At 36.6% G+C, this 60,948-nt stretch overlaps 1 protein-coding gene across 9 annotated transcripts; it reads right to left on the bottom strand.

Moving 5' to 3' along the window:
• Positions 1 to 31,901: 31,901 nt before the first annotated feature.
• On the bottom strand, positions 31,902 to 57,192 carry LOC147511587 (pentatricopeptide repeat-containing protein CRR2, chloroplastic-like). Of its 9 annotated transcripts, none has more exons than XR_015219449.1 (8): positions 37,164 to 37,383; positions 34,307 to 34,365; positions 34,085 to 34,161; positions 33,251 to 33,300; positions 32,849 to 32,994; positions 32,515 to 32,771; positions 32,376 to 32,428; positions 31,902 to 32,219 (listed from the first exon to the last, which is right to left on the bottom strand). XR_015219449.1 is itself a non-coding variant. In XM_086603248.1 (6 exons), the coding sequence occupies exons 2-6, from the start codon at positions 34,324 to 34,326 to the stop codon at positions 32,570 to 32,572; spliced, it is 495 nt and encodes a 164-aa protein (XP_086459374.1). In that variant the 5' UTR covers positions 34,327 to 34,365; positions 57,167 to 57,187; the 3' UTR covers positions 32,312 to 32,569. The 9 variants fall into 9 exon arrangements, 5 of the variants coding, with proteins under 5 accessions (XP_086459374.1, XP_086459371.1, XP_086459373.1 ...); XR_015219448.1 differs by having other exon boundaries at positions 31,902 to 32,222; XR_015219447.1 differs by having other exon boundaries at positions 32,376 to 32,771.
• Positions 57,193 to 60,948: the final 3,756 nt, after the last annotated feature.

Genomic DNA, 60,948 nt, shown 5'->3' on the forward strand with positions numbered 1-60,948 from the left:
TACCGGATGACTACCATCCGGATCAAGTTAAATATATTTTAACTCCGGGGGAAGAGGTTTAAGCACTGGGGTGGAAGAAATGTCAATAGATGTTTCATCGGGGTCCCCATTTTGCATAATGAATACTTGCTTAGGTAGCAAGTCTTCATACTCATTATATGGAGCAATCGGCGGGTTTACAATTGGTGTGGACTCAAGGATGGTGTTGACTTCCTCTAAGTAGGAGTCATTTACAAAATCTGAAGTTCCAAAACAAAGGAATTTATACATATTGTTTTCGGGAAAAGTGTTGTTAAAATAATCTTGAGCTAAGCCCTCGATCATGCTAACCTCCCTATCTATAGATGATTCTGGTAACTGTTTCATCATTTTAAAAACATTTACCTCAACAGAAAGATGGCCAAAAGATAAGGACATCTTACCATCGCGGCAATTTATAAGCGCGTTGGCAATTGCCAAGAAGGGATGCCCTAAGATGATCGGTACAGAGTCGTTAGCGACTTCTGTATCGAGGATAACAAAATCAGCAGGATAGTAGAAATCCTGAACCTTAACAAGCACGTTTTCCACTACACCCTTAGGATACTTAATTGACCGGCCCCGCTTAACCGCAACGTTATTTTTGTAGGTTGCATTTCCTCGTGAGACCTATTTGTTTATACAAATAATACGGGAGTAAGTTAACACTCGCCCCCAGGTCTAATAAAGCGGTCGTCGTGTGGGAATCTCCTAAGGTGCATTTTATAGTAGGACGACCAGGGTCCTTGTACTTAACAATTCCATTATTTTCGGATAAAGTTGGGAACTGTTCAGTTAGAAAGGCATCTTTAGGTATGTTGTCTGGTCTTACGCCTAGTAGTGCACAACTCCTTAAGAAACTTAGCGTGGTTAGGTAGCTTTTAATAGCTTCGAGAAAATGAAGGTTTATCGTTAGATTTTTGAAAACGTTCCTAATCTCCTCAAAGTTTGTATCCCTGGTTAGCATGGCTAATTTCTGAGGGAACGGTGGTTTCGCTCTATATTTAGCATATGGCTCGACTTGATGTGTAACCTTAGATTTCTGTTTCTTAGGTTGTGGTTTAACTGGTACCACTACAGTGGTAGGCTCTTCAGTTTCTATTTCGGTATCTAGTTCGATATCCGGTGTAGGGAGTACTGATAGGGTAACTATAGGCATAGTTACTTTGTTATCCACCACTCTTCCAGAACGGAGAGTGGTGATGGCATTTAGGTCACCTACAATTGTAGTTTCCATACTAGTATTACCGTTTACCTCAAAAGCTGTGTTTGCTATTTTAGGGTTTGGTATCGCTTGTCCTGGAAACACGCTTTTTGGTTGGGCTTTCTCTTGGGCTAACTGTTGTATGCCCTGATTTATGGATTGTAAGATCTGTTGGTTTGATTGAGTCATTGTTTGGAAAAGTTGTTGGGTAACTTGTATAAAGGCGTCGATACGATCCGGTTGTGTAGGTGTAGTAGTCACAGGTGGTGCGACTGGAACTATCTCACATTGATTATTTATGGGTGGGTTGTGATAGTTACTATTGTTAACCGGAACAATACCTCTATTGGTATTATAACTATTATAATTACCCTGACCTTGTGTTTGACCTTGTCGGGTTTTGCGCTTGGGTTGTTATAATTATTATAATTCCCCTGACCTTGTCCTTGTCTAGGTGGAGCTTGGTTATAGTTGTTTGCTTGCCTAACATTTTGGTTATTAAACCCTGGAGGTGTAACTTGTTGATTGTTTCGCCAACTAAAGTTAGGATGTTGTCTCCATAGGGCATTAGGAATAGGATAGCTATTAATGGAGCAAACATTATCTTGCTCGATTGTTGTTGTTCATAGGCTTAGAGGACAATAGAGTCGTGGTGCTTTCGGGACTCAAACAGAAATTACATGGGTTGGAGTTTACATTCATGACGGGGATAGGCTTTTGTTGAACAGAAATAGCCTCAACCTTTTTAGTTAAAGATTCGATTAAATTTTTAAGTTCTGGATCGGGTTTCATCTCAAACATACCGGCGGCCTTAATTGTTGAAGAAGAACTAGCAGAGCGGGGGATATCATCACTACCCCCAATTCTTATTGCGTTTAGTTTGATCTTCTAAAAATTTGTAAGCCTCCGAGGCTCCTTTAATTAGGAAACTACCCCCATTCATTATGTCAAGGACTTCTTTATGGTGATGTAGAAGTCCTTTGAAAAAGGCACGAACTAACGTGTCTTTTGCTAGGTTATGGTGTGGACACTCTATAAGCAGATCGGTGAAACGATTCCAAGCCTCAAAAAATGATTCATGAGGATTTTGTCGAAAAAAATGAATCTTGGAAAGCATCTCATCCGTCTTTAGGGGTGGATAAAAATGTTCCATAAACAGCTGAACAAGTTTAGCCCACGAGTCCACAGAGTTAGGCGCTTGGGCAGTTAACCAAGACGCTGCCTTATCGGCTAAGGTGAAGGGAAATACCCTCAGTTTAATTTGTTCCGCACCAACCGTAGGATGATGGAATATTGTAAGGACTTGTTCAATCCTACGCATGTGCTGATAAGGTTTTTCATGGTCTAAACCATGAAAAACGGGTAACAAATTAAATATGTTTAGGGGGATTCAAAAATCCCCCACTGGGTGTGCTAGAACGATGTAAGATTTAGGGCTATCGCTCAAGGCTTTGTAAAAGTCGAAGAGAGGAGTCTCTCTTTCTTCAGCCATTATGTCAGGTGTGGCGGGTGGGATAGTAGCTAGAGGTGTAGTGATTGGTATACTCGATAGACTTGTTTGTTGATGTTGATGGTTAATTACGTTCGGTGTTTTTCTCCGACCAGACCTTAATCTCATGCAAGTCTAAGTCTAAACACGACAACACTCCAAACAATCTTGATATATTAGTATAAACCTCTAACTGGAGATGAGAGGTATGGAAGAAAGGAATACCTGATTAAGGCCCTTGCTTCGCTTATAAATAGCGCCTTGTTTACGCTGTGTTCGGTGTATATAACAAGTTAGAATACTGAAAACTTAAAAATTGAAGTTCAAAACAAACCTCGTGGAAATCCGCAAAATTCAGCTTAGGCGGTGTCGCCACTTCGGCGCGAAAAGTCTCAATGTAAACTTCAAGTTATAGTGTTTGAGCACGGATCGCGCTCGGTTTGGGCGCGGGTCGCGCTCAGCTTCCAGTAACTTTAGTGCAAGTGCGCTCCTTTTAGGCGCAGGTGCACTCCGTGCAATTTTTTTCCGAGGAAGTTTAATGCTGAAAAAGACAACCACAGTTAGAATCGAACAAGGGTGGGTGGGTTTAATGGGACTTAAAAATAACTAATTATAGTAAGAAAACAATGCTAAAGGTACCTAAGACGACAGCGGCGCCATTTGATAAATGTAAAAAGATAAAGTTTACCTACAAAATGAACGATGAAACTCAAAACGTAAGTAAACTAAATATTTATTTTACTAATTGCTATCAAGTTTTCTACTCTCAATTCTATCGAAATAGAGTGGAGTAACAAATTCGTTCCACTCCTAGTTCTTTAGCATGCAATGTTTTCGTGTTAACTAATCAATCATAAGTCTAGTGAGAGATTTACGAGGGGAATTCTATACTACGGGGTAGATTCAATTGACAAGTTACGAATAACGGAATGCTACTTTAATAATTGAAATGTGAATCTAGATAAAGAATTAGAGAGGAAGTGAATCCACCTCGAATCCAACTTAATCACCTAGCATAGATCGTTGTAATCCAATTCTTACGCTTCTTACGGTAAGAATTGCTCGCTCTAATCCCTAATTAGCATGGCATTTCTGCCAATTATATCTAGCAGCATGTGAGGTCGCCCACCCATTCTCATGGCTTAAACACGACCTTCTAGAATGGAATAGACTCTACAACGACTCTACACTATACAACTAAGTTTTCATCAAGGCTTCATCAACCCTCTAATGGAGGTTTTAGCCTTGATTCATCAAACCATTATTTCTCATTGAATTATAACTAAACATCATACCAAAATTTAACTTGGCTAATTTAACTAACAATACTTCAATCTAATTTAACAACTCAGAAATGATACTCAACAAGAATTAAAATTAGATCTATAAATTGAAATGACAAATCGAAATTGACAAACTAGTTATTTTATTTATCAAACTAATGAAGAACAATGATTCTAAAGATTAATCTAAAACAAGAATTGAAATGAACTAAACTTAATTTTATTTAATGAAAACTAGATCTAGAATTATCTATAGTTTTAGGTCTAACTAGCTACCATTAACAAAGAGCTAAGCTTTTGTTTTTATATGTTTCAAATCCAAAAATCGTGCATGGGCTTGGAGCCATGTTTTGGGCAAGAGAATCAGGCCCAAAACCCAATTTTTCAAATTCAAAAAGGCCTCTTCACCGTTGGCTTCGACAGACTTTTCGTCCACTTTTGCTCATCTCTGATTGGGCCAAGGCTTGGACCATTGGAAAGCTCTTTCCGAGCTGGTCGTTTTGACATAAGGTAGACCCAATTCGAGGTCCGAGTCCAAAGGATACGGCTTCGAAGTTCTCACGACTTTGTGTGATGTTTCTGCCCGCGTTGACTTTGACTTTTCAGCTTTGACCGGGCTTTAGAAAGGCTTTGTCTTCTTGAATCTTGGCCTTTAATCACAGAACTCCTTAGCAACCAACCCTTGCTCCTTTATCTCATCAAAGTGGCACATTTCTGCACATAATTGACTTTGAAGCCCTAAACGATAAAAACACGTGAATCGTCGATTATTAACTCTTAATTATTACTCACATAATTGGTCTAAAAGTATGACTGTTACAGGGTTAAAACTACAGTTTTGGGCTCTTATCACCATACCTTTTTAAGTATTATGCGGATCAGATTATTCGTCGTTATGTATTCCCCAGTGGGATTATAATGAGGTTTTATCCTTCTGCCATGACAAAGAGGGTGGTGGCCATTTTAGTGGTATGAAAACGGCAGCTAAAGTTCTTCAATGTGGTTTTTATTGGCCTACCCTTTTTAAAGATGCCCAAGTACACTGCAGGATATGTGTTCGTTGCCAACAACTTGGGCGTATCACTAAACGTAATATGATGCCTTTAAATCCCATTATGGTCGTGGAAATGTTTTATTTATGGGGTATTGATTTCATGGGTTCTTTTCTTGTTTCCCACGGTTTTATTTATATTCTTGTTGTCGTGGACTACGTTTCAATTCCAAATGGATAGAGGCCATGGCTTGCCATAGTAATGACCATATGACAGTTGTGTTTTTTGTTAAAGAATACATTTTCTCTCGTTTTGGCATCCCTAAAGCCATCATCAGTGATGGTGGAACACATTTTTGTAATAGAGTTGTTGCTTCTTTAGTTAAGAAATATAGAGTTACCCATAAGGTGGCAACTCCTTATCAACAGCAAACTAGTGGCCAAGTATAAGTCTCCAATAGAGACATTAAAAAAAATATTAGAAACGACAGTCAATCCTGATCAAAAAGATTGGTCTAAGTATCTAGCAGATGCCTTATGGGCTTATTAGACAGCATTTAAAACTCCTATAAGAATGTCTCCCTTTAGACTTGTGTTTGGAAAACCTTGTCACTTGCCCATTGAATTGGAGCACCGTGCTATGTGGGCTATAAAATGCTTGAACTTTAATATTGATGAGGCAGGTGCCAAACGCAACTTGCAATTAAATAAGCTTGAAGAAATCCGTATCGATTCTTATGATCTCGCAAAGGATTATAAAGCTAACATGAAACGTGTTCATGATAAACAGAATTTGCGTAAAGAGTTTGTAGTTGGTCAAAATATTTTACTTTACAACTCACGTTTGCATATTTTCTCAGGGAAATTAAAAACCAGTTGGTCTGGTCCTTTTCTAGTTACTGAAGTCACCCCTCACGGAGCAATCACATTGGTAAATCCCAAGGACAACAATACCTTTCAAGTCAATGGCCAACGTTTAAAACATTTTCACGAATTAATATCCCCAGATGTGAAGAATGTCCTTTTATAGGACCCTGTCTATGAGGACTGACCTTTGATGTTTGGTGTACTTCCTTTCATGTCCAAATATATTGGTTGTGCACCATTAAGGTAACCGGACCCTCCCTTTGGAGTGTATGGCTGTAAGTACCAGATCCTTAGTCCACGTATAATGTAATTCACGCTTTTCACTCTTGCATGTTTTCTCGGTTTTGAGTCGTGTTTCTCTATGGAGTGATTTACGTTCTTATTACTTTATTGTTTATTTTATAAAAAGTATAAAATTTTAAAACCTTATAAAAATTAGTCTAGTAAGTCTCGGGAATCTGACTTTAACAGACCCACGTTTTAAAACAAATTTTCTAAACCTTGTTTTCAAAAATTTGTTTGGGGGTGGGGTGTTTAGTCTTTCCATTTTTGATTTCTCAACTTCCTATTCTTATTGTTTATGTCGTTAGTCATACTTTGATTCGGGTTGACACTATCTATGAATTTAGATTTCTTTAGATCACATAATTTATGCCATTCACGTGTTTCAAGGTGTTTTTCATCTCTTTATGTGTCAACCACGGTTAGATTTCAGTTTTTTATAGACCATTGGATTGCAATTTCTCTGCTAATCATTTTCATAGCTCATTAGCCAAAATCGGACCATTAACAAATCAGGAATTTTAGTTTTAAGTTATACGAGATGTAGGACAGGATGGGTATTACAGATTTGTTTTGGGCTTGGGCCCGAAATTAAAAACCCTACCAGGTCACGTGCCATGCACGTGACTCCCTATTTTTAAAAAACCCACGCGTTTTTTCTTCTTCTTCTCTTCCTCACCTCTACACTCAAGAACACCACCTGACCCTTGAAAAACATAGAGCGTGCACGCCCTCATGTTCAGACCAATTTGAGCGTGCCCGCGCCCTTACCTCCACACACCGGCAGTTCCAATTTCAACTGAGTTAGTTTTTACTTTTCCACACCTTAACCATCACCACAAATTTTGTTTCCAAACCTCCATGGCCCCTAAATCCCCAAAAATTCTTCCCGAACAAGTTTTCTCCAGTGCACAGTTTGCACCCTTCTTCGATACCAAGATGCGTATTAGGAAGTGGGAAGGGTTGTGGTATTCTACTGAGGATTTTTATTAGATTGATTTGGTGCTAGAATTTTACAAGAAGAGGGAGATTAATGGTCAGAGGATTTTTTTGGATGTGAATGGTAGTCGTAAGGAGTTGACTACAACAGTGTTGACTGAGGTTACTGACATTGAGGAACGAGACATCGTGATCACCATGCAGGAATCTCAGCTCAGGGGAATAGATCCGCTGATGACGAAGACAGTGTTGGAAGGGAGTTATAATTCTGGGTTGCATTGTGTTCGAGAGATGTCTCTGAGAAGAAACCAACTAGCAGTGGCTCAGTGGGTTGGCAGGAATGTTATTGCCACCACGAAAGCCAGTGACATCAATTTGAGTTGTCTGCACATTCCCTAGACCCTTCATAACAGAAGGTATGGGTTTTGCATCCTCAAATTTTTATTGAATGAGATTATAGCAGTTGGTCAACTTACCGCAGCTTTCCCTGCATTGATTACAAAAATTATGTTGTTTTGGGGATGTGTGCTGGAGTCTATTAGGGTTAAGTTGAAGTTTCATGAGAATGCACGCATTTATCGGGAGTGTATTCAGAAGGAAGTGGAATTTCCTTGAAGTTTTGGCTGTTGAGATGGAATCGGAGGAAAAGGAGGAAGATGCAGCCTGTTTTGATGCAGGAGCTATGGAAAGGGCTACTATATACGGAGATAGCCCGTTGCTCATTACTTCATCGTGGCCTGTGAACTCTCCATAACCAGTATAAGACGATTCGTACAGGCCAACGTTCTCTTAGTGAGCTCTATGAGGCTATCCAGACTAGGCAAGGTACCATTCTCCGTAAACAAGACAAGCTTCAGTCTAATATTCAGTTGCTCAGTGATAGTCACCAGGACCTCCAGGCTAACATGGAGACTCTCGCTCATACGAATGCTGAGCATTGGGAAGCCATGGATGTTTTAATGGAACAGCAGCTCACATTTCAAGAAGAAGTTTTACGACGCCTGCCATCTCATGATGGTTCATCTCTGCTGACTCAGAAAGGCGTGAGCATCGTCGACGTAGGACAGATGGCTATGACCCTTCCTCATCTCGTGGCTAGTTCTTTTTTATTATTTTTAAGAATATTTCCCTATTTTAGTAGAATTTTTATTCCGAGTTGTTTAGTTAAGTAGTTAATATTGGATTATGTAAGTTGGTTGTTATTTGAATTTTAAGTTGGTTTAATTTTTGTCCAAGCATGATATCTATTTTTCATGAATCCCACCCTTCCGACTTGTTTGGGGGTGGCATTATATGTTTGGCATTATATTTTACCATATCCACATATTTTTGAATTAATATTGCAATGTTTAACGAATATAGTTTATATATATATATGAGCATGTTGCTAATGTAGTGTAGCTAGAATTAGCTATTGTTGTTTGGTGCAACCTCAAAGGTTAAAGGCATTGAGATTGCTATTTGATAGGCTGTTTAAAACCATATAGAATTGCTGTTGTGAGCCTGCTCTCGGCTGTTTCTATTTTGGTTTTAGCAACCCTTTTCTTATTCCATCTCTTTCCTTATCAATTTGGGAACCTTTGTTTAAGAAACTAGTGCTCTATAAATACATGTCACGCCATATACTTCACACTGCACCTCTCATATTCATACCACAGGACTTGCTCCAAGCGTGCACGCCCTTATTTTGCATTAACACAGAGCGCACCTGTGCCCAAATTCCAGTATCGCAAATTTTCCTTTTGTCAGAAGAGAGCGCGCCCGCCCTCTAACATAAGCCATTCGAAGCGCCGCCGGACCTCAACAACATACCTCCAGTTTTTTTTTACGGGTTTTCTGCGATCACTTCCAGGAGTTCAGTAGTGTATTTGTTTGCTATGAAATCTCCTCAAATCATACCGGAGCAGTCTTTTGAAGAATTGCTCAAGAGTGACAGCTATAGGTTCTGGTTTTGCGACTTGATTGTGTAGTCAGGATGGCAGCCTATAATGGTAAGTGCTGATGAAACTTATTCTCCTGCACTTACTGCTTATTTCTATGATAATTGTAAGTTCTTTTATCGAACAAATAGGGAACAAGTGTTCTCTGTCACCATTGATGATGTCACAATATGGGGAACAATATTTTTACAATATGCAAGTTTTTGTTAGCCTATGCTATTGGACTGTCTATGCCTGCTGCCCAAAACTCGTGGGGTTATATGGTTGATAATATGTACATCTACAACTATGAGTATTTCCATGAGACCTATGGGGCGGGGATTTTTCATGTAGAGGACCAAGGGCAATATAACGTAGCCCTTGGTAGCCTATCCCTTAAGGCACTATTATGTTCTTCATCATGCTGAATATTTGAGGGGAATGACATTTTTCTTCTGTGAATAACACCACTTGTGACGTCTTCCTTACTCTAGCTGAGGGACGTATGCTATATGACCTTCCCCAGATCGTAGTGTCTAGTTTAGCACGATCCCATAGCATGAAGCATAAGTATCTTCTTATGCCTGTCTTGGTACGGTTTGCCGCATAATGCTATGTTTCTTTCCTGATTTCTATACCCGTTTCACGGATTGGGTTGGGGTTGACATTATGCAACCCACCAATTGCATTGTACGCTCTTTTCGTGTTATGATTTGGTCGGGGTGGAGGTTATAGCCTAATTGGGTTGCCCCTTACACTCCATCCGACCAAGTGGCACTTAACATGTTAGAAAATGTAGATGATAAATGGCGAAAGGCCTGGCAGTTTGTCATGGCTTGGCAGGACGCAAAGGAACCTCACTTTTTTATAGAAGGGGAGGACAACACATAGTGCTGGATACAAGGTAAGTTTTACTTTCAGTTAGTGTCTGCTTATGTCCTAAGCAATTTAATTCTTGTTATTCCCATAACGGGTAGAACTCATATATATAGGAGTTGCGTCTATTTTTCTTTACCTATATTAGTATATTCTAAATTTGTTTTGCATGTGTTCTAAAATTTTCACACGTTTCCATGGTATTTTATATCATTCTTATTTCTATACTTTGAGGACAAAGTATGTTTTTGTTTAGGGGTGGCATAGAAACACGCGTAATTTAAGGCACCTATTAAGATATATATATATATAATATGCACTTGTTTTCTAGAAAAAAATTAAAAATATATAAATAAAAGTATTTATACTATGCACTTAGGAATATTGCTATTGTTTCTTTTTCTGTGATGATAGTAGTCTAGAAGTTTCACGTTAGCTCTTAAATTAGAATAGTTTTTAGAAACTTAGGTTAATATGTAGGTAATAGTTATTGCATCTTTCCATAAATATATTGCATGAGCATCTATATTTGTATGGGCAGTAAGTTTTTGAAATTTAGGTAATAATACTTATTCTACAAATCCTGTGAGAATATAGCCTAAAAGCCTTATATGAGTGAAATATTTGAGTAATGACACAAGGAAGAAGTAAATTCCAAATAGAGAAATCACACGTCCACTTGCTTGATCACTATACCATATCCTAAGCGAGAATTTAGGCCCTTTTTAGATCGATATAGTCAGAAATTCAAATCTATATGAAATTATTTTCCGTTATTCGCCCCTCTGAGCTTTTCTTTAGCCTCGTCATAAACCACAAATCCTTTACCTTTTTATAAAAACAAAATAAAAATAAAATCAGCCTACCCATTTTTTAATGAGTCTGAGAAGTAGGATGAAATTAAATAAAGAAAAGAGAAAGACCTGTGGAAAACCAAGAATTTGTTAGTTGCTTCAAATAAGAAAAGAAAAGAAAGTTTCCATCAAAATAAAGAAAAGAAATAAATAAATAAAATAAAAAAGTTAGAACTCCAAAACAAAATCAAATGAGTCAAAAGCCAAAAGAAAAAGAAAAAAATGGCTAAGGATGCAAACAAAGTGTAGAAGCAAAGTAAGGATAAGGTTTTCTCTAATTACATAATATGAAGACCCTATTTTCTCAGACTTGTCCTTTTGAATATCTATTTCCTTCCTTCTTAAATCATCACCTAATCCCCGCAACACCTAATAAAGACATCTAGCTCAATTAGGAATAGGTTGGTGTGATAAAAAGTGGCAGATGTGTTTGATCGACCTCGGCTCCCTTGTACGTCATTGAGATTGTGAGGAAAAGTGTGCCTACTACACACTGGAGTGAGTGAAACTTGAGTGGAAAAATTAGAGTATTTTTGTCTTGACATATTTGTGAGGACCTACTTAAGGATGTTATTCCAAAGTTTCAAAAACGGATCTGTTATTGCATTTCATAGCATAGTTCATTATATATGTTTATCTGTAGATGATTGATTATTATACACGTATTAGCTTAAGTTTCAAATTGATTATTCTGTAGTCATTGCTAGTGAGATGTATAGATATCTGAGAATAAATAAGAAAACAATAATTTTATTTCTTAGTCGTTGTAGTATAAATAAAGTTTGTGAGTATCCTCTCTGTAAAACTCTCACGAGGCTATAACTCGTCCACTAAGGAATTCCTAGTAGTTTAAGGCTTTATTGTATATGGTCAATGCAATCGCACTCGACAAAACAAGATTAGTTAGAACTCCATTTTTTGGTCACTTAATTTAATTTCTCATCTTTTCTTGAGGACAAGCAAAATGTTGTTTAGGGGTGGTTTGATAAAAGTTCAAAACTGTAGTTTTAACCCCTTAATAACATTACATATAGGCCAATTATGTTTATAATAAATAAGAGTTAACACTGTTTACGTACTTTTGTGTATTTCAGGTCTTGGAATCAATTATGTGAAGAAATATGACACTTTTGCAAAAGAAAGGAGCAAAGGTTAGTTGCTAAGAAGTTCTATGGTTAAAGCCCAAGTTTCAAGGAGAAAAAGCCTTTTTAAAGTCCAGTCAAAGCTGAAAAGTCAAAGTCAATACGGGTAGAAATAGAGCATAAAAGTCAACAGAACTTCCACAGGCCATATCATTGGACTCAGACCTTGGAATGGGGCCTATTATATGTCAAAACGACCGACTCGGAAAGCGATTTCTAATGGTCTAGGCCTTGATCCAATCAGAGGAGTAAAAGTTGACAAAAAGGCTATTACAATAATTTTCAGCAGAAAGAAACCCTTTTTGGACTTAAGTAATTAGGTTTTGGGTTTGATTTAGTGGCCCAAAACATAGCTCCAAAGCCTATGCACGAAATTGTAAACCTAGCCCTCTCCTATATAAAGAGGACTAAGGTAAACCTCTAACTCTCACTTACCTCTTGTCTTTTAGCTTTTCTCTTTAGTTAAAATCTAGTTTATGTGTTATTAGCATAGCCACTATTAATTCAATTCAAGTTATTTCTAATAAAGTAGCTCTTTCATTATGTCTTCTTCTTATTATTATTTAATCCATGATAGTCTAATGATCCATAGCTAAATGATAATTAGTAAAAACGATAGTTTTACCTACGAATAAGCGATAAAACTAAAGCTATTTTAGATGCTAATATTATCAAAGTTTTCTACTCTCGATGCTATTGCAATAGAGTTGGAATAGAAGATTCGTTCCACTCCTAGTTCTTTAGAATTCTAAGTTAACTACGATTATCAGTCTATCAAAGTTAATGAGAGTAACGATGAAATTATACTACGATGAGAAACTACTAATCAATATGTGAATAACGGATTGACGGAATTCAAATACTAACTTGACAATAGAAAATGAATTAGGGGAATTCGATTCCACCTTAACTCAACTTAATCAACTAACAGAGAAATGTCGTAATCCAAATTTCAATGCTTTTGCATAACAAACTGGTAATTCTAATCCCTAATTATTCATGACAATCTCTACCAAATAATAACTAGCATGTGAAGCAATCAAACTCATTCTCATGGTGAACTAATTACTTTCTAGATTTGAATGGATTATCACGACGATTTCTAAGCTAGCAAAATCAAGTTTTCATCAAGGCTTCCTCAAACCCCTCTAATGAAGGTTTTATCCTTGAGTCATTAAACTATCATTTCTATATGAATTTAAACAAGACATGATATAAAGATTATAAATTTACTAATTTGAACTACTCAAGGATTCACAACTAAATTAACAATTAAGAAATGATTAACAACTAATAACTGAATTTAGATCTAAGTAATTTAATAAACCAAAACTAAATTTATGAATAACTAACTACTTTTATTAATCTAATAAAGAATTATCAATGATTCAATAACTAAATTAAAAACATGGTAATAAAACTAATTAATGGAGTCTAAGCTAAATAATTTTCTAATCTAGGTCTAACTAATTAATCTCCTCTTTCCTCCCTTCAAGAAGAGAAAGAGATCCCCAATTTCGTGCATGGGCCTGGAGCCATGTTTTGGGCCGGAAAATTGAGCCCAAAATCCAATTTCTTCAGTCCACATTGCCCTTTTCTACTGAATTTGACTTCAACAGACTTTTCATCCACTTTTGCTCCTTTTATTGGACCAGGGTTTGGACCATTGGAAAGCTCTTTCCAAGACGGTCGTTTTGACATAAGGTAGGCCCAATTCCGAGGTCTGAGTCCAAAGATACGGACGTCGGAAGTTCTGCTAACTTTTGTGTGTTGTTTCTGCCCGCGTTGACTTTGACTTTTCAGTTTTGACCGGGCTTTAAAAAGGTTTTTTCTCCTTGAATCTTGGTCTCTAATCACAGAACTTCTTAGAAACCAACCCTTTCTCCTTTATCTCGCAAAACTGATACATTTCTGCACATAATTGACTCTAATGCCTTAAATACATAAAAGCACGTAATCAGCATTAACTCTTATTTATTACTCACATAATTGGTCTAAAAGTATTATTGTTAAGGGGTTAAAACTACAGTTTTGGGCTCTTATCAAACCACCCCCAAACAGCATTTTGCTTGTCCTCAAGCAAATATGAGACATTAGAATAAGTGACCAAAAATAGAGTTCTAACTACTCTCATTTCGCCGAGTGCAATTGCATTGACCATATGCAATAAGGCCTTAAACTACTAGGAATTCCCTAATGGACGAGTTATAGCCTCATGAGAGTTTTCCAGTGAAGGTACTCACAAACTTCATCTATACTACAACGACTAAGAAATAAAACTATTGTTTCCTTATTTATGTCTCAATTATCTATATATCTCACTAGCAATGAATGCAGCATAATCAAGTTGAAACCTAAGCTAATATATGCATAATAATCAATCATTTACAAATAAACATATATACAATGAGTAATACTATGAAATGCACTAATAGGTCCGTTTCTAAAACTTTGGAATAGCGTCCTTAAGTAGGTCCTCACATAAATGTCAAGACAAAAATACTCTGATTTTTCCGCTCAAGTTTTGCTACTCCAGTGTGCAGTGGGCACATTTTTTACCTTACAATCTCAATGACACACAAGGAAGTCGAAGTCGATCAAACACATCTGCCACTTACTATCACACTAACCTATTCCTAATTGAGCTAGAGGTCTTATTTAGGTGTTGCGGGGATTAGGAGATGATTTAAGAAGGAAGGAAATGGATATTCAAAAGGACAAGTTAGAGTTAATAGGGTCTTCATATTACGTAACTAGAGAAACCCTTGTTCTTTTGCTTCTACACTTTGTTTCCATCCTTAGCCTTTTTATTTTGGCTTTTTGACTCCTTTTATTCTATTTTTGGAGTTTTTATTTTGTTTCTATTTTTATTTTTCTTTTCTTTTTCTTTAGATGGAAACTTCTTTTCTTTTTCTTTTCTGAAGCAACTAACTAATTTTTGTTTACACAGGTTTTTCCTTTCTCTTTTCTTCACTCATCTTATTCTCAAACTCATTCTATAATGGGTAGGTTGATTTTTTATTTTGTTTTGTTTTTGTAAAAGGGTAAAGGATTTGCGGTTTATGAAAGGCTAAAGAAAGGCTCAGAGGGGTGACTAGTGGAAAATAATTCATAGGTTTGAATTTTTGGCTATATCGATCTAAAGAGGGCCTAAATTCTCGCTTAGGATATGGTATGGTGATCAAGCAAGTGGACGTGTGATTTCTCTATCCGGATTTTACTTCTCCCTTGTGTCATTTCTTAAATGTTTCACTCATATAAGGCTTTAGGCTATATTCTCACAGGATTTGTAGAATAAGTACTCTAGCCTAGATTTCAGAAACTTACTGCCAAACAATCATAGATACTCATGCAATATATTTATAGAAAGATGCAAAGATTATTATCTACATATTAACCTAAGTTTCTAAAAACTATTCTAATGCAAAAGCTACGTGAGACTTCTAGATTATTAAGAGCATAGAGAAAGAAAACAATACCAATATTCATAAGTGTATAGCATAAACATTTTATTTATATTTTTGAAATTTTGAAATTTTACTAGAAAACAAGTGCATATTGTACATATCTATATCCTAATAGATGCATTAATTACACGTGTTTCTATGCCACCCCCAAACAAGAAGCATGCTTTGTCCTCAAAGTATTGAAATAAAAACGGTAGAAAAATACCATGGAAACGCGTGAAATTCTGGAACATTTGCAAAACAAGGTTAAAACATACTAATATAGAAAAAGACAAACATACGCAACTCTATATGAGTTCCACCCGTTATGGGGTTAACAAGAATCAAATTGCTTGGGACATAAGCAAACACTAACTGAAATAAAAACTTACCTTAACTCCAGCGTTTAAACGTCGTCATCATCCTCTTCAAAGAAATGAGGTTTCTTCACGTCCTGTCATGCCATGATAATTTGCTAGGCTTCACGTCATTTATCATCTACAATCGCTAACCTGTTTAGCGCCACTTGGTCAGATGGGGTGTAGGGGGCAACCCAATGACGTTGCACCCGCCATCCTAGCCAACTCATAGCACGGAAAGATCAAATAATACAATTGGTGGGTCTCACAATGTCGACCCCAACCCAATCCATGAAACGGGCACAAAAAACATGGAAGAAACATAGCATAATACGGCAAACTAAAACAGGCATAAGAAGGTACTTATGCCTCATACTCTGGGCTCGTGCTAAACTAGACATTAATGTCTTGGGAAGGTCATATAGTAGGCGTCCCTTAGCTAGAACAAGGAAAACGTCGCAAGTGGCGTCTATCGAAAAAGAAAAACGCCACTCCCCTAATGTTTTTAGCATGATAAAGAACATGATCGTGCCCACGTTAAGGGACAAGCTACCAAGGGCTACGTTATATGTCCCTTGGTCCTCTACACGGAAAATGCTGGCCCCATAATTCTCATGCAAAAGCTCATAGTTGTAGGCAGAGAAATTATCAACTATGTAGCTTCAATCTCAGGTCTTGAATCAAAAGCCAACAAGAACTTGGTTATTTCCATTATTTCGTCATCAATGTTGATGGAGAACAACAAAAGCCAACAAGAACTTGGTTATTTCCATTATTTCGTCATCAATGTTGATGGAGAACACGTGTTCTCCATCCATTCGATAAAAGAATTTACAATGGTCATAAAAATACGAGGTAAGTGTAGGAGAGTAAAGTTCATCATAACTTACCATTAAAGATTGTCATCCTGCTTGTATGATTACTTCGCGAAACCACGCACCATAGGTGTCACTTTGGAACAAGTCTTCAAAAGACTATTCTGGTATGATACGAGGGGATGTCATCACAAAACTACTCTCTAGAACAGCTGCAAACGATCCTGGAACAACCCACAAAAAATCAGAATTTTTCGTGCCTACGAATATCAGAGTGTGGGTGGCGCTCAAATTTAGCCTTGGCAGGGCGCGGGTCGCACTCAGGTGCAAATGGAGTAACAGGCGTGTCAGCGCTAGGCACGCTCACAATTTGTCTTGGGAGGGTGCGGGTCGCGCTCCGTGTGTTCTGAGCAAGGTGAAGTGAAAAGTAAAAGGAAAAATTGGAGGTTTACGGTGAAAGATGAAAGTGAGATGTGTGGATTTTGGGTGGAGAATGAAGGAAGTTTATATAGGGTTTTAGTTTCTAAATCGACTTAACAAGTTGCCAAAAAATTTAAGGCATTTGCCGGAAACAAAATATTTCCAAAACCTAAAACGGAAACAACCCATATTCCTTATTCCAAAACAAACCTAATATCTTTTAGGTTGAATTTAGAATAGGAACTTCCTAACTCATTGAAATTTCATCCTACCACAATATCTAATCATAGCCATGCCAATATCGGCAACATTCCCAACAATCATCGAAATATCACTTCTAAATTTGTGGATTATATAAAAATAATTTTAAAAGAAATAATACCACCCCCAAACAAATTCGGGAAGGTGGGATTAATGTTAAAATTATCGCATACGTAGAAAAGAACCACATTAAATTAAAATCGAAATTCAAATTACAATTAATTACCAAATTCGAATTTAGCTACTGAATTCAACAACTTAACATCCAAACTAATAAAAACAATAAAACAACTAAATAACATCAAAACAACAAATTTTTCTAAACAACTAGGCATGTGATAAAGATGGCCACTGAGATGAAGAAGGGCCAAAGTCAGTCGTCCTTCTTTGACGACATTCATGCCTCACAGACGCCTCCTCAGAAGAAGAACCCCCCCTGGGGTGGCAAGCGTTCTATCATTTCTACTTGGAACTTGCGCTGTACCTCCATAAATGCTTTCATCTCTTCCTAACGCTCATCCTCGCGATGGGCACGAGTCTCATAATTCTGATGTATGGTAGTCTGTTGAGTTCGGAGATCTTCACAAATAGTATTAAGAGAACGCATGCCACAATGAAGCACTGACATGCATTCTACATCAGAAGTACACTTCTCCAAGGCATCGGCCTCAAAACATCCCATGTCCTCCTCCTCATCATCCGAACTAACAACCCTATCAACCGGCAACCTCTAAGTCTTCTGGATACATTGCGTGTAAATACTTGCATTTGAATGCGAGTTCAGCATAATCCGATCAAATTTTAGAGTAGCACTCCAACTCATCATGATCTTTGTTATCAACACAGGGAGAGGTGCAATACTCATCCCAACTCCTCTAATCATATTTATCAAAAATTCGAGGATACAGAATTCATACTTCCTCTCCTGAAGTATCCATAGAACGTGAAGACAATTGAGCTGGTTGGTTCGTAGAGACGACTGGAGAACACAATGCGAACTCGCATTGTAGTTTCCCTCCAAAACTGTCTCATTCATCAAAGGCTCGATCCCACCAATTTGGGATTCCTACAATGTGGCTACTAGATTACATCCTTCCTCCATGCCGAAAATATGAGCCAACAAATTTCTATCAATTTCTCTCCTTATTTTATTCACCTTCACAAAAAATTTATTACCATCCAACTCCCTCGTCTTATAGAATTTTTTGACCAAATCGTCGTGATAAAAGTCATCTGTCGAATACCACAACTTCGTCCAATCCCTACTTAATCATCTCACATCAGAAAAACAAATACGTGGTCCGTCCAAAGAAAAAGCTTGTTCCGACAAAATTCATCGTTTTTTAGCCATTGAAGTTTGGAGTCGATTTGTGGGCTTGAGACAATGTAGGAATGGAGTTTGAATCAACCTAACTCAAAATTTTGGGAGGTGGCGCGGTGGTGGCGGTGTGGTTCAAAAATTTTATAGTTTGGTGATTTTTTTGTATTTTCGGTGGTGAAAAAGGTTGGGAATGGTGGTGGAGATGTTGTGGAGAAGATTTGGAGTGGGTTTAAACTTTTGGCATGGTGGTTTTTTTTTTTTTTTTTTAAGGTTTAAAGTTTGGTAATGGAGGAAGTGAGAACAAAAACTCACGATCTGTTTTGTTTGGAGGAAGGAGACGCACGTGCGTGCGAGATTTGGGCCCAAGCCCAATTCGATTTCCGAAATTTTCCGATTTTTTTTGTGCAACTTCAAACTAAAATTGTCGATTTGTTACCGGTCCAATTTTTGGGAATGAGATATGGAAATGATCATGAGAGAATTTCCAATCCAATGATCCATAAAACACTCTATTCTAACCGTAGGTGACATATAAGAAGATGGAAAATGCCTCGAAGTGCGTGCGTGACGTAAGTTATGCAAATGAATGAAATCTAAATTCATAGATAATGTTAACCCGAATCAAAATATGATTAAATGGCATAAGCAACAAAATGGAAAGTTGAACAATCACGGATGGAAAGACCGACACCCCACCCCCAAACAAATTTTAGACAACAGAGTTTAGAAAATTTGTTTTAAACGTGGGTCTTTTAAAGTCAGATTCCCGAGACTTCCTAGATTACTATTTTTATGATTTTAAAATATTTTTTAGTTTTTATGAATAAGACGATTTCTAAGCTAGCAAAATCAAATTTTCATCAAGGCTTCCTCAAACCCCTCTAATGGAGGTTTTAGCCTCAATTTATTAAACTATCATTTCTATATGAATTTAAATAAGACATAATATAAATATTATAAATTTACTAATTTGAACTACTCAAGGATTCACAACTGAATTAACAATTAAGAAATGATTAACAACTAATAACTGAATTTAGATCTAAGTAATTTAATAAACCAAAACTAAATTTATGAATAACTAACTACTTTTATTAATCTAATGAAGAATTATCAATGATTCAATAACTAAATTAAAAACAAGGTAATAAAACTAATTAATAGAGTCTAAGCTAAATAATTTTCTAATCTAGGTCTAACTAATTAATTTCCTTTGTACTCCCTTCAAGAAGAGAAAGAGATCCCCAATTTCATGCATGGGCCTGGAACCATGTTTTGGGCCGGAAAATCGATCCCAAAACCCAATTTCTTCAGTCCACAGAGCCCTTTTCAGCTGGATTTGACTTCAATAGACTTTTCGTCCACTTCTGCTCCTCTGATTGGGTCAAGATTTGGACCATTGGAAAGCTCTTTTGTGCGCTGTTTCTACCCGCATTGACTTTGACTTTTCAGCTTTGACCGGGCTTTAAAAAGGTTTTTTCTCCTTGAATCTTGGCCTTTAATCACAGAACTTCTTAGCAACCAACCCTTGCTCCTTTATCTCGCAAAAGTGACACATTTCTACACATAATTGACTCCAATGCCTGAATACATAAAAACATGTAATCAGCATTAACTCTTATTTATTACTCGCATAATTGGTCTAAAAGTATTATTGTAAAGGGTTTAAAACTACAGTTTTGGGCTCTTATCACTAAATCTCTATTAGAGGGGTTTGATTAAAGCTTTAATGAAGACTTGATGTGTTAGTATAAAATAGTTGTATTTAAAAGTTTCATTTCTAGAGTGTAGTTCATTCACCATATATGAGAATGGGTTTCAACTTTCTCTCATGCTAATTATTAGTTGGTTAGAGATGCTATGAATAATTAGGGATAAAAATACCTAACATTTATGTTGAATATTATGTGAAAACATAAAGATTAAGGTTACAACAAATCTGTACTAGCATGTTAGGGATTAATCAAGGTGGATTCCAAATCTCCCTAATTCCTTCTTCATATTCACATCTTTATTTAATTGTCATAGTTCAATTTAAAATACATCAAATCATAGTTTTCATAATATTAGTTATATTTAGAATAATTACTCTCGTATTGTTTAATTGTTTATCATTAAGTGAATTAGTTATTTTCTAAGCAACTAGGAGTGGAACGAATTCTTACTCTAGTTTTATTGCATGATAATTGAGAGTAGAAACTTTGATCAAACGAGTACAATTTATATCTTTACTTCTTCCTAGCTTAAATCAGTTAAGATAGGATAAACGCATGTTAATTTACTTTTATCAATAGTCCAACAAGAGTATGAACATTTATTGTTCGTAGTTCAATGGTATGAACACTGAATGTTCATAGTCCAGAGTATAAACATTCATTGTTCATAGTTCAATGGTATGAACACTAAATGTTCATAGTTCAACAAGAGTATGAACATTCATTGTTAATAGTTCATTGAATGTTCATAGTCCAACCAGAGTATGAACATTCATTATTCATAGTTCAATAGTATGAACACTGAATGTTCGTAGTCCAACAAGAGTATGAACATTCATTGTTAATAGTTCACTGAATGTTCATAGTCCAACAAGAGTATGAACATTCATTGTTCGTAGTTCAATGGTATGAACACTGAATGTTCATATATAGTCCAACAAAAGTATGAACATTCATTATTCGTAGTTCAATGGTATGAACACTGAATGTTCATAGTCTTGTTGCACTATTGAAGCCAAATAGAATAGTGATTATTTTGTAGACTAGTAATAATAGATAATAAACAGGGAAGAACACAAGAGTTTTGCCCTAAACACAAAGAAAATCATCTCTAATGTCTATTAAAGTTTAATAAAATCAAGAATGATCCAATATTAGCCCACAAGCCGGACTTTATAGCTGTAAAATATTCTAAATCCGAATATTATTCCTACTAAAATTAACTAGATAATAACATAAGTAATCTACTAAAAATTTAGCCTAAATCGAACTCAGATTTACTTCCGAAATAGTAAAAAGGAAAGAAAATCTAAAATGGTGAATTTGAAAGGGAAAATAGTAGATTTTGACCTCGAAAACGGCTTTGTGGTGACAGCGTGCGCGCTGCCGAGATCTTTTCAAGTTTGGGTCACACGCCTGATTCTAACAACCGTAGCCAAAGTTATGGCCAAAATACCAAAACACTTACCCCAATTATGAAAATATCACGATTACTTGCCATCTTTGCGCTGATCCGCCAACTCATGATACTTTAGTGCCATCAACATGCAATCTGTCAACTCAGTATCATCTGACTCGGATCCTCCTGCATCTACTATCATCTGTGTTAGTTATAGGCGTATAGTATGGACTATGAACAGTGATTTTTCATAGTTTGGTAGCTATGAATAATGAGTGTTCATAGTCCATACTATACTATGAACAATCAACAGAAACACAATCAGCACGTCTAATAACTTTAGGCAAATCCAGCTCCCTACTCCACTCCCCAATCTCACAATCATAAACCAAAACCAAACCTTCTTTCATTCCTCTACAATTTCTCCCACTTCTTCTCAACAATTCCTTTTGTAAACTGCCCAAAGACAAAATGTCACAGAAAATAGCTTCTACGAATCACCAAAAAACTAGGTCCAAAGACAAAATGGTTAGGCTAAACTCAGTCCTTGAGTGACAAGGAACCAAGCTGATCTGCAACATCACATCTCAAAGAAACTAGCCGAACAACATCATCCGCTTTCTTTTTCAGAGCATCTGGGGACTCTATGAGATGAATAACCTCTGTTTGATCCATCTACAGCAGCATTCCTATGACTTTTCCAGCTAGACCATTTATGAAATGTGCCTACAAAAATAGAAAACCAAAATGTACCAACTTAGAAAACTAGGAATAAGAGGTTCAGAATTGCTAACATACTAAAATTATTCATGCAAGTACTTTTAACTCCACTACAGACTTAAAAGTTAAAAGTAGTAATATTTCATCAAACACCCAAAAATTGAACCAATAATACCTTTACTGGATTAAAATCCTTCATCCACTCTCTCCATCATCATTCGTATCTTCATCTTCACCATCATCGTCTTCTTCTTCATCATCTTCTTTATCATCATCTCTATCTTTGTCTTCATCATCGTTCTCCTCATCAACAACTGTCAAGTAAGAATGTGATCATAAATGTCAATTTTAAAGTGAACTCCAACAAAATGTTAGAATACTAGGAAAGAATGAAACTACAGAAATTACTTTACTTACTTATCCCTTTCTTCCTATTTGGATTTTCATGACAATTTCGTCTGTCGTGATTCACAACAACCTGTTTACAACAAGTACATCTCCTGCCTGTCTTCACTTTGGTGGCTTTTGTAATGCCTTTCTCCAAACCTCCTTTTATTCTAGTACTGCCTTTGTAACCCTTCACTTTTCTTTTCCTTCCTTTAGTTTGTGAGATGCTGGGATTCATAAGTAAAACTTGAGAGGCATCAACTACGGCTTGTGAGTTCTCATTGACAGTGCATGAATCCACAGCTGAAATCTTGCTCTGGTCATTAGTATTTTTTATTTCCTTGAGCTCCAAAGATAGTTCTTGCAATCTTTTCAACATCAATTGGTAAGTCCCATCTGTTTCAACCGCTTCATAAACCAATTAATTGGCAACCATCTGAAGTTGGGTAGTTCTCAGTACCTCTTAACTCTTATGGCCACTAACTAGTCCACCGTCATACTCAGCTCTATATTTGTTAGCCCCTTTCATCTATCTCTTTAGAATAAAGTGATCAGGTATCTCGATCTATATCATGACACTGAAAAATCTTTATGAGGTGTCCACAAGGTATCCCTAGAAACTCAAAAAGTTTGCATGCACAGTTACCTTCTTTTGTGGCTGGGTTGAACTTCTTCACCTTCCACTCACGCTGATCATCTTTCACTCGAGACTTGTAAGTGTAGGTCGTGTAGCCATCACTCTTTTCATCATCATGCAAGACATACTCAGCTTAAGCTATCTTACATTCTTTCTTGAACCTATCATAGACATTCCTCGTGTACACTTTTGTTGCACTCTTCAAGAGAAAGGCATTACTATCAACAATGCGATCCGAGTGTTCAGTAGTATAATCCTCTCTTTTTTCTCTTTCTGCAATTCTACTCAAACACCTATCATTCTTTAACACAAACTCTCTAAGAGTTGTAGTTGAGCGGAAAAAATTTTTGTAAAAAGAATTCATGCCTTCGGAACGCCCGGTAGTATTTGTACCAGCATAGAATGTATCCAAGTGATAAACCGGTGTCCATTTTTCTCGAATCTCGTATATTCCTGTGAGCCATTCATTATTCTCCAACTCATATATAGACATCAATTCCTTCCACCTCGTTTCAAAAGCATTATGAATATAAGTTTCTCGAATACACATTTTGATCTCTTTTTTGAAAGATGACCTCTTAAAATAAATTTGTGGAAGTTTTTCAGAGAATTTCTTCATAATATGCCATAGGCAAAATCTATGTCGTGTATTTGGGAATACCTTCGCAACAGTCGCCGTCATAGCTCTGTCTTGATTTGTGATGATTGAAGATGGGGCACGCCCGCCCATAGCTGCAAGCCAAGTCTCAAAAACCCACTGAAAAGATTCTTCTGTCTCATCCAATAGGAGTGCACAACCAAACTGGATTGATTGCATGTGGTGGTTTACTCCAGTAAACGGCGCAAATGACATTTCATATACGTTTTTGCGATATGTGGTGTCAAAGAAAAGAACATCACCAAAATACTGAAACTGCATACATGAACGACCATCTACCCAGAAAAAATTTATTGCCTATGCTTCGCTATCCATTTGTATTACATAGAAGAAATTAGGATCTTCTATACTCTTCTTCTTAAAAAAATTAAGCACTGCGGTAGCATCACCTCTGATAGGTTTCTTGTACTCCTTCGAAGGAACCAAATGGTTCCAACAATCTCTATCAAAGAAACCATTTTGTGGTCCGTCAAGTATGTCAACAACTTTATTCACGGGTATGTCTTCATTACGAAATGAGTCGATCAAAATCTTAGCTGCAGCAGGCAAATTTTTGCAAACAGGCATGCAATTTCACCAGGTTGTGGTTGTGCGTACTAGTATACTTCACCACTTTTTATAATCCACTATCTTGTTTTGCCACTCTCATTGATGCAAGACATCCACATTTCACCGTATTTGTGTTTCTCTTTCTCCTTATTACTGCTTTCTCATAACCCTCAGCTGTAAAAAATTTCTCAGTCTTTGTAAATCCCAAAACTCTCACAAGTCATTTGACAATTACTCACTTCATCTGAATGAGGAATTCATTTTTGCGTACTTCGAGTCACGACACTAAATCCCAATATTTTTCCATAGTCTATATAAAAGTGTTTCGCAGCTTCCAAACTTATAAAATGCATCCCCAAACATGGTGACTTCGCATTCTCTATTGTTTCCATTTCGTCCGGAGTTGGAAGAGAAGAAGAACCAGCTTCATTTTCATGTTCCTCAGATAGTCCAGTAATATCAAGAATGAGGACATCAATTGATTCTACAAAAAAAAAAATAGATAATCAATGGAGAAGGTATTTTGTGGAAGGGAAAAAAAATCATGTTTTGATATCCATTTATAATTAATAATATGAGAATATTTCTACATTAGATAATATTAATGTTTGCTCACCTAAAACAGTGAACGTTGGCGTCGATTCCATCTATCCTAATAGAACCAAAAAAAACAATTTAATTAAGAGGGGGGCGGGAATAGGAGTCGGGGATGTTCTAAGTGATTGGAGAGAGAGAGAGAGTCAGGGAGGGTTTTGGAGAAGAAAGGGTTGGGTCAAAATTTCAACTTATTTGATAATGTTTAACTATGTCAAAAGATGATTACAAAATCGAAAAATCTTAGCCGTTTAAAAAAAACAAAATTGAGAATGATTTTTAACTAGATTAGAGATTTCCAAATGAGATGATTTTTTGTGGAGATGTTATCTATGATTAGTAGATCATATCCACAAATTATTAACACTTGACTCATCTCGTAGGGTGGTATAAATTATGGTATAAAAAGTGTGGTAAACAGAACCTGCTCAATATATATATATATATACAAAGTTCCACATATTGGATTGAGCTAATTTTTTGTAGAGATATAATCCATGAAGAGTAGATTATATCTACAAAAAATCATATACTAATTCATTGTTGAAATGCACTTTTTGATAGGATGTACAATAAGGATGTCACAGTTAGGATGTCACCCTAGCCAAACCGATGTACAATAAGGATATCGGGTTTGGCTAGGGTGACATCCTATCTGGATATCTTATTATCCTATTAAAAAGTGCATTTCAACAATGAATTAAATATATGATTTTTTGATATATATCTACTCTTCATGGATTATATCTCTACAAAAATTAGCTCAATCCAATATTTCTAGCCTTGTCAAACTTAAAATTATTTATAGACCGTTAGATAAAATTGCAAACTTAAACACTGGAAGATGACAAAGTTCCACATATTGGATTGAGCTAATTTTTTGTAGAGATATAATCCATGAAGAGTGGATTATATCTACAAAAAATCATATACTAATTCATTGTTGAAATGCACTTTTTGATAGGATGTACAATAAGGATATTACAGTTAGGATGTCACCCTAGCCAAACCGTATATATATATATATATATAAAATTTTGGAATGTGCTTTAAATTAGGGGTATTTTTTTTTTCTTTTGAAAGCATGATAAATTCTTTATTCTTTATAAATCTTCATGATGTAGGTTTGTTTGTAAAACATGAATATTTTATTTTGCATAACATTTGGGTTTCAATTTAATATAATTAAGTTTCACGTGAGAAATGCTTTGGTCAAAGTGAAAATATTCACTTTTGTTTAGTGAAAATATCGGTATGGTCATATGTGTTTGTTGTGCAAAATATTAGTTTGAGTCCACATCACCGTGTCCACATCAGCATAAATGATTTGGGGAAATACTTAACAATGCACTTAAACATGGTGTCTGATTAATTGGACGGCATGTCTAAATTCAAACATTTTGAAGGTTTGTTGTTTTTTTGAATAAAAAAAAAGATGTTACTTTTTTTTTAAACCAAAATGAAAGTTCATTGTTTTTTTTTTCGTCATAATCTCTGTCTTTTTAAATATATAAGTATCCATAGTGTTTGGCATTCAAGAAATGAGGCTCCGCCCCTTGGTTCTAACTCGGTTGAGTATAAACTCCCTCCCATCAACCCATATCACATAACCTCCCTATTATTTAGGTCTTGTTAAATAATCTCCCTGTTTTCCAAAAAAGAGATAAATCTGGTCTGTTTTTATTTCCCATTTTATTTTATTTCCGTTTTTATCCTTTTGGGATTGAAAATTTCCCTACTATATGTAAATGTATTTTTACATAGTCTCATATATATATAACTATATTTGCATAGTCATTGCAGCGATAAAAATTTAAATTTACATAGTAACTTTTGGGATTGAAAATTTCTCCCAACACCTGACATAATATATGTAAATGTATTTTTACATAGTCATATATATGTAAAACTATATTTAGATAGTCATTGGAGCTATGAAAACTTAAATTTACATAGTAACTTTTGGAATTGAAAATTTTCCGACACTGACAAAATATATGTAAATGTATTTTTACATAGTCATATATATGTAATACTATATTTACATATTCACTGGTAGGGGTGTAATACGGGGCGGGCCGGGTCAACTACGGGTCAAATAGTGATGGGTCGGGGCGGAGCTGAGGGTCTAGGGGATACAAATCCAGTAGTCTCCGACGGGGCGGGGAGGGGCAGGTTGAAGTGTCATGTCTTAGTACTATCACCCGACCTGTTGGGTCAGCTTACGGGGCGGGTTTTGGGTGGGTCATCCGGGTCGGGTGGAAATTATCATTTTAACCCAATTTCACCCAAAAAAAACTTTTTAATTCTGCAAGTAATATATTTCTAATTCACAACATAGAGAAAAAAAAATGGAATCAATCAATAAAAAATAAACAAAAATAAAAAAAAACATGAACTTGAACCCAAAACCATATCTGTAAATTTAAAAAAAATTCCCGTGATTTACTATTTATAAATTGATTATTTTTCATAACATGATAAAATGAAGATGGGAGCGATGATCTATGGTACAAAACAATAAAATATAAACTAAAAGAATTCGAAATTAATACAAGGATAAATGATTTATCTTCTCTGAAATTTGAAAGTTGAATTTGAACTTTTGATATTTGCCCAATGTTCAAACTTGAATATGTGAAATTGATGTTGAACTCATAAGTTTGTATTCATATCTCTCAAATTCCTACAAAAGTGAAAAGAAAATATAAACAAAATACAAAAATATTAGAGTTAGAGTCTTAAAATTGTGCGGGTCAACGGCTTTTGACACAGTACGGGTCGGGCAACTTGACGGGTCGGGTTTGAGCATAGAACCTACACCCATAGCCCGACCACGTAAAAATGGTGGCGGGGCGGGGCTAGGGGTGGGCAATGGGCCGGGTCGGGCTAGCCCAGCCCTAAACATTTAAAGCCCTTCAAATATTAGGGCGGTCGGCCCTACCTCCTAAAAAGTCAAGATAGGGTCGGGGGCGGGTCACAAGTCTAAACCTCAAGCCCTTATCCCACCCTAAGCCCTCTTTAAAGGCTTTTAGGGCCGGCCTATATATTTTCTTTTTTTTACTATATCGGGTTTAAAACTCATTTATATTACAAAAATGTCTAATAATCTACAAACTCAAAGTCCAACCAATCTAAGAATAATCCCCAGTATAAGTCCAAAATTTAAAATGCACATCCACAATCTAATGAACTCAAGTACATGAGTTCGAATTTGTTCTTCCTTGACTCAAACCTCACTAAAATTACATTTTAAATTGAAATACATAGACAAATAATTATATTATCATTTTAAAGGAAGAAGTAATATATATAAAGAAGAAACATAATAGTTTTGGTTAAGGAGGTCATGGAAGTTGTTAAACTATTTGTAATATCATAAATTATTTCTATAATAGATTCAAACAAATATAATATTACCTTTCTTCTAATTTAAAAGTGATTCAAGCTTTGTATATGGAAATGAAAATATTGGCTTTTGAACAAGTGATGGAGAAAGGTTTGAGATTACAAATGTCATTTTTCCGACAAATGTTGTTTTTGGTTTCTATGTTACAAATGTCCGCTCAGATTTTTTGCTTTAATGGTGTGGAAGGAAATCTTTAGTTTTAGACTTGGCTTGGATGTGAATAAAAATATAATTTATAAGAAATAAGTGAGAAAAGAAATTGGAATAATAAGTTATGGACTTTGACTTGATGATCAAAGGAATAAAGTCTTATTTTTATTAAAGCTAGTGCTCATTGTTCTTCATGGGTACATTAAGTTGACAAGTTTTTGTTATATAAGACAAGTTATTGGAAGTACCCTTAGGTGTAAGTGATAAATTACAAAAGGACAATGTTATTTTAATTGAAAATATTTAACAAAGAGTTGGACAATTATGGTATGTGTATTTATAGTAAAAGTGTGAAACAGGGCGGTTAGGGCTTGGTTAGGGGTCCGCTAATGAGGGTTTGAATTAGGGTCCGCCTATGTTTTAGAATCTTAGCCCTAGCCCCTCGCCTCTAGAAGGCATTAGGGTCGGCCCCCGCCCTAAGCTAAGCTTGGGCTTTAGTTGTGAGGGCTTTATAGGGCTTAGGGTCGGGTCTGTCAGGGCCGGGTTAGGGTCGTTAGGGCCAAATTCCCACCCCTAGGCGGGGCGGGTCTTTTTTCGGGTCGATGCGGGTTTGGGTGGCGGGTGAAAACTGGGTATCCTACTGGATGATAGGTCAACGGTTTTTTTTTACACTCCTAGTCACTGGAGATCTGAAAACTTATATTTACATAATAACTTGATCTATGTAAATTTAAATTTACACAATAACTTGACCTATGAAAAATTAAATTTTCATAGAAAAAACAAGTCGATCATAACTTATGCAAATTTATTTGAAATGAACAACAACCCAAAAAGATTTCATTTTTTAATTGAAAAAAACTTGACTTTCATATTCAAAATATTCAAAGAGATTTCATCTTTGAATTGAAAAATTAGACAATTCTCAGATCCGGTTTTGAGTGGAAGAAACAAAATTTCCAAATCTTGATATTGTTCCTCAAATCTAATTTGTTTGGTTGGAGAACAACAAATTTCAAAAGAAATTGATTGAGAGAAAGAAAAGAAGATTTTCGTATTTGAGAAAAATGAAAGATGAGAGAAAGTGAGAAAGGAAGAATTTCGATTGTTTTGTCATATTATCTTCTATGTTAATTTGGTTTTGCAGGATATCTAGGGTTTACAAGAAGAGAGGATCGGCGAGAAAAAAGAGATAAGATAAATTTGAGATCTAGGGTTTTATGTGTGGGGGGTATTTTAGTCAGTTTGGATATTTTAGAAAAATAAGAGGTTTTTATGGGTTAGTACGTAATGAAGGGTTTTTTATGCTGGGTATATATCAGGGAAATTAAACCCAAAATCTGGTTTGGCATTACTTGAATCCTAAATTTGTCGATTTAATTTGGAATTCTGACGGACTTTTATTTTCAGTAAACTAGAGCCGAAGGAAGAGATGTTGATGACGAGAGAATTCGGGTGATGTCGATCATCTTCAGATAGAAGTTACCTCGTTCGAGGAAAGAAACCCACAAATCTTCAGTGTGTATGGCCCTATGGGCAGGATCGGGCATTTGATATTCATAACCAATGAAGGCATAAAAAGTTAAAAACCATGCATTTTGCTGAAAGGAGTGGAATTAATTATGTACGGAAAGATTGACTGGGGGAGATGGTTGAGGACGGTCTGTAATCTGTATGCAAGATTGCAAGTCGCAACCAGGCAGCATGTACCTACAGTGACCCGTGATCTAAGTATGTCGGGCAAAAACCAAGGTTACAAAGCTCACCTGTCACCAAGCAGGCAAGCACTATGTGCCCCTCGATAGTCCATGTTGCGAACACCTATAGTTGGCATCATAGTACAAAATATCAAGATATAGGTATTTATCGATATTCAATTTCTGGATATGTATCGTGGATATATCTTCTTCTTTGGAGATATTTGACATTGTTTCACATGTAAATATCGTAGATATATCCAAAATATCATCAAATATCGTAGATATTGTGGATATTTATTGATATATCATGATACATTATTTATATTTATTTGAAATATAATAGTAAATATTAAATAAAATTGTTATATACACAAAATATCGCAAAATATCTCCAAATATCACAAAATATCATCAAATATCACAAATATCGTCAAAATATCACTGATATTTATAGTCGTATATATCTCTAAATCTATCGTGATATTTATATATCTTTTTCTGAAATCTAGATAGATATCCCCAAATATCGCGATATATCGGGATATTTTGTACTATGGTTGGCATTGCAGATTAAGAACAAGCTAAACCTTGTTCTATGTTCTTTGAATCCTAGTTTTAAGGTCAGCTGTCCGCTAGTGGTGATCTAACACGTAAAGATATATTTTCTGGAAACCCACATAGAAATTCTTATGGTTCAGGCTTCCCATCCCGTGATGAACCCAAAGATGTCAGAATAGATGTCTTCCACACAAATTTGGAGCTTCATCCCAGTGAAATTTACTCTCATTGCCTTCCAAGCTTTTCGAGGCTCTTTATAATTTTATATGAACCTGCTGAGATAATGAGATTTTCTCAATGGACACATCAATAGCTTAAACTCTACTCTTTCGCTCAAACTCTTTACAATCTTCCACTCCTTAAATGACAATCTTCAACATATTTGAATCAGTTATTTAAGATTCTATGCGAATTAGCTAGCATTGTGAAATTTGAAACAAGTCAGATAGTCGTGTTCAGTGTTCTTTTGGTACACCGTACACGTCACCATCCAAGAAAGTGCATGGTCACCAACCTGCAATATAGTTCAACCAAAACAGCCTCCAAGCCATCCATCTATTCTATATTTCTAGATCTTAATAGCTGATCAATTTATCCAGCTTTTCTTTCACGAAGCAGTACTTGATTGGATTTGAGATGAAACGAACCATCAAGATATGATAATTACACACACTATCAACATCCTAGACAATCAAGACTCCAATTTGGACCTTGAACAATTCTACCAAAAATTAAATTTTCTCTTTTTTGGTATGCATAACTCAAGAATTAAATTTTTGAAACAAACAAAAACAAAAACAAAAACAAAAACATAATAATAACAATTTATTAACGCCCCATTTGGTTTGGTTCAAAGAAGATTTGCAGCCTCAAAATCCGTAGGGACCTAAAAGGAAATTGTTGGAAAGGCATCTAGACATCAACTTTTGTTGCAAAGACTACCAAAAAACTATGAACTTGTCATTATCATCAAATGGGGTTCTATTGCCAGTGCAATATCCAAGACATTTAGAGCAAGAGTAATCGCAGTCCTAAAGAGCAGGTTAACCAAGGAAACATCTCACCATACAAGTCGACTGAAATTTAAAATATATCCCATCCCTATCAAAATATCTGAAAATTTCAGCACATACCAGACTACCAAATTCATGATCTCTACTGTCTCCTACCAGAACTCTTAAAGTTTCAACACAGCCCACTTACCAAACTTTTGAGAGAAATTTCGTTCTACTTATCTTAGATTTGGCAGCTTACAATCTTCTGCAATGAACCAAACAGGGCCTCAGAGGCAAGAAACTAATGTTATATCTATCTAAACTCAGTTTCGAAACCAATCATATTCATCCAGGAGCACAGAACTAAGATGTACTTCAATAATATCAGAGAGTGTACAAAATACTACAAAATACTCACCATCTTTATGAGCCAACATCTGATATGTGCAACTGCATAGTCTATCCAGAGACCTGTTCTATCAAAATCTAGTGAACTCTTCTTCCTTAACAATAATAAGGTGGCCGTTGTCAAGGGTAATAATCACAAAGGAATATACCAGATGATATGTTGATGTTGTACAGACAAAGCAATGTGACAGGCCAAGTATAGCATTACATATCCATAGCTTGGGATGATGATGATGCCTTCAACTTTTTGCCTTTTTTCTTTCCAGTTTTGCTGAACTTCTTTTTTGGTTTTTCAGCAGGAAAAACTGGCTGTGTTCTCTCCAGATGCTGATGAATGGCAGCCAAAGGATCCAACTGGAAAACAGGATTGCTAAGAACTGCTTTTAACTGCCTCCCTTCCTTCTCCCTAATCAAATAATTTAGATCCACTATAAGAATCCTAAAGTTCGTAACGTGATATAACTACTACAATAAAATACTTACACTAGCTTCTGCCTGGTCTTGCTATTCAGCTTCAAGTTGGTCAAATCATGCCTTTGTCCAGGATCCTTTAACTCAGGAAGGACTTCATTAAGTGAGGAGAGATCGTATGCTTTCAATTTCTGCTGCCGGTTTCTTAATTTTTTTTTCTGCATTAGCATAAGATACTTCATTAGAAGCTGGTCAATAATGGTGGTCCAGCATTTAAATCAGTGTGGGAGAGAATCATATGGGTACCCTCAAAATAATTTTGAGCAGTTCAGGAATTAAGAAATATATACTCCTATCATGATTAGCTTAGAAAATCAAATTTCCAGATCAAAACAAAGATATTGGTTCAGCGATGCGCCGATGTAAAAACTGAAAATTATATTTCATACATTCTCTACTTAATCGCATTCTCACCTTGCCAATCTCTGTCTTTGCACGCAAGGAGGCAACAGTATCTCTAACCTCTACAAGAAATATAAATGGTTGACAGAGTTAGGAACAAAAGATGATAATGGGAACCATGGCACAAAATATCATAATCCATGAGTAAGAGATAACATGCAAAAGACAGTGAAACACATCAACTATAAACATTTCTTGCACTCATTACAAAAAGGAACATTAATATAGATTGTGATTGCCACAGAAAGAATTGATTTATTATTCAATATCAAAAAAGGAAATTAAAAATAGAGAAAGAAAACGAAGAAGTATATTACAAAGAGAGTTAGCGAAAATATGAACAAAAACATGAGATTCTAGCAATAGAAATTGGAGCGATTCCAATCTTTGGGTTATAGTTATTAAAGACACAAATGCTGATGAGTCGATGACAATATAACAACAATTGGGGTTTGGTCTTGTCAAAGGTATAAGCATCTTAATATAGCTTTATGCAAAACAAGTAGAGTTTCAGCTAATCTAGTTATGGCGATGATGATAATGAGAACTTAGGACATACGAGAACAACTATGCCATAGAGAGATGGTAGGTGGATATGCTGAGATGAATTTAAAAAACTAAACAGATTTTAGGAATTCGAGCATACCCGGGAAAAAATAAACCAGCATCAATCAAAATGGTTTATAAATCTAGAACAAATACCATGAAAAAGGAACTATAGTGGCGGCGGTGCAATCTTGCCAGTGCAAAGGCCTAATAAAATAAAATAAATGAGGCATAGGAAAATATTAATGATGACTGTGCTGCCAAATATTGCATTCATGTGGCCAAGTCCAACATACTTACTAGTATAAAACTGAACTTTCTTGTCAAACTTGCGCATGCTTTTTGATGATTCCTCCGTCTCTTTTGATGAACTTGACCTGAAACATTTCAGAAATTAACAACTCATAAGAAGATGTAGCATGAAGGAGACGCTAAATGTATATCACTGTAACTGCACGTAAATATGTTCTGATTTGCCCAGTTAGCAAAGAAAAGTAATAAGGATTAGTAGAAAAAACATACTTCAACGCAGTATGTCCCATTTTGTTTCCTAACAGTGCCTCCAAAAACGGCAGCAGACACTACACAGAAACAGCAAACACTGGTTAGCATAATATAACTGGAGATTACTAGCAGGCAATGCACCTAGTGACTTGCATAAAAACACACTTTTTTTTCATCGATAAAAGGTTATGTATTGATATAACTATAAAAATTACATCAAGACCAAGATTATCCAGACAAATCCCAATGTACACCCATGTACCCCAACCCAAAACCCAAGTACACGCATGAAGACACTTTTGTCATGGATTTTTTCCTTCTTAGAACCCAAAAAACATTTTTCGTGTCTGAAGACGGAAAAGAGAAGGAAAAAATTTGTCTTTGATAGCAGGGCAGAAAATATCGGTAGAAAAATCAATTTTTCGCTGATATTTATCGTTTTTTCAGCCTACCGACTTCGAAACATTTGAAATATCGGCTCCAAAAATTAAATTAATGTTAAACAGATATATATCGGTTCTACCGATATAAAGATATATATTGGCAATATATTCCGATATATTTGATATATATCATTTGACTTTTGACCGATTTTGTTGACTGTTGACCGATATATCCCGATATATATCGTTATATATCAGCGATATTTCCAATATATCCCGATTTTTCAATTTTTTTGAATATTATCACCAAAATGGGCAAAAACGATATATCGATCTGATTTTTCGATTTTTCCGATATGTATCGGTTTTGGGAGGGTCCGAAATATCTTCAAATCCCGAAACTTTCGGCCTTGTTTGATATTATATAATTCACTAACTCAGTTAACAGTCAAAACTAATGTGTATGGAACACACATGTACATACGAAGTAAAACAGCAGATAAATCTGTTCCGGAAAGGAAACATAGCTTATGCAAAAAGATCGATAGAATATCAACAGCATAATGGTGGAGACACCAACAATATTTGAGGAGTGGATAAAGATCAAATCAACTAACTGTAAGTCAAAAGTAATTCTTCTTTGGGACTGACTCAAGTTAAACCCACCAATTAGAAACTATGCTGGGGTACAACCAACATAACATGCACTGGTCAGTACTACACTTCTAAACAACAAAATTTACATTGAACCAACCTCTTTAAGAAGGCATGGACGAAGCTACCCTTCCACAATAAAAGATAAGCATTATTCAATCAAATCTTCCTCAATTATTCTTTCCAATTGTTCTAAAGTATCGAAAATTTGCCCCTTCAGTGGATGTGATTCGTCTTCCACTCCAAATGTATGGAGTAGACAATTCACTTCAACCGCACTACATCCAGGTTGCTTTTTTATTTGCTTCTCCCTCAATACCTTCCTCACTCTTGCTGCATCAGTCCACCTACCTGCATCCTCGTACATCTTAGCTAAAATAATATACCTCCCAGCATTTTGGGGGTCAAGAACAAACAACCTTTCAGCAGCCTCTTCAGCAAGCTCTATGTTCTTATGAATTCTGCAAGCACCAAGCAATGCTCCATAGACATCTTTCCCTCCCTTCACAGGCATGCTCTCAATGAGCTCGAGAGCTTCGTTGAGTTGGCCCGCCCGACCCAAAAGATCCACCATGCAAGCATAGTGTTCTTCCCACTGCTCAACTCCATAATCTCCCATACTTCTGAAAAGTTCCCAACCCTTATCAACTAAACCTGCATGACTACAAGCTGATAAGACAGAGATAAAGCTTATACCATCAGGGTGTATACCAGAGTCCACCATTTCTGAGAACATAACAAGTGCATCATTCACATTCCCATTCATCCCATAACACTTTACCATGGCATTCCATACGAAAATATTTCTCTCTGGCAATCTGAAGAATAGGTTCCTCGCAGTGTCCAAATGACCACAATTTCCATACATTGCAATAAGGCCACTAGCCAAAGGAGCACTAACCTTCATCCCAGATTTTATAACATAACAATGAATCCACATTCCTTCTTTGACGGCTGCCTCTTGTACACAAGCAGGAAGAACACCAATAAATGTAGTATTATCAGGAACACAATGAGTACTTTTCTGGAGCAGCTGATGAAAAAGTTTTATCGCTTCGTGAGGAAAGTCGTTCTGGGCATATCCAGCAATCATGGAATTCCAACTCACAATGTCTTTTACAACCGTTTCATCAAACACCTTCCTAGAAGTCTCAATTTCACGGCACTTGGCATAAAACGCCACAAGAGAATTTCCAACAAATAAATCAAACTCCAAACCAACTTTCACCAGATGTCCATGAATAAGCCGACCCTTTATTCTGGCTCCCGATACTGCACAAGCTTTGATCACAAAAGGGTACGTGTATTTATTTGCACAAAAGCCACTCAATCTCATCTGATCAAACATAGAGACTGCTTCACTAAAAGGACCCGTATTCGCATAACCACGAATGATTACATTCCAAAGCAAAACATCTCTTTCCATAACACAATCGAACACTCTCCTAACATCACCCATACTCGAATCACTATGCTCAACATACCGACTTATAAGCTTGGCAGCGAGAAACTGGCTTTGTTCATAACCACTAGTAATAATCTGTGCATGTATTTCCTTAAGCTCTTTTTTGTCTCTTAAATTGTGTAATATGCGGGTGTAGTCATACGAGTTTCTGTAGGACCCCACCCTTATCCTTGACATCTTCGTGTCTCGAATTACTGGCATGAACAAATATTATAGTTATTGTAGCATCTAGAGTTATCTACATGTGATAGGACATAAAAAAAAAAGTATATTATCATCGAACCACAATCACTACGAGTAAATGTAACAAATATTAATATGTTATTTTCAAAAACATTAGTAGAAATAATGTAATAGATATAATTGAACTCACCTTTGGAATGAGTATGAAAGATTGATGAGACACGAGAGAAAGCAAGTGAAAGAGCGAGAGGGAAACATACTGCCGCTTTTAGGGTAGACTTATTGGATCAGGCCCAATTAAGTGTGTTTAAATGGATCAGGCCCAATTGAACACCAGAACCTCGTACAGTAGTCCCTACTCCCTAGTGCCTACTATGAGTCCCTAATAAAATGACACTACGAGAAAGCGCGGTCTCATCTTTGGAAGGATCATCCTGAGATAGTGAAACAAGTTATGGCCAGAAAGTAGGAGATGAGAGAGCATTCCTAACACTACTTTAGTAAATACTCTTTGTGGTTGTATCGTGAGTATTCTCATGTATGTCAGGCTTGATGTCTGTAGATCGATTTTGTAAGTCTTTGTGTACCTCCTTTTAATGATCTAATTCTTAGGGAGGCTTGTAAAGTTCAACTTTTAATAAAACAGGTGGGGGTCTGCTTTAAACCCATAACCATTTCAAAAAAAAAAAAAAAAACGTGTTATTGCTGATCCCTTTTGTTTAAATATGTTCATGAAACCGAGTCATGTGCACTTAAGCTTTGATAGTATATTGATGCTCCTTCGTGAATACACAAATACAGTCGTCAAATAAATGTTTCATCTGCCACACGCTGCACACACATAGTTTGTGTATTTAAAGTATTTAATACACTGGATATTTTATATGATACGCTTTGCTTAATATACAAAAAAGTAGTTCCATTCAATCACAATATCAAATCTGAAAATTGGGATAGAGCATCTTGACAAGTGACAACCATGTTCAGGAATAAGAATTAGTGAACTATTGGTTATTCGAAGCTAATTTAATTCATTGAAATATGCCTTCGGTACCTATACTATATAGTATACCTACCCACCTGTAAAAAAACTATTACTATAAGTATCCACTTGTTTTACAATATTTAGAAAATGACAAAGAAAATCTCACAACAGTAAACAATATCCTTATGCCTTAGGACTGTTTTTAAAATAAATAAACAATCGATTTGATCTACTTAGGTTATCGAAATGTATGGGATTAACTTTAAAGAAATATTGGTGATACCAACAGAACATGAAATCTCTTGCTATGAATACAAATATCTCTTGCTGTTTTTCTTAGATTAGCCGAAACTCTGTTCGTTTTGCATAAAACTATATTAAGATGGTTATACCTTTGACAAGACCAAACCCTCATAATTTTAGAGAAACTTACCTCTCTCTCTCTCTCTTTTTGTTAAACTAGTATATTTCATAATAACTGCCATCGTAACTTGCATATCATATTGTGTGTCATAGGATACTGACAACTAGGATGGTATTAACGACTCATTTAAAAACAAGATCACTTCCAATGTGCTCTATTATGATACACTAGTCATTTTATGGCCGGACTTACTACATAGATAACTAATTACTCAAAAACCTAAAGTCTATTTGAATAAATAATATATGTATATTGATATCTAATTATTCATTGATTATAATATATATATATATACTTTGCTTGATGGCTTTATGTTTTTCTAAATTTTTTTTTGAAGTATTATTGTCCTAAATAACAATTCTTATCATCCTCACCTAGGTTATTATTGTCCTAAATAACAATTCACTATCAAAATATAATGCAACAATCAAGAAATAGAACACTCAAAACATATTATATGTTTAAGCGATAACCGAATCATATTCATTGCGCACAATGGTCTCTCTATCTACATACCATATGCTTGAAGGAATGAAATATGCCAATTTCAGTACTAACACACTACCCAGAAACACTTAAATATATAATAATGGCTTGGGAAAAAACAAAGTAAATCTAAAATAAAACAATAGATAAGAAGACATATATACAGAAAGTCGAAGCTTAAAGTATATAAGTGATAAAATATTATAAGTTAAGTATCCATGATAACAATCTCCTGAAAAATTGTTCCAAATTTGGGTGTAATGTTACTTACGCTCTTCAATAGGCCTATAACGTCTACAATTGTTTTCACATAAATGTTAGGAGAAACATAATCAACAAATAGCCGAGTTAACAAAGGAAAGTGGTTATTGAATTAAAATATTACTTATTAGGTGAGTTTTGTTTTCAACTTGACTTGAAATAGTGTCGAACTGAGAGAAGGCGAATTTGTGCCTTGCAATGTCAATACCTTCTTTATTCATTGGCGTGACTAATGTGCTAGTTTTGAAAAAGATCTTGTGATCATTCTCAATTGGCCTATAATTTTTTGCAAACCACACGTCGAATTTCTCTAATGTGTAGATATTGCCTTCCTTTAACACATTTCCTTTAAGTATATCTCCAAAATCCTTAAAGTTCAATAATACATGAGTCTTTGTTAACCATTAATTCAATTGTTTGCCATTAATTTATATAAAATGGGTGTTGACCATTAATATAATTTTTTTAATTATTGGTAATATTTGATAATAAAAATTTATGAATTAGTATGTATCAAAAATCTTCCAAAATATATTGAAACTCGGTAGCAACTCTAATAATTGATGAGGCTAAAAGGCTCTATTTTTGTATTAATGGGCCTTAGAGTGTATTATTATTAAGAAGTCCAATTTTTTATGGGTTTCTTGATAAAGGTTGGCTTAATTTTTAAGCCCATTAGTATACTTAACACGTGGTGTCACATTCACCATTTGTATCTCTAATTTCCACACGTGTATTCTCACTCTGATTTTTTTAAAAAAGCAAATGGTTAACCTCTCTAGTCTCTTGAGTATCTATTTTCAGTTTACTTTAGCAAAAAAGTAACTTCAGGCGCTCTCTCAAAGGTACTTCTCTTTTTCGCAAAATCCCTTGAACTCGCTATCGTTATTTATAACTTTGTAATTTGTTATATTCATTCTTATTGGAATTGAGTCAGAGTGCTTCTGGTTCCTTCCCTTAAACGTTTAATTATCAAATTTGTTGAATTGCAACACTTTGAGAAACAATTAAAACATTTTTATGGAACCTACATTTAAATCATATCATATTCTTAGTGTTTTTGATATATTGATTGTTTTTAGGTATTAAAGATATCTTTACATTTGAAGAATGGTTTGTTTGATGGTCTTGTTGTCAAATTTTAGTAAAGTTTTTTTCGTGACTTGTGAGATACATTGCCCTTAGTCCGTTATAAAGACCTACAAAGAAACACGATAAACCCTCACTGAAGTTGCCAAAATACACAATAGAAAGATTTAGATAAGTTGCATTCATTTCTTGTGTCTATGTGCATGGGTATCGTGGTGAACAAATATTAGAAATTCAAACAGAAGCAGCACTTGGCACTTGGAGAAGGTCTGAATCTGAGTATCCTGACAATTTCCACTGAAAAGCTTTCAAAATATCTCTGAAACAAAGACAGGAAAAGTAGAGAAAGCTTTAAATCCCACCACTATTGCATATTAGCCTTTTAGTTTAGTTTTATTCTTTTTCTGATCATCAGCATTTGTCATACAAACAACATTTGACATACAAACTCATGGGTGTATGATGCATACAATACTTCCTTATCTCTGCATTTCTTGACTTCTCTCTCTCTTATCTATAGAGATCTAACAGACCCAAAAGGAGAAAATTTATGAAGAACAAAAAGAAGATTGGGAGAGAAGAAATGGGTACATCATACTTCTCTCTATCTATCGTTCTAGTGTTAGTGATTACAGTTTCAGAGCTGTTCATAAAGGGAGATTCAAGAATTCATTGGGGAGATATAGAAGTCTTAAAACAGCTGAAAAAGAGATTTGATCCTTCTTCAGTGACTCCTAGATCTTGTGTGAGCTCATGGGACTTCAAACTGGATCCATGTGACCACATCTATAGTGAACAATTCACTTGTGGATTCAGATGTGACATTGTTATGTCTGAGAAAAGCCGAGTCACATAAATCATTCTAGACCAAGCTGGCTACACTGGTTCACTCTCTTCAGTATTTTGGAACTTACTGTAGATGTTGGTTATTTTGGGACTACGACCTGATGATTTATTGGATAGGAAGTGGCTGCACTCTTCTTACGATAAGAGTTGCCTACGTATCAAGTTTCTCGGGGTAAACTTGAATCAAGCCTTACGTAGTTCATCTCTCTCTATTTAATTTGTAGATATGTGTCTGAACCGTTATGGATTACAGATCCACCTTGTATGCTATCTTGATGATCGATTTGTCATTACTCTGATGTTACAAAGTAAATGACTCCTTGATTGTTGCGTTAACTGAGCTTCAGAATTGTGCTAGTTGATATCTTTCCATGCATGGTTGTAACTGTTGCTTGTAATGACCTGAGTGTTGGGTCGTTGGTACGATCTGATGTTGTGGGACGAGCTGGAGTAAGACATCCAGCCTTGTGGACACGTGCTCTGTAGTGTAGAACGGGCGGTACTTACACAGCCCCCTTTACTTTTTATTTGTTCTTGGGACAGCTGTTGCGTGGAACAAGAACGGTTTAAAAGGTAAAGTTTTAAAAGCACGTGTCTGACAGCTGTTTTGTTTTGAATTTAGGTTTTGGGGAATGTGCGAGAACTGTTGGGCTGGATTCGTGGGCCCGAATTTACGGCGATTTGTAGGCAAGTAATGTTTTAAGTTTTGGGAACACGAAACATTTTGATTGTCTTGAGGTGTTTGGCAGTTGAGGGGTTTTTGACTTGTAGAAGATTTTTGTTTGTTCACTTTTCAACCAAAGGAGAAAAAAATAAAATAAAATAAAAATAGTCTAGAGTGAAAAAGAAATAAAGAAGAAAAACTTCTCGTCCTTCTTGAAACAAGTTCGTCTTTCCACTTTAAAAATTTGAGTTTTCTTTCTTTCTTTGATTGTGTCATGTTTATGACTAGTGATAGTGTAAGTGGTGAGGTTGAAGTTGGTAAATGGAAAAAGAGAACTGTAAGTGAAGAAAGTGAGGAGAGGGTTTGTAGTGGTGATGAGGCTTCGTCGTCTTCTTCGTTGGAGAGACGGTGGACGAGAGGAAACCTAAGTCGGTGAATTGTTATGCTGCTTTGAGGAGGGAGTTTGGTTGGGTGAAATCTGATCAGTCTGCGTACGATCTAGCTGGGGAGAAAAATTTGTATACTAATGACTACGTTCCTTGAGGTAGAAGAGTAGTTGTTTGTTATAGGCAGATGAAGGCTAGGATGAGGCTATCCTTTTCCCGTCTTACTGTGGAGGTTTTGAACTTTTTTGGGAAAGCCCCTTGTCAGCTCATGGGGAACAGTTGGAGGATTCTCCATGTGTTAGACCTGTTGAATGACAGGGGCTACAACATCTGTTTAAACGATGTAACGGAGCACTTTGTTGTGAGGAAGTCGGGTGCTGTGAACTTTAGTTTTCATGTTTATAAGGGGAAATCTTCAGTTATTATGGGGGTGAGCAAGAAGGACTGGGGGCGTAAGCCGATGTTGGCTGTAGGTAGATATTGCCCTCCTGGTTTGGAGATTGATAAACGTGTTGTACAACCTCGTGGTAGGTCGTAATGTGTGTTGTAATTTATAATTTGGACGTTCTGATTTATTTGGTTTGTTTTTGCAGAGATTACAATCCGCGATCGTACGATGAATGGTGTTATTGAAAGGTTTGCTTGTTTGAGTTTGGAAGATAAGCAGGCTTTGCTTGGTGAGGTTGCGCATTACTTTAAGAGGCACGGAGGGAAGAAAATCAACCATAAGAGGCTGGAGCAAAAAGCTAGGGCTTGCAAGGTAGTGGTTGAACTTTCTGATTTTAGCTCGGAATCTGCCATGGAGAGGGAGAGTCACAAGAAAGCACCTGTTTTTGAAGTGAAACGGAGTGGAGATGCTGGTGACAGCCGTTCTGGTGGAGCAAGGAAGTCTGGTGGGGTTGTTGAACACCGTTCTAGAGCGGTGAGGGCGGCTGGAGGGGTGACGCCTTCCAGACATCCTGAGTTAGGTGACGCAAATCGTTTGCTAACTCAACATTCTGAGTTAGGTGATGTAAATCGTTTGGCACCCCAACGTTCTGAGCTGGGGGCACTCTGCGTCCAATCGCTTCTCCTCTGGTGATGCAGATCGTTCTGCATCCAACTACTTCTCTTCTAGAGATGCGGGTGCTGGAAGTGTTGGTGGTACTGTAGATGGCAGTGCTGGTGGAGAGGGTGATGCTCCCATTTCGTTCCGGAAGCCTAATCTGAAAAGGCGTTTCGAAGTGGTTAAGTTGGAGGGGACTAAGAAGGCCTGTGCTGAGGTTGAAGACTGACCTGGCTCTATTGAAGGTCGTTCGTCTTCGGGTCGGGCTCCTCTGAAGAGGATGAACCTGATTGATTTGGCTCATGATGCTAGGTTGGCTGAGTCTCGTGGAAAGAGAAAAGTTGGTGAGGCTAAGCCTGCTGCTGAGCAGGGCAAGGGGTCAAAAAGTACGGACCCAAGTAAGAAAAGTGACAATGATGTCCTTGATAGATTGGTTACATATGAGGACCCCTACAGTCTGCTGCTGAAGTTTGTTGTGAATGGTGACTGTAACTTCAAGTCTCCTTTGGTTGGTGGGGCATTGTTGAAAAGTATTGCGCTTGTCGGGGATAGGCGCAAGCTGGATGGTAAGGGTTTGGATGTGAACTTTGTGGAAATGGAACGGTCATTGTGTTTTGTGAGTATTCTTCCATTCTGAGCTTGCTCCTCTTTGGTCTTGTTGATTTTGATCCCTTCTAATGTCTACATTTGTTGTCTTGTTTGTTAGGTTCTGGCGATGTATCGAAAGCTGAAGGATATGGCGTCTATCTCTGACCATTACAAGAAGGAACGGATGTCAGCAAGCTGACTTGTAGCAGACTGGTGGCTGAACAGTAGGTGGAGAGACCGGAGGTTGCAGGGCTGAGGGATCAGGTGCAACTAGGACTGTAAAAAAAAACCGTTGACCCATCATCCAGTAGGGTACCCGGTCTTCATCCGCCACCCAAACCCACACCGACCCGAAAATAGAACCCCCCCCCCCACCCCGCCACCGTTTTTACGCGGTCGGGCAATGGGTGTAGGTTCTATGCTCAAATCCGACCCGTCAAGCCGCCCGACCCGCACCGTGTCAAAAGTCGTTGACCCAACCCCGTTGACCCGCATAATTTTAAGACTCTAACTCTAATATTTTGGCATTTTGTTTATATTTTCTTTTAACTTTTGTAAGAATTTGAGAGATATGAACACAAACTTATGAGTTCAACATCAATTTCAAATATTCAAGTTTGAACATTGGGCAAATATCAAAAGTTTAAATTCAACTTTCGAATTTTGGAGAAGATGAATCATTCATCCTTGTATTAATTTCAAATTTTTTTAGTTTATATTTTATTGTTTTGTACTATAGATCCTCGCTCCCATCTTCATTTTATCATGTTATGAAAAATAATCAATTTACAAATTGTAAATCAGGAGAAAAAAGTTTCAAATTTACAAATATGGTTTTGGGTTCAAGTTCAAGTTTTTTTATTTTTGTTTATTTTTTATTGATTGATTCTATTTTTTTTTCTATGTTGTGAATTGGAAATATATTACTTGTAGAATTAGAAAGTTTTTTTTTTAGTGAAATTGGATTAAAATGATAATTTCCACCCGACCGGATGACCCGCCTAAAACCCGCCCCGTAAGCTGACCCAACAGGCCGAGTGATGGTACTAAGACATGACACTTCAACCCGCCCCGTAAACTGACCCAACAGGCCGAGTGATGGTACTAAGACATGACACTTCAACCCGCCCCGCCCCGCCCCGCCCCGCCCGCCCCGTCGAGGACCACTGGATTTGAATCTCCTAGACCCGCCCCGACCCGACCTATCACTATTTGACTTGCGGTTGACCCGGTCTGCCCCGTATTACACCCCTAGGTGCAACAGCTTGGTGGTAAAGTAGCTATGTTGCAACCCGCTCTGGATTTCGTAAAGTTGGAGGTTCAGCAATGGGTTGATGAGTGTAAGAGGGTCACGCTCGGATTCTTTGAGCAAGAGGCGCATACAACTACTTGGTGGATACGGTGGGGAGTGGCGATGTGTACGTGCTGTTGGATGATTATCTTGTGGCATTGGATAAGTATGATCGCCTTAAAATGTCCATTGAAAGTGGGGCTGCAACAGTGTCTGCTGCGGATGCTGGTGTAGATGCTAATAGACCATCTGATCTACCATCTGACCAAGTCATTATGCCACCTGTTGCTCCAGCTGTTCCTTCTGTTGTTTCTGAAGTTGTTGTTGATTAGGCTACCAGTTCTGGTGTTGTAGAGGGCGTTGATCTGGACCCTTTGAATGTGGATACTCTCTTTGTGTGAATTGATTCTGAACGTCTTGTGCTTGTCTTTCGGTTGGGAGGTCTTTGAATGTCTTGTTCTTGTTTTGTTCTTAGGTTGGGGGGTCTTTGAGTAATACTTAGCCAGCTTTTGTTCTTGATACAGATACAATATTAGTTTTTTTATGGGGATACTCAGGTCGTTTTCCTGGGATAACCTGGGGGCCTTGGTATCTAACCGATTTTGTATTGAAGTAGAAATATTTAAATCACTTACTTGTTGAAGTTGGTTTGAAGTATGCATATGATTGCTTTTGTTGCTACTGATTTGTTGTTTGACGACCTGTGCTGCATAGTGCTAGTCCTAATGCACTGCTTGATTTTTCTAGGTCGTCTTTAAGGTACAGGTCGTAGAGCGTTTGAGTACGACCTGATGTCTTTGCGTAGTTGGCACCTAGGCTTCGTCTTGTGTCAGGTATCCGCCCTGATTCGTTCCTTTTGGGGGAACTCCTAATTGATATAATTAGCCTTTGAGTGGCCATTATATTTGAGTCTATCTTAAACCCTTTGTGAGATCATAAGTTGACTTGGGGTCTTTTAGATTAAATTTGTCTGATAATTGGCCTTTGAGTAGCAATTATAGTTGAACCATACCTAACCCTGGTATTGGTGTTAGGTTGGTTTAGGGTCCTTTTGGGGGACCTTGATTTGAATTGATTGGAATTAACCACTGCATGGCTGTTGTTGTTGAGTCGTTCTGAACTCTGTCTTTGGTATCCGACCTGACATTGTGATGTCCTAGGTCGGGTTGCGTAGTGTGAAATGCAAGGTGCTTATGTAATGCTAAAATGATAGCTGCACTCAAAATGTTGATGAGATTTCATTCATATTGACTGATGTACTTGGAGGAAAGAAAGAGAAAAAAAAAACTTATTGATAAAAGCGCTTGAAGAGAGTTGTATTCCAAGGTCGGGGAAGCCTATCACCGAGCTGGGTTTTGATCAAATATGCGCCATTTCCAACGACTTTGCCTACAATGTAGGGGCCCTCCCATATTGGGTCGAGCTTGGCTGGTGCTAGAGTCTTTTTGAGGACTAGGTCGCTAGCTTGGAAAGATTTTGGGACGACCTTCTTGTTGCAAGAAAACGTTGGATTGTTTAGTGATACCGAGCTAGGGATATTGCGGCAGTTTCTCTGCGTTCTTCTAGGAGATCAACTTATTTTGCCAAGATGTTGTCATTGACTCCTGATTCAATAATGTCAAAACGTGTAGTTGTGATTGTGAGTTCTGATGGTATCACTGTTTCCGCTCCGAAGCAAAGTGTGAAAGGAGATTCATTTGTACTGGATCTAGCTGTTGTTCTATATGCCCATAGAATGTTTTCTAGTTGCTTTGCCCATTGGTTTTTCTTGCTCTCCATCTTCTTTTGGAGGTTTTCTTTGATGGCCTTGTTGGTGGCCTTTGCTTGGCCATTGTTTTGTGCATATCTAGGTATAGAAAATGCTTGAGTGATGCGCCATTTTTGTAGAAAATCATTGACTTAAGTGCTAGCAAATTATATTCTGTTGTCCATGACTAGGGTGTGAGGTAGACCAAATCTAGTGATGATATTAGTCCAAATGAAGTTGATTACGTTGACTTCCTTGACTTGAACTAGTGGGATTGCTTCAACCCACTTGGTGAAGTAATTTGTGGCTGCTAGGACGTATTTGATCCCTGATTTCTTTTGCGGGATGAATGGTCCCATGATGTCTAGCCCCCACATGTGCAATGGCCATTGGCTGGCTATGTTGATCAATTCCCTTGCTGGACTTAAGTGATTGTGGCCAAAAGTTTGACATTGGAGGCATTTAAGAACGTACCTTTTTGCCTCGATATGCATGCCTGACCAATAATATCCTTGGGCGATTGCTTTGTTTGCCAGTGATCTTGCTCCTGCGTGGTTTCCACATTCACCTTTGTGGATTTCGTCAAAAATAAGTTGTCCCTCCCTTGGTGTTATGCACCTTGATTGATAACATGGTGTTATGCATCCTCCAGTAGATTTGCGGAACAATCTTCCTTTGATAACTGTGTATCTTGGGGCTCGGAGTTGTATTGCATGGGCATGCTTTGTTTCTGATGGGACCTCACCATGTAAGATGAACTTAAGGAATGGGCCCATCCAAGATTGATTGATTTCTTCTTCAGATGAGGGCTGGAAATCTGTGAGGTTGTTGATATTTTCTTTCTGGTAAGCAAGTCGTTCCAGAATGTCGATGTAGACTATGGTCGGACATGCCTCTTGTGTTTTAGAGGCTAGGAAGGCCAAGCTGTCTGTATGTCTGTTGTCTTCTCAAGGAATATGGTCTAAGGAGAATATCTTGAACGAGCTGATTATATCATAAACGACTTGAGCATTCTTTGCCATGTTTGCTCCGTTCGTGACATATTCTTTGGTGATCTGCTTGACAATTAGCTGGGAATCACTGTAAGCTTTAAGTTTTAAGACTTGTAGTTATTGTGCCATTCGGAGGCCTGTGATCAATGTTTCATATTCTACTTCATTGTTGGACGTTGCGAAATCAATTTTGATTGATTTCTGTAGCTGGGCTCCCTCTAGTGAAGTTAATACAACCCCCAGTCCACTACCACTGCTATTGCATGCTCCATCTACGTGGAGGTGCCATGTGTCTGGTGGCTTGTTGATGGAGTGAAGTGATTGGCTCGGGTTCCCAATTGATGTCTTCGACGGGAAAATCTGCCAAGAAATCAGCAACGACCTGGCCTTTGTGAGACGTTCTGGGAACAAACTCGACGTGATGTTCTCCGAGTTCTTCAGCCCATTTGGCCATACGGGCTGTCTTGTTGTTAGAACTCAATACCTGTTTGATGGGTACATCTGTGATGACCTTAATGCTGTGAGATTGGAAGTAAGGTCGAAACTTTCGAGCTGAGTAGAGTAAAGAAAGCATTGCTTTCTCCATCGGAGAGTAGTGCTTTTCTGCTTCTGCCAACGTTTTGTTGGTGAAGTAGACCGGCTTTTCAATTCCATCGTGCTCGCGAAAGAGAACTGAGCTGATTGCGAAGTCGGTAGTTGCAAGGTACAGCCCTAGTGTTTCTCCTTCTTCTGGTTTGGATAGGACGGGTGGAGTTGATAAATAGGCTTTTAGGTCGGTGAAGGCTTTATGGCACTCGTTTGTCCAAGTAAAAGTTGCTCCCTTTTTTAGTATGTGCAGGAATAGTCTGCATTTGTCAGATGCTCTTGAGATGAACCTGTTGAGGGCTGAAACCATGCCAGATAATTTGTAGATTTGTTGCTTTGTGGTTGGTTCTGGCATTTCAAGGAGAGCTCATATCTGTTCTGGGTTTGCTTCAATGCGTCTTTGTGAGACGAGGTAACCTAAGAATTTCTCTGAGGCTACTCCAAATACGAATTTGGCTGGGTTAAGCTTCATCTTGTTTTGACGGAGTCGTTCAAAGGCTTCTTGTAGGTGGGAGATGTGATCACCTGCCTTTTCGCTTTTGACCACCATGTCGTCTATGTAGACCTCCATAGTGTCTCATAGCAAGTCTTTGAACATTTTTGTGACAAGTCTTTGGTAGGTTGCTCCTACGTTCTTCAAGTCGAAAGGTAGGACGTTATAGCAAAACATACCTTGCTCGGTTATGAAAGATGTATTTTCCTAATCTTCTTCTGCAATTGGTATTTGGTTGTACCCACTGTATGTGTCTATGAATGACAAAAGCTCATGGCCGCACGTTTGATCTACCAATATGTCGATTCTTGGTAGGGGGAAGCTGTCCTTTGGGCAGTACTTGTTGACGTTGGTGAAATATATGCAGAGTCGTACCTGACTGTTCTTTTTTCGAACGGCTACTATGTTAGCAAGCCAGGTCGGGTACTCGACTTCTCTGATGAATCCCATGTTTTTGAGCTTTTCTATCTCTTCGTTGATGGCTTTTTGAAACTTGAGTGCTAGCTTCCTAGGTCGTTGTTTGATAGGCTTGATAGTTGGATCTACATTTAACTTGTGGCAAGCGACCTGAGGGTTGATTCCTGGCATATCGATATACGACCAAGCAAAAACATCTTTATTGAGAGATAGAAATTTGACAAGCTGCTTTTTGAGCTTGGGGTCTAAGTCAGCCCCTACATATACAAATTTTGGGTCATTAGTTGTGCCCAAATTGACTTTTTCTCTTGGTTCTATTTGAGCTTGTTTTCCTTTGAGCTTTTCTGATGCCGCTACTGGAGGGCTGGATGTTTGGGGATCCTGCCTCTTTGGGACGTCCTTGGCTTCGATGACCTGAAGCTTGGGTGAGGTCGTAGTGCTGACCTGATTGCATCGATGAGCCTCTAGTTTGTTGCTTTTGAGCTCCATGATGCCTCTGAGACCAGGGTATCGTAGGACTTGGTGTAGGTTTGATGGAATTGCTTGGATTTTATGAATCCAACGACGTCCTAGAATGGCTGTGTAGGACGACCTGACATCAATCACACTGAAGCGTGTTGAAGTTTTGACCATGTCCTCTTTTTCGCCAATGGAGACTGGTAGGATTACATCTCCGATGGTATCTGTACGATCTCTGTTGAACCCATAGAGCGGTACATTGAACTCTATCATCACCGAGTCCGGTAGGTGCATGCCCTTGTATGTTTGATAGAATAGTATGTCGCATGAGCTCCCTGGATCGATGAGGACTCTCTTAACTGTCCAACCTTTGATTTTGATATGCACTACCAAAGCATCATTGTGAGGTAGGCATACCTTGTCTAAATCCTCTTCTGTGAATGAAATTGTCGTTGTCTTTTTAGGGTCAGTGGGGTTGATCATCTCGGCTTTGTGTGAGAGGTGGTAGATTTCTTGGATTGCTCCCACTCTTCTGTGCTTCTCCCAACCTGAGGTTTCGTCGTTTGAGGTGTCTGTAATCATGTTGATTACTTTGTCCTCATCTTGGTCGGAGGAGTAATGTCTCCTGTTGTGCCTTGACCGTCCTAGAGACTTAAATCGTCAAGTTGATCTGCTCCTGCCTCTGTTTCCGTTGTTGGTAGGTCGTTCATTGCTACGGCTCCTGCTTCTGTGGCGTTTGGCATCTAGCTTGTGCCTTAGATTGCTTTCTGGCAAGAACTCTTTTAATTTGTCTTCCTCCACTAGGTCTTGGAGGTAGTGCTTGAGGCTCCAGCAATCATTGGTGTCGTGGTGGTGGAGTTTGTGGAAATGGCAATATGGACGCTCTGGTATGGCTATCACCTTGTTGATGTTTGGTTTGAAGTATGGCGCTGTATATATCTTCTTCAGGATTTGACTTGGCATCCTGGAGAAATTGGAGAATTCTCTCTTTGTGTATGAGGGTTTGTTGGCGTTGGATCTCTTGTTGTTGTTATTGTTGTTGTTTGAATATTGCTTGCTTTCCTTGGGGTCTGGCTCGTTGCTAACTGCGATGACCTCTTTGCCTTTGCGTTTGGCCATCCACTCTTTGTACTTGATGTATTTGTCGACTCTATGATACATGTCGGCTAAGGTGTCTGACTTGTTGCGCATGAGGGACCCTGCTAGGTCAGAGTCGTCCAAGAGGGTGTTTGTGAACGCCGAAATTGCGAAACCGTCATTGAATCCTGATTCCAGCAAAAGGAGGTCTTTCTTAAAACGTCCTAGGAAGGCTCGGATCGTTTCGCCATGAGCTTGCTTGAGCTGGAACAAGGAGTCCAGGTCGGCGTGCTTTTTTTTTGTTGTGGACGAATTCTGTTACGAACGTCTCGGCAAGGCTGTCGAAGTTGTTAATCGAATCTGGAGGGAGTGTGTAAAACCAGTCTATTGCTCCGTCCCTTTAAACTGGCTGGAAAAAATTTGCACTTTAGGTAGTCGTAGTCAGGATGGTGTATAGTGCTAGGATTTGGCTGAAGCTGGCTACGTGCTCGCCTGGGCAGGAGGTACCGTCGTACAACGGGAACTTTGGTTGAATGAACTCTGAAAGAGGTTGTTTGTCTCTGATATCTTGGATGAATGGTGATGCTTTGTATGTCTCCAAAGATCTTCTCGAGCGATCCGGATCGTACCGCTCTTTCGCTTGACTTCTCTAGTTTTTGCGCGAAGTCTTCTAAACGCTGATTGGTGGTGTTGGCTGGCTGCAACAGTGGTGTGCTCCCTTGCTTCTGTGGTGCCATTGTTGGTGTTGGAGTTGGCATTCTCTCGCATTGTCTGGTTTTTTTGTTGCAAAGTGATGAAGGCTTCTTGGAGTGTCTTCATCTGGTCTGCCAATGTTTGTAGGTTGGGCTCCATTATGGTTTTGCTGACTAGCTTCGTGGGCTTGAGAAAAGAGTGGTTGTTCTTTTCTTAAGGAAACGAACCGGCAGACGGCGCCAATGTAGATGTTGGTTATTTTGGGACTACGACCTGATGATTTATTGGATAGGAAGTGGCTACACTCTTCTTGGGATAAGAGTTGCCTACGTATCAAGTTTCTCGGGGTAAACTTGAATCAAGCCTTACGTAGTTCATCTCTCTCTATTTGTAGATGTGTGTCTGAACTGTTATGGATTGCAGATCCACCTCTCTCTATCTTGATGATTTGCCATTACTCTGATGTTACAAAGTAAATGATTCCTTGATTGTTGCGTTGACTGAACTTCAGGATTGCGCTAGTTGATATCTTTCCATGCATGGCTGTAACTGTTGCTGGTAACGACCTGGGTGTTAGGCCGTTGGTACGATCTGATGTTGTGGGACAAGCTGGAGTAAGACGTCCTGCCTTGTGGACACGTGCTCTGTAGTGTAGAACGGAGGGTACTTACACTTACCTTACCTTGAAACTGTTGATGAGCAAATGAGTAGAGATAGCGTTTAGCAAGGTGAACCATCATGACTATATTCAAGCCACCTAGAACCTTTATACTTCGATCTACAATTCATTCTAGACTTCAATCAACAAAATGATCAGGTGTGAATATCGTGAATCTACCATGCTGTATTTGGACTTTAGTGCTAATAAAGCCAATACGTATAGTATATTGTTTGTTATGTTGTTGAAACAATAAAACCAGTAAGTTCTTTGGGTAGTTCGGGATAAGAGGTCTCCTCCTTTCTTTCTCGTCCAACCCATTGTCATTACTCCCGGCCTTCTACTTTCTTTTCCTTTAGCGTTCGCAGCAGTCACAATCACTTCTCTTCACCAATTCGCCGGCATAATTACCTACCATTTTTCTTCTTCTTCACCTTCTTACTATACCATTGTGGTCAATGCAAGTTATACCCTGAAATCATCACTTGTCATCGACTTGGTTTGAAAGCAAATAACATATTACTGAAAAAATAGAGAAGCAATTATACCCTGAAATCAAAATTGAACTTTCCTAACAACCACTCAATGCAAGGTAAATAAATTATTTTTTGTCGAGTCCAACGCCCCAAACTCGAACAATTATATACCTAAAGTACGTGACTTTTCTTAAAAATTTCGACAGAGTCTCCTCTGTATTTTTGACATTTCATAAATATAAAACCTGTCATAACTTGAAAATTTAAAACAATATACTTCTCATTGATTAACCCAACTACTTAACCGTCTCGACGAATGCCAGAGCAGTTAAATAACTAGTTAAAAAAATGAGATCACTGCAACATTAGGACTTAGTACAACAAAAAACTTGAATGTCTCGATTGATAATAACCTCAATACTGCATAAGCAGTAATTACGCATCGCCATCCTTGTTCGAACCGCCATATTGAATTGGTACTTGCTCAGGAGAAATATATCTATCTATAAACACCCAAATAGATGGGTATCAATCAAAAGATTCATATAGATGGCCGGGTTCTGAACCAGCTCCTTAAGTTCAGTCATAACCATCATTGGGTAATTGACTCAAGATTTTAAAATTCTTGAGTGAATCATGGAGCATCTTGATATTAGGCATGCTCTTGCATCTCAAGCAACTCTTTTCCATTCAAATTTAAAAATAGCCAATTAGAATTAGTAAGATGTACAACTAACCAAGTTACACTATGACCAATCAAATAAATCTACTCATAAAAAAAGCCGAGCTATTTAAATTAATCATGCACCTTAGAGTTCAAAGTAAAGGAGATTGAAGTCTTACAGAGTATCTATGTCAATATGGCAAAAATTGCATAGCTTCCATGATACCAAGCTACAACTAAGCAAACACTTGAATGGTAATGGCAAACATAGATTACCTTGTCAGGAAAAGGAGCAGTATTGCCTTCTTCTTCTTGCTCAGCGACTTTATTAGCACTCAAACCACCACTATCTTCCGCCGCCATGACTTTCTCGTAACTCTCAACCTTTTCCCTTGAATTAGTATCACTCCCAACACCACCTTTTCCAATCCGACCACGCAATTCACTCTCCTCCTCCTCAGAAATCATAATAATAGTAGCAACCTCTCACACCACTAATCTTCTTACTACAACTCTTCTTCTTATTATTCTTAATCTCAATTCCAACTACCACTTTCCCTTTCCCTTTCCCTTTCACTGCAGCTGTCTCTTTAGCAATTGCAGCTCTAGTTCTAACACAATTACTAACTAAAACTTGTGGCTTCTTATTCTTCTTTGCAACAGTCTAGGCCCCGGCCCCTCCTCGACCTTTGGGCTACTTACGTTGCTGAGAAAGTGAGAAGTACCTCTGTGGCTCTGTGAATGAGACTGGATCGGCTGAACCCTTTCTTTCACAGATATATATACAATTGAACCATCTTTGAAAAAGTGAAACACCTCCAGAACAATCAAAAAAGCATACTGGAAAATTTCAAAGATCAGGCTAATTGTGTTCTTACAGACTATCTATAAAAAACGATATTTTTTCAGTTTTCGTTACATGTGAGGAAGGGTTCACTTACAAAAGTTAAAAAGTACCCGCATAACGAATTGACTGGTCGACATTCTCAAATATTCAAGCAGCAGCAATTGGTCTCAAATTCATACCTAATCCTTGTCCAATGCAAACACAGTAAAAAGAACACGGACCAACTAACGCACTTCTCCTAGCCTCTTAGGTTGTAAAATAAAAGTACGCCAATAATGAAGATGTAGACTCTTTTCCAAAAGCTATCACCCATTTACACTTACTGCTCCTAAATCCTAACAATATGGAGTTAGGGACAATTGTTCCCACCGATGTGGACATAGGACATTAGAGTATATATCTAATTTTCGGATTGCACTAACTAAATCATTTAGTTGGAAATGTTTCTATCGTGCAAGCAAATCTTACCTTATGTGTTGAACTAAAGTACTGATGCTCACTTCATACCACTTTTAATTCGTTAGATAACTATCACATACACTCTATATCACTTACATTAAGTTTTTTTCTTCGGGATCATAGGATTCATAGCGCTTATAATTAGTTAGATAGCTATTAAAAAAAAAATTGAACAGTACTACGTTACTGCTTGTTTTATTGCAAAACCGTTGCATAGTCTTGAAAAACTTTGCAAACCTAGCCATAATTATCTAGAATTCCTCTACGAAAAAACATTGTCTAAGATTCTAACGGATCACTGAAAAGAACCTTTCATTATATTCGGTCTATTATACCAATAAAGGTTTTTTTCTTAGATAATCAACGGAAATAAAGAGTAAAAGACCAAAAATGTATCAGTTCAGGCATGATTTTAAACTAACCATTCTCTTTCTCAACAAAATTTGAAGCCCCCATCACCACCAATTATTCTACCCACTACAAAAAACAATAACTTGATTAGAAATTGAAGTGATGAAATGATGAAATAGATCTTATAGTGGGAGAGAGAAGTATACCTGGTTGGTTTTGAGGGCTTGATGTGTGAGAGAGAAAAGAGTCCATCGACTGTAGTAATAAATGGAAGAGGAAAGAGGATTCAACTCTTTCCATTTTTTTTGGTTGAACAGAGCAATTTACCCATTTAAATCATAAATACATAAATCTTTCCAACTCGTGAAGTTTCTCTGCTCTCTCCAAAGCAATCTCTGCATCATTGACACGTTTAGTAGCCTCAACTTCAAATGCGATTGCCTGTTCTGCTAGGTGCATTATATTTGCCACATCATCCTCTACTTTCAAAGCATTCATTTGTGCTCTCTCTGTGACCTCACTAAGTCTGTCTACTTCCTTCTGCATCTCCTCTTTTTTACTTTGTAACCGACTCAACTCCGACTGACATTTTTCCAAATTATTTCTACAGTTGACTATCTCATCCTGAGCAACCAAAAGAACCTCTTCTTCCACTGAAACCGACACCCCATTTTTTTCCCCACTCTCTGTATCACCCTCTACTGAATCATCAACAGAGATACCCGTTTCTTTCGCAGATTCTAAAGACTTTACCGCGAATTGAAGTCTAGCTTCTGCCATAGAAAACGCCATGGTTGCTTTCTGCACAGCTTCTTTCGTAACCTCATTAATAACATCTTTAATATTACCCAAAACAAAAAACGACGACATTCGGATTTTTTTTTGAGAGAGAGAGAGAGATTTGGTTTATAGAACACGAATTTTGAACTTCTTTTGCCATTTCTTTGACCGTATCCTGTAAAAACTTTGCATATTCTATCATTGCAGTAAGTTAGGTTAGGGTTCCTGAGTTACTAAGTAAGTTAGGGTTACTGAGTTACTACTTTGGAGAGCTCTCACTTTTCAGGTTTCTTTTTGTTTAAGAATGGAGATAAGAGAGAGAGAGAGAGATTTTTTTTTAGACTTTCTGATTTTTGGTTTTTTTTTTTACGAACAATTGAAAATGGCGTGAATTTGTTTTTTTTTTTTTGTGGAGGGGTGATATATCTCTATTAGAGAAAAAAAGGGCTGACGTGTTTCACTGGGAGCATTGTCAACCACTCAGTGCTCCCCCATCCCCTTCCCAATTGTTGTAATATTGTCATCGACTCATCGGCATTTGTGTCTTTTAAGTTTATAACCCAAAGAATGGAATCACTCCAATTTCTATTGCTAGAATCTCATGTTTTTGTTCTTATTTTCGCTAACTCTCTTTGTAATATACTTCTTCGTTTTCTTTCTCTATTTTTAACTTCCTTTTTTTTATATTGAATAATAAATCAATTCTTTCTGTGGCAATCACAATTGATATTAATGTTCCTTTTTGCAACTTGCTCTTCAACTTTCGTATTTCTTGAATCTCTTAACAAATTCTTTTCTTTAAATAAAACAACCAACTTTTGGAACAACTCTTTACTCATCTTCAAAATATCGTAACATTCACTATCATCATTGATTATACCATCCAAATACAATTTTCTGTCAATGTCACGATTCACATATGGCTTCGTTGGTATGCTATATGTTAGTGTGAAAACAGTAGTTACCGCACTTGTAATCGCTGCATAGCTCCAACGACAGCAGCTACCTTACGCGTCCTTTCCAAATCTTTCTCACTACTCATCTAAGTAAAAGGAAAGATCATAGCCAATGTTCATATAATACAAACAAAGTAAAAAGGATATTAAAAAACACAAGGCTAGAAGCATAGAAGAAGAAGCTTCAACATAACTTTCAATTTTACAATAAAAAGGAAAGTTTGCATACTAGTTTTCTGGTCTTATAAACAAAAGAAGAAGACACAAAACTCAAAACCAACATGAAACAATAACAAAGTTGTACAAAGTGAACAACAAGTCCTCACTATATAAACATCAATAAACACAAATTAACTACCATCAACAATCTCAAAACATCCAAACCACATTAACAACAAAACAGAAAAAATGAAAGCATATTCTCAACAAATCGATACTTTAACTGATGGTTTGAATCAAATAACAAAAAAGTACCTTATTTGATCGATGGAGATGTGTTTGAAACCAATTACTTTGAGATCTGAACACCCAACATAGAAGCGAGGGAGATTATGGTTCACTACTACCACTATTAATTAATGAGAGAGAGGGAAACTTACATTGTCGAGCTTGATCAAATTTTTTTCCAGCTAGCCGCCGTCAGTTGTTGTCGAGATGGAAAATTAGAAAACAACTTCCCTTTTTATTCCTCTGTGTGTTTTTTTAAAAAAAGTGAGCTGTTTTCTTTTTCTTTTTTTTTTTATCTATATCTATATCTTAATATTAAAGCTCCTGCAAAGGGTATTTTTCGAGCTCTATTAAAATTCCACGTCATCTCCTATTAAAACGAGAATTTCTCTTCTTTTATAACGAGAATTTTTTTCCTATTAAAACAAATTTTAACACTTTTAATTAAAGCGGGAATCCTTCTCCTATTAAAATGAGAATTCCTCCCCTATTAAAAATTAAGCGAAAATCTAGCGTATCTAATTAAAACGGGAATCATTCTCATATTAAAACAGAATCTCTTTCCCAATTGGAAAAACGGGTTTTTAAAACTTAATTTAAAACAATTTGTTAGAAAATTAAAACGAGTTAGCGACTAAAATGGTAGTCCCAATTTTCTAAAAAAAATATAAATGTTTTCAAAAGAGCCAGTACGTATGCACGGGCCTACAAACTAGTCTTAATATTAAAGCTCCCACAAGAGGTATTTTTCGAGCTCTATTAAAATTTCACGTCATCTCCTATTAAAATGAGAATTTTTCTCCTATTTGAAAAACGGGAATTTCTTTTCTATTCTAACGAGAATTCTTCTTCAATTAAAACAAATTATAACATTTTTAATTAAAGCGAGAATCTTTCTCCTATTAAAATGATAATTCCCCCCTATTGAAAATTAAGCGAAAATCTAACTTATCTAATTAAAACGGGAATCATTCTCTTATTAAAACATAATCTCTCTCCTAATTGAAAAAAAGGGTTTTCAAAACTTAATTTAAAACAATTTGTTAGAAAATTAAAACGGGTTAGGGACTAAAACGGTAGTCCCAATTTTCTAAAAAAAATATAAATGTTTTTAGAAGAGCCGGTGCGTATGCACGGGCCTATAAGCTAGTCTTAATATTAAAGCTCCCACAAGAGGTATTTTTCGAACTCCATTAAAATTCCACGTCATCACCTGTTAAAACATAAATTTCTCTTCTATTTGAAAACAGAAATCCTTTTTTACAATGAGAATTCCTCTCCTATTATAATGGGAATTATTCTTCTATTAAAATAAATTCTAGTACTTTTAATTAAAGCAGGAATCCTTCTCCTATCTATATCTTAATATTAAAGCTCCCACAAGGGGTATTTTTCGAGCTCTATTAAAATTCCACGACATCTCCTATTAAAACATAAATTTCTCTCCTATTTGAAAAACAAAAATCCTTTTTTACAACAGGAATTCCTCTCCTATTATAACGGGAATTATTCAAACAAATTCTAGCACTTCTAATTAAAGCGGAAATTCTTCTCCTATTAAAACAGAATCTCTCTCTCAATTGAAAAAACGGGTTTTTAAAACTTAATTAAAAACAATTTGTTATAAAATTAAAACGGGTTAGCGATTAAAACAGTAGTCCCATTTTTCTAAAAAAAATCTAAATGTTTTCAAAAGTGTCGGTGCGTATGCTCGGGCCTACAAGCTAGTCTTAATATTAAAGCTCTCACAAGGGGTATTTTTAGAGCTTTATTAAAATTCCACGTCATCAACTTAATAGTTAACTTAAAATGGGAAACTCTTTTCCTTTTAGAATCCAACTTCAAACGGGAATCTCCTTTCCTTTTAAAACCAAAACTCAAATAGTAGCATAAAAACTCTTTATTTTCAAATTAAAATGGTATCCCTCCCCCAATTAAAAAATACGGGTTTTTAAAACATAATTAAAACAATCTGTTAAGAAATTAAAACGGGTTTTTAAGACTTGATTAAAACAATTTGCTAGGAAATTAAAATAGGTTAGCGACGAAAATAAGAATCACAATTTGTTATAATTGTTGAGCAAATTTTTAAAAGAGATGGTGCGTATGCACGAGTCTACTTTCTAGTTAAAACAGAATGTCTCTCCCAATTGAAAAAATGGGTTTTTAAAACTTAATTAAAACTTCATTAAAAATAATTTGTTAGAAAATTAAAACGGGTTAACGACTAAAACGGTAGACCCAATTTTCTAAAAACTATCTAAATATTTTCAAAAAAGCCGGTGCGTATGCACAAGCCTATAAGCTAGTAGTAATGTATAGTTAACAAGAAAGAATGTATAGTTATGGGCTTTTGCACTCAGTTCGAGAGTCGATCGAAATCTTTATATATATATATATATATATATATATATATATATATATATATATATATATATATATATATATATATATATATATTATAACTCTACCCTTTTCAATTGAGGAAGCGTTTCTAGAGTGTCCACGTGTCATGACTAATTAAGAAAAAGTAGGAGATAAAATAGGAAACAAATATTTATCTTTATCCTTAGATATATATTATAGTTATACCCTCATAGAGACTCTAGTTTTTCCTAAACTCTATTACTAAATATAAAAAAGTATGATATAAATAAGGAAACAATCATATCTCGAGTTTCATAGACTCCCTCTCCAACTTTTCCTAAACACTATAGCTAATTACGAAAAAAACAATTTCATCTAGAGTTTCACAGAATCTCTAATTTTTCCTAAACAATATAGCTAATTACGAAAAAAAAAAAATAGGAGACAAAAAGTTAAATTGCTAAAAATAATAATTTCCACAAAAAACGATTTTCCAAAAACCCTTTCGATTTGATGCGTCATCCACTGTGTGATTTAGACACTTATTCAGTTAAGGATTCAAAAAATCACAATTACGACCACAATAATTACGACATATTTCAATTCCTTAGATATATATATTATAGTTATACCCTCACCAATCTATTTTTTGGAGCACTCGCAGGGACTCCCGTTTTTTCTAAACTCTATTACTATTTATAAAAAAGTATGATATAAATAAGAAAACAATCTCATCTAAAGTTTCAGAGAGTCTTTAACTTTTCCTAAACACTATAACTAATTACGAAAAATAATCTCATCTAGAGTTTCACAGAGTCTCCAACTTTTCCTAAACAATATAGCTAATTAGGAAAAAAAAAATGAGACAAAAAACTAAATTGCTAAAAACAATAATTTCCACCGAAAACGATTTTCATAAAACCCATTCAATTTGATGTGCCATCCACAATGAGATTTAAATTTCATTGTAGTTAACTTAAGTAGTTACTTTTTAGAGAATTACTGATATATATATATATATATATATATATATATATATATATATATAGTATTGAAAATTTATAAATTTAATTGGAATATATCATAATTATTGTGATTTTTGGAATCCTTAACTATGAATAAATGTTTATATATATATATATATATATATATATATATATATATATATATATATATATATATATATATATATATAATATCAGTAATTCTCTAAAAAGTAACTACTTAAGTTAACTTAAAATAAGTACGTATGTAAAACTTCACCTACAAAATGAATTCAAACCTAATTTTTTGTGGTTATGAAGCACTCACTATAATGATTATCTTCCCAAAATTTCAGTTCATTTGGGAAGATAATTCGGCAGAATAACGAGATTCAATTAAAGTGAACGTTGGGCTTAAATAAATTATATACCAAACCAAAACAAATTACATGTGGAAAA

The sequence above is a fragment of the Coptis chinensis genome, chromosome 3 (assembly GCF_015680905.1).
Source record: "Coptis chinensis isolate HL-2020 chromosome 3, ASM1568090v1, whole genome shotgun sequence".
NCBI classification, from domain to species: Eukaryota; Viridiplantae; Streptophyta; class Magnoliopsida; order Ranunculales; family Ranunculaceae; genus Coptis; species Coptis chinensis.

Coding starts and splice junctions, on each gene's coding strand:
- LOC147511587 (XM_086603244.1), bottom strand. CDS start 36,967: ATGTCAAGGATAAGGGTGGGGTCCTACAGAAACTCGTATGACTACACC.